This window comes from Nesoenas mayeri (genome assembly GCF_963082525.1).
Source record: "Nesoenas mayeri genome assembly, chromosome: 3".
NCBI lineage: Eukaryota > Metazoa > Chordata > Aves > Columbiformes > Columbidae > Nesoenas > Nesoenas mayeri.
In genome coordinates, this window is record NC_137544.1 from 76,101,926 (window position 1) to 76,169,792 (window position 67,867).

The window sequence follows — 67,867 nt, forward strand, 5'->3', positions numbered from 1 at the left end:
TTTAATTCAATCACTTTATTTATTGAGTTGGGGGGGGATGGGTGGAACTGAGAACTTTCAAGTAAAACCTAAGTCTATGGTTCTTTGAAACCTGAATTTCTTAATGTGACAGAGCCACCAGAACACCACACACAGGAGTTATTGTTCAGCCACCTTCTGCTCCCCTGCTTCTGTGGGGCAGCATCCCCTGCAGCCAGGGATGCCTGCGCTGCGGCTGGTGCCCACAGCTAAAGGAGACCACCAGAAGCTGCAGCATGATTTGGTCATGGACCATGGGGAGCTGGAAGCTGGAGATACCAAAACAAGAATGTTCCCTGGGTGCCAAAGCAGCAATTCTGAATCACACATAGGGGCATAATGATCTAAGGAAAAAAAAGTACAGGGACTGTAGGTTATGTGATTTCCTCTTCCAGCATTTATTTGTCCACAGTAAACACGTAAGTGTGACAGCTGTTGTTTGTCTTATTATCATCACATGTATCTTAATAGTCAAAGTCAATAATTCTTGTAAATAGGGATACTTTTCAGAGTTTTACAGAGCACAAAGTGTCCTTCACTGCAACAACCTTGGCTTCTGTGTACTAGATACTGAGACTACTGGGCTGAGTTTGTTTTTTCCCTGTGTTGAGGCTTTGCATGGGAGGATGTAGCAAACGAGCTCCAGCTCACAGGCACGGCGTGGTCTGGCCACTCGTGCACATCACTGTTGCCTCCTGCCTCATGCGGACCTGAGCAGGTGGTGGTGCAGGAGACACAGATTTGGGCTGCGCTGGTACACATCCCACCCGCACCTTCACTGGCCTCTAAGGGACCAGCTTTCTTCCCCGGCCTGTCTGTGGGAAAGACCCTCCTGGTGAGAGGGAAAGAAGGGGGATACAACCCCAAAGCTAGCTCATTCTCTTTGGCATTTAGCTGAACAAAAATGCTTTTTTAATGGAGGAACTACTTCTCCTATTGCCTGGATCCGTGGCTGGGCAGCATGCATTTTATAGCAGTCTGGAGTTCGTACAAATGCTCTGGAACTATTCTGTTACCAGATGCGTCCTCGTCTGAGATGCTCAGCAACAAGAGGACAAAGCACCTTAAATATTTCAAGCTGTTTGTTTAAGCCTTGTGTGCGTGATTGCATGTCATATGCTCCTGTGCTCAGAACCGCTTTCAGACCTCATTAGAGCTAAGGTAATCAGATTGTTTAAATGAAAAGCGGGGCTGCAGAGACAGAAATTTCCCATCCCCAGCAGGACTCAGCTGTCCCTGTCTCCCCCTTCAGCTCCACCAGCTCTGACTGCCCAGATGCACTGAAAACATCCCTCTCTCTCAGCTCTCTCCTTGAAGCCAACATGTAACTGGGCACTGCAGTACAAGCCACTTCTGACTGGCCCTCTAAAATCAGGGGATGGAGGTTAAATCAGGCCTACTGCTATTAAAGCCATGCAATTTTAACTAACCACAACGGGGCACTGAATGAGACCCAGTCTAACCCAACTTCATCATCCTCAATTTGATACACTGTTAATTTGCTGGAAGAGGAAGAAGGGGCATGACAAACTGGAGGATCATCTAAAAAGCAGCAGAAAGATCTCCTAATGGCCCCCTTTTGCCAAACAGGACTTGGGAAGCTGAAAATGGGAGGGATGATGCCTTAGTAATCTGGCTGCAGTAACCTAATCCATCTAGCTTTCATCCTCTCCTTTTCAACATATTTTGTTTTGAAGGGGAAAAAGAACAAACGTTTGATCTTCTGGATAGGTCAAGAGGGAAAGAAAGGGTAAAAATTGAGAGCTTAATCATTTTACTCTGCAGTAGCATACATGTCCCACTCACTGATGGGTACCCAGGCTGCAAGGTAGAGATAAAAGGCAATTTCTCTGAGAAGAAAAAAATCTGGTCTGACTACAACAAATACAGGTACTAAAGAAATCTGCATTTCTTTCAGTCTGGCACAAAACAGACTGAGTTATTTTCAGCTCCTATAATCGGTACTTCTGCATAGTAAAATGCCTGTGTCCATTTTAGTAAATCTGTAACCACAGGCTAGGCAGATGTGCTGGGCTTGGTTAAAGGTTGTGTATCTATCCCTAGAACTTTCTATGCAGCCAGTGTTGAGCTGTGCTCAGGTTTCATCAGGTCCTGTCTGGCCTGAGCTAGCTTTTTTTGGCCCCCCAGCCTGTGATGTAAAGTAGTTTTGCGCAATGTTACTGCAGACACGTAGGAAGGGCCTTCCTCCCCGCTCTGTGGAAAGGGTGTAAGTCCACCATAAATCACGCCGCAGCGCTCCAGGGGGAAGAGGTGTCACCAGGAGCCTGCCTGAGGGGACACACACCAGGACGGAGGCGAGTAAGCACACTTACCGGATTTGCTTGGAATGTCAGCTTTTCAACTCAGGTTTTCATGCTTTTCTGAGAGGCTCTGGGCCGACTTCTTCAGGGAATAAAACATGCTTGCTTTCCACAGATTTGGCTTAGTCTAAGTGCTGTCAGCGAGAACTGCCCCTCTTGTTTCTGCTCATGTGAAAATAGTTGACATGGTGGCTCTGGCAGCCCTAGAGGAGTAATCACAGAGCACCCACAGTGCCTAATGGCATGGCCTGACCGGGTGGCACAGAGGCATCCTCCCTGCTGCTACAGGAACAATTAAGAAATGCTTTGAAAGACTTGTATAATGTAAAGAGAAGGGCAGCACCTCTAATTCTTGGCTTTTGCATTTGTTTTCATGAGCTGTCCTAATCTAGAAAATGCAGAGAGTAGGCTAGGAATGCACTAGCACAGTGTCCATGCTAACTGTGAGGATGAAGTTGGGAAGACATTTCCCAAGATAATTTTTTTGCTGGTTGTAAGGAATAAAGAAGCCCTGCAGGGCTGCATGTCACTTGCTGAAACCAGAGCTGGGGAGGCAAAGGTGGGTCCGGGAGCGGAGGGGATGGCAGCACCACTGTTTCTGCCTATAGACCGATTTAGAGGATGGGGTGGGAGTTAATGGGGAAAAGCAACACTTGGATGAAGGCACAGGGCTGGAGATATACAGCAGGCCCTCCCCTGCATGCCTCTGGGGAACAAATAATTTCATGCCTGACCTGCAGGTACTCACTAGGAAGATGCTCAGACATCCTGAGGGACCAGCAGAAACTCCATTTGCAAACCAAGCTGTTAGATAGGGGCCTACAGCCTGGGAATGCAGATGTATGTATGTAGGCAAGGTATGCCTAATTCCCAAGCACCTGCGCATCTCAGTTTTCTTATTTCCAAGAGAGCGGTGACACTGCAAACATGAGTATTATTAGGCAAGAAACATTTGGGGATCCCTCAATGAAGTGAATATGCTTATACATCATAAATCAGGCTGCAGGGTGACAGGCCTTAAATGCCTGGATTTAAACCCAGACACTTCCACTCTGTGTAAATTAAAGTGTTGGTGAGACAGACATTGCACTGTGTCCTTTCAAAAGGCTGAGGCTGCCAGAATTACAATACCTGAAAGACTGTTTTGACTCAAAAAGCCTTGGAGAAAGAAGGTGGAGAGGAGAGCTTGGCTACGGGCAAGGCTGTTAGAATTTTACCCATCCGGTGAGCTCTGCAGAGATTGGAAAGGGCAAAAAAGGGTGAACAGAGCTACAATAAACAAGAAATAACTAGTGGAATAAGAATACATCACTGAAAACCAATGGTTTGGCTAATGTGTTGTAGATGTCTAATTTCCAATGCATTTGGATTTCAAATACACAAATTCAAAATCATATACTAGAAATCCAGGGAAGGTGCAGCAGAGATTTTAGTTATAAAAAGCTGGATATAGGAAAAGTGAGAATTATAAAAATGCAAAATTTCTCCGTGTGTTTGCACGTGTATATGTACGTATAGATGTGCCCATGACTTTCTCATCCCCAATATACACCAGATCCTTTGTGCCAAAACACCAGTGACATCCACATACTTCTCATCAGGAAAAACAAGAACAGCAGGTGGTCTTTTCCCACAGGAGAAGACTGCTTGTACAGTAGAGTACAACTCAGCTTACCCCTTCTAGCTCTGTATTCAAATAAAGAAGGTTCTATTAAAATGTTAGCAGAGTTAGCACATTGGTATAAGAAAGCCTTGAGCGTGTTTTCCTAGAAGCTAGAATGAATGTTTGGACTGGGCTATGAAAACACAAAATGCTCTGCTAGTGCCAAGTGTTATGCTGACAAGACATACAGTTCAGTGCTCAGACCTTAAGAGACCTGGTTTCCAAACCCACTTCCCATGTAACAGCAGGCAAATCACTTAGCCCATCTGTGTGTCAGCAAGATTTAGTGCAGCAGTTTGGAGAAATAGCTCTGACCAGGTCTGAAAAGCAATATACGTGCATTATTATAATGTTTTGCCAGAACTAGCATACGCTAGTTTGCAAGCCTAACTAGTCAGAGCACACAACCTTATTGCTTCCAGCTGAATCTTTCTGGTACTGAAGCGGGTAATGGAGTCAAATCCGTACTTAGGCTTTCCCCACCTCTACCACCATTGAAACTGGTGACCATTTCACCCTGGGCTTTTCAGGGGGCAGAGTCAGACCAGCCAGCACGAAATACTGAAATTCCTGCCTTTGTAACTTGAACGCAGCAGTACCACCTCACTCTGTAAGCAAAGAGAAACTGTATTTACATCAGGCTGATCTGTCTTCTTTCCTCCTCACATTTTCTTTCAGCAGACACCGTGGAAGCAATTTTTCGACATGAATCTGGCAGCAGATCTCTGTTTGTTGGCGTGCCTCACTGCAGTGACTTGTGACCGGGTCTACGTCCACCCTTTCAATTTGTTTTCTTTCAATAAGAGTACCTGTGAGGAGCTGGAAAGCCTGGTCCAAGAGGGAAAGAAAACTTTTGTCCCCGTCTCGATTGAGTCCCAAACCCCACCTGCCTATGAAGATGACCTGAACAACAAGGACAAACTGGAAACTCTGAGCTTGAGTGGCCAGGGGCGGCAGAAGCTGAGCTACCTGAAGGACTTGGTGTACGTCCTGGGCATGCGGTTCTACAGCAAGGTGCAAGAAGCACGGCAGAACCAAAACATTCTCCTGTCCCCCACCAGTCTTTACAACTCCTTGGTATCTTTCTACCTGGGTGCCTCAAACCAGACAGCAGCTGATTTGCAGGGTTTGCTGGGATTTGTTCCCCCCTCCGGAGACCCTGGCTGTACCTCCAGGGTGGATGGACACGAAGTCCTTTCTAGCCTGAGGGAGATCGAAAGCCTCATCAAGAGCAGGGATGAGGAGCTGCTCTTTTCTAAGGTGCTCTGCCTGTTCTCAGCCCCTGGCGTCCCTCTCTCTCAAGGGTTTGTGCAGGACTTGCTCCCCTCCACTGATGCTCTCTATGCCCGAGCTGTTGACTTTACAAACCTAAGCGAGGCAGTGAAACAAATTAACACGTTCATGGAAGCAAAAAGCAAGGGCCAAAGCAAGTGCTTACTGACAGACATCGATCCATCCACCAACCTGCTGTTTGCTATGGACGTCCGCTTGGCAGGTATGAGGCAGGGGAGCTCGTTATGGGGACAGGCTGGGTGAAGGACAGGCAGTGACCCTGCTCCTGAGAAGGAAGCAAGGTCACACCTGGCCAGCAGGGAGAGGGAAGGGCTTGGATGATGAAAGGCTGGAATGCTGCTCCTTGTGCAGCACCCTGCGCCCCACCACTGTGCTGTGGGTCCTGCCCGCACCCTCCCACCAGCCAGCAAGGGCAACAGGGAGGAAACAGAGGGAGATGGCCTCCAAGAAAATTTCCTCATCCAGGAAGCTAAGGATTAGGAAAGGTGAGGGAAGATGAATAAGAGGGGATTATGCAGAATTTCTGACTGCAAAGGATCTAAAAGTCATGAGGAGTCTCCATCAAAAATTATCAGGAAGTAGGTTTAAAGCAAGCAAAAGCAAAAACAAACCAAAACTTTTCCCCTAAAACCTTTATTTCTGCAGGAGAAGAGGTCAGAGGTACAGATTAAAGAAAGTCTATAGAAGATAATGGTTATGGCTCCTCTAGTGCCTATTAAACACAGAAGGCTGGAGGCAACTTCTGGCTCAGGGAGCAACCAAACAAGCTATCAGTTATGGAAGCTGGGAATATATACAAAATTAAAAAGAATTAAGGCAATCCTTTAATTACCTAGGGTCCTTCCATGCTGCTGTCCCAGAAATCCCCCTGTACTGCAACTGAGCCTCCTCTTCCGAGTGTAGCTGCTTTTCAACATCCTTGGGACTGAATGCAATACGAGAGATCACACGTTTTAGATCAGCTTGCCTACCAGTGACCACATTTTGGAAAACTGTCAGTGAGCCATAAGTTTCTAAATGGGCACCTACTGCTAAAGGTGGAGCTTTGGTGGTCATGAAATACTTTTGTGCCTTTATCTTCCCACGTGCAAATTGGATTGTTGGCTTTTTTTGCCATTCATGGGTTCTGTCATTAACTGATCCCAACTCCTCAGGGAGCTGTGAGCCCCAGCTTTCTCTTCAGTGTAAGGTCTGGCATAGAGATAGCACTGCAAAAATAATTATTGTGTTACAGACTTGGGCATAGTCACAAAAGCAGAGGTTTCCTTTAGTGAAGCATTTTTTTCCCTCTTTTTCCATACTGGAAAAGTGTTATTTTATTAGCTTCGGACCCTTAGCATGTCCTCAAGGGTCTGACTCAGTGTTCAGCTCTACTGCCTCCTCCCTCGCAAACGGGTGTGCTTGAGATGTTGCAGTCTCCACCTGTGGGATGGTGAAAACTGGCTCAAGAACAAGTGAATTAGTAAGGGACTCTGTTCTAATAAACACGTGATGGACTGCAAAAGGGGAAAAGTATATTTTTTGTTCTGAAATGTGTTATATATTCTCCTGAGATGCTGTCAACAGTTGTTTTCACGTTTGTGACTCACTGCCAAGCAGGGGCTGCCATTTAGAACCCAGTGCGGAACATCAGGTGAAAATTGTACTCATAGACTTCTATGTTCTTTTTGAAGTTGCAAAATAATTACAAACTAGTGAGTGAAAATAGCGCAGTGGGACTGCATGATATTAAGCGCCCTTACTCTCTCCCATTTAGACTCTCTTTCGAAAACACAACCCTCAACAGCTTCAGTTTTAACTAGAAATTTCATAGGATGCTTTTGGCCATACTTTTTTACTTACAGTAAAAAGGCATAGCTTTCCACAGAAAGTCATCCCCTCGTTGAGCTTGTCAGGCAGGCATAAAGCCTGTGTTACAGAAATTGGAGTTCAGGACCTGAAGCAGAGAGGTCCGACACTTCTTTCTTGTGCTCCCAAGGCAGTACTGTAGAGTACCCTTGCACTCTCTAAGGCAACATCTTCACTCTGTCATTGACAGCCTTTTTCGCTTCACTTTATTGTAGACATGGGTTTCTTCCCTGCTCTGATGTGGTTGCTGAAAGGTTGCCCATCCCATAGCTCCCATGTTCTGATACGAGAGATCTCACTGTAAGAAACCATTTCTTCCAGTGTCTTTATCACCTTCTAGAGAAGGGATGTCCATCTTTAGTTTCCCTTGCTGTACGTTCCAGGTGTCTGAGGCAGAAAGCAGGGTTGTATATTTTTTTTAGAAAATAGATCTCATATCTTAAAAACGTGCTGTAAGTAACAAATAGTCATATTAAGGCTACTAACATCTCTTTCAGAGCATTTTCAGGGGAATACACACCTAGTCACACATTTGAGGGCACAGACACCCTGACCCTCACCTGGCAGAAGGCCAAAGGGAGCCCTTTCAGACACAGGGGTGCTGATTTGTCCTGGTTCATAACTGGCACAATGTTAATGGACTCAGTCCCAAAGTCAATAGCAGTGCTTTGAGATCTTGCAATATCTTTCCCAAAACTATTTAAAACCAGTTACTATCCTGCCTTGATACACAGAATCATAGAATGCCCTGAGCTGGAAGGGACCCACAAGGATCATCAAGTTTTATCTATCTGAATGCTCAATACTTTTTTTCCTTTCATTTAAGTCTGTTACAGTCTTGACTTTTACTATCCTGTGAGAATAAATTCTGCAGGTTATATAGACCCTGTGAAAGCAGCTCCTGCTTGCATCCCTTGTTCTTACAACAACAAAAAAAAAGGTGAACAACTCTACTTCTGTATTTCTTTGTTTACACCTTTCACATCTCCTACCTGCTACTTCTTTTCAGTGAAGTTATAGTAGGCAAAAGTGCCTAAATGCTCTTTCTATGCAAACTCATTTAAGAGGCAAATGTTCCTATGCAAAACCACTTACTATGTATTAAAATATGTTAGGGTCCAGCATTTATCTGGATTTATTGGAGAACAGACTAGTTAACAGTACAGCTTGAGCAGCTCCTGTTTTACTCCAATATTAATTACTATAATGCAAGGACATCCTTTACCACAACATGAACATCTATTTTCCTAATTCCACCAAGCAGCAGTTTTGAGATTTTTTTTATCCTATCTGCCTAACTGGGCAGCAGCTCCCAAATGTGCCATCATGGCTGCTCGGGGGATAGACAGGAAATCCAAGCAGACCCTCCATACAGGCCTGTGAGCCAACTGGGAGCCACACGGCAGCCTGTGAGGAAGCAGGTAACCAAGCAAGAAGAAATGCTGCACTCAGGAGAAGCAGCAAAGCCCCTAGAAATAGAGCAGCTTTGGCCACAATCCTGATGGTTGTGGTCCCTGTGTCATAAGCCTGCACCACCCTCTGGCTGATGGTACCAGAAGGCATATTAAAGGCAGGATAGGTATGTTTACAGTAGCTAAACATTATCTAATACTCACTGCCCTTGTCTAATGCACAGTGTGTTGTTGTTAAACAAATATATAAAACAGCTAAGAGACAGAGGGGAGGAATGAAGTAAGAGAAGAACCAATTTCTTCTTTCTCAATCTATTTTTCAGTAAATGTTAAACAAGCCTCCCAGCTCAAGGAGCCTCAGGAATTCTGGGTGGATTCAAACACGAAGGTCTCAGTCCCTATGCTCTCAGTCACAGGGACATTCAAGTACAAAACTGATGACAGCGGGACTTTTTCTGTGGTGGAAGTCCCCATCAGCAAGACCGCGCTGCTGGTGCTTCTGCAGCCCATCGATGGCAGCAGCCTGGAGCAGGTGGAGTCCAAGCTGCCTCTGCAGTCCTCAGCCTGGCTTCAGCAGCTGTCCCCAAGGTAAAGATCAGGCACGAGTGCCCTCCCCTAGGGATGAATGGGATGGGGTGCACTGTGTGGGTCTGCCTGTTCATGGATGGATGTTGGATCCTGCCAGGAAGGGTCTAACACCACCCAAAGAGAAATGTCTGCGAAACTCAGGGACCACTCAAAGGGATGATCAGCTTTTTTTCTCGGGGTATTACAAGGAAACAAGCAAGTGCCTTTCCACAGATGACAACACAGGACACATAAAGTGGGGTGATCTGGGGTTTAATAGCGTACCCAGGGCAGATTTAGGGTGCCTTCCCACTTGAAAGCAGTAACAAACCACCACTCAGTCCTGGGTAGATGTCTGCCCCCACATCCTGAGCACTTCTCACAGGTGTTTTCACATGCGCGTTCCCCAGAACTGCCCAAACACCATGCTTTGACACCCAAGAGCACACACTCACCTCTCTCTCTCTTCTGCAGAGAAATCAAGTTAACACTGCCAGAGTTAACAATAGAAGACAGCTCTGATCTACAGGAGCTTCTTGCAGATATGGAACTGCCTGCGCTGCTGGGGAAGGGGGCAGATCTCAGTAAAATAAGCGACACCAACCTAACAGTTGGAAAGGTACAGTGCACATCACCGGCAAGCAAAAAACATGCTCCCTGCTCAGTTTCAGCCTCTTTGAGTGTATAAATTTACCTAGAACAAACCAGTCAGAGCCATGTGGGATGCATGCTAGAAGGGCACTTTCTAGATGAAGGAATGACAACGAATACTTTTTAGATTAACCCATCAGTAGGAATAGATGTGCTTTAAACTATTCAAATTTCAGCACTGCAGCAAACACAACGTGCCAGAGAGATGAAGCTTGAGGTCTGAGCATGCCAGGTACTCCACGTACAAACAAGACTGCATTCATTACCCCCCCCAGCTCGAACACATGCAGGCACCACAGCTGGAGCGAGTGGCAGAGGCTGCAGCTGCTGAGCTTTGAGAATAAATCTCCCTCACTCAGAGGGAGATTTATCCTTAGACTACTCCCAGAAATCGCAAACACAGAGGTGTGTGCAGCACATGATGGTACCTGAAGGCTCCAGCATTCAAGTCCCAAGGGGAAGAAGGGAGAGCTTGGAGGAGAGGGCCGACTCTCATAAAAAGAACATAAATTATTTTCCAGAAGTATAATTCAAGTGCCTTTACCTTTATTTAATTCTATTTTTAGGGGGTGTCCTACCTTGGAAGTTCTGTCAGGGGCTTCAAGGGTACCCAGGATTTCATACAGCCCAAGCGTACAAGCAGTTGTAGAGCTCTTTCACATTTATGGAAAAAGTACTCCAAGGTCTTTTTTTAAACACCCATGGTGTCTACCCTGTGCTGCTTACACCTGATCTAAGTTGCTGATTACTCCATGTGCTAGGAAGCACTTAAACCCTCATTCATCTCTTCACTATCATGCTCTCATGACTCTGGATTTACTCGTTTGTTTTGCCTTACAGGTAATAAATAAAGCCTTTTTCAAACTGACCAGTGATGGACCAGAGCAGCCAGAAGAACCCACGGCGCAGAAGGAAGATTTGGTGTTCCTGGAAGTAACACTGAACAAGCCGTTCCTTTTAGCTGTTCTTGAAGAGAAGTCCAGGGCGATGCTTTTTCTTGGCAGAGTGACAAACCCACTGCACGGGGTTTAAATGCAAGCACGGGGGATAGGGAGGGAGGCGAATGATGCACATTTCCCATCATCTTTTTCTTATTCATCAGCTGTTGTTGTGATCTTGTGGAGTGCCCTACTTAGCTTTGAGATGAAGCAGGTAGTGCTTGAAATACAGCATTTTGGAAGCTAAAACATTGCAACATTTCATTCTTGTTCATCTATTTGATATGACTCAAACCCTTCCTTCAGCTTCTTTTCTTTCCTTATTCCCACTTCATCTTCCTTCTGCCCCCAGCTCCCTTTTTCAAGGCAGTGGGAATAAAGTCGTAGCCAGCAGGGCACTGACTTAAAAAAATAGTTTCAAAAGCACAAGCGGCTTTTAATATACAAAGGTATAGAAAAGGACCTCATCATTCCTAAGAGCTAACTTTTTAATTTTCGGTTTGGTCTGTTTTGCAAGAGAGACTGCCTTTTATGTTACACTGAAAGTTTCAGGGTTATCCACAGAGATTTCTAGCTTCGTCAGCAATGTTTTCCTTTAAAATGCTGCCAAGAGCACGGGCAGGTTTCACTTGTTCCACTGAGACAAGATTTTTCACCTTGGAAGCAAAAACACATTTAGAGGAAGTTTCTTCTTTCTGCAGCCCAGACGGATACATTCATTTCTTAACTCTATGGAAAAGCTAAAAATAGGGTTTGGTAGCGTTAATGAACTGCGATGGATAAATTCTCATAGCCTGACAGATTTCTCTTCAAATTGTTTTAAGGGGAGGAAAAAAAAAGAGCAAGCCTACTATTCCAATATAATTCCATTCCTCATATTACTTTCTAACCTGAGAGGCATTTATTACAGCCTTATAGTGAAAAAGAGCATTACTGGTTAGAGCCCAGATCTGTAAACTTTAACATAACCAAACCATATGTTCTTAAAAATAGTATTAATGGCAATGATCTGTACCAGTATAAATGGTGGATGTGCAGCTACACATGAATAAAAAGGGTTCAGTGGTCCAATCCAGCTCTTAAGAGAGTCATAAAGGTTTGAAACATGAAACTGGAACAACAGATTCTTGAGTGCAATCTTGGTAGTAAGGAAACCTCTCAGCAGAACGTTTTTTTCCACCTCTCATCCTTAAATTTGTCTTTAGTGCTAATGGCCTCCAGTAAATAACTGCAAACCTCTTTGGTATATGATGCCAGATGTACCCTACAAAGCACAGTAGTTCCTTGTCATCCATAGTGGCCCAAATGTCTGTCTAATCCAAACCCACTAACACCAGTGGCTCACTATTGGTGATGTAGATACATGACAGACCCTTCCAGCTTGATGGAAAAGACTAACAAATAACACAACTCACTCTCGTGAATACCAAGATTTCAAGTGTTGTGATGTAGCATTCATGTATCTATGCAGTTATACTGTATGTATTCCAGATGCTCTAACATCTAAATACTGTACTTGTATTATATACAGAAGCAATTAACTATAAATATGCAGAGACAGAAAGATGCAAATAAAACCACTTCCAAGTTGCTTTGCCACAGTTCAGCTGGATTTATGTCCATAACTGCATTCCTTGTTCTGGCTTCTGAAATTTGCTCCAAGTCAGATGTTTTTTAAGACAGTAAATTGCAAATTATCATGCAATGCAGCCAACAATATAGCTGTAAGCATGTATGAGGCAGCTTCCAAGTGTTCATACCAATTTAAAAGTTATCCCATTTACTCTCTGAAGTCAGAAGGTAGCATCAGCCACAAATAAAATTTCAGACCACAAAATGTTTCATTTCTATGATGAAGAGGGAGGATAACAAAAGTGAGTCCCTGGCCATGCTGCCAGTAAGTTCTGGGACAAAATGTCATTATTCACAAGTGTGGGCTGCATGCTCTTGGAGGACTCCATACCCTGGTCAGTGGTTACAGGCAGAAAACCACCAAACCAACCCTACCACCCACAAAACCAACCACTTTTCAGAAAACAAACTTTGCCATGGAGAGCACCTCTCTACTGACACCCTAGAAAAGGAAGGAAGAGCAAGCTGAGACAGGTAACTAAAAGTATACTGGCCAAAGCAAGGACTGAGGAGAGATGCTGGAGCAAGTGCTACTGTACCAAAAAGATAAGCTATCTGTACATGCACCCACTCTCCTAGACATCAATATGGTAAAGAAACCAAAACAAAACAAAAAAACAAAACCCCCAAAAAAACAACAAAAAACCCCCTCAAAAAACCCCAACTAAATCTCTCCGCTTCCCCAGCAATATATACTCTCCCAAGACTTGTTTCTGACATCCGTTTTACATCCAGAACTTTTATGGCATTTTATACTCCCCCCTGTCCTCCAGTGGTCTCCTCCAGTTTCACCAAATCCCCCTGCCGGCCCCCCAGCGATGCGCACCCCAAGCACCATTAGCTCAGCTGCGGTCTATGGCTGAACAGTCTAGTGACTGAAGCACCCAAATTGTGCTCTTAACAGACAGATTTGGAGAAAGAAAACAAAGACAAGGGACAGTCTTCTAAAGTATCTTCAAAACAACACAGCTTATCCCTAAACATAGCTGACAGTTATGCTGATATGCTTAAAAAAAATTAGGCAGTTGGCTTCCTCATCCCTCCAGTTCAGGCATGAAAATAAAAATGCTGATGGAAAAGGAGAGTAAATATTCCTCCGTACTGAGCACTCCAACCAGATGCACATGTTGGTAGTTACCTTTAGGTTAAAACAGTCTAATAACCATTTTAGAGGGAGACATGCTATCACTCTTCACCTCTGCAATGCTATTATACAAAACCTCTTCCAGCCAAATTCCTTCCAGACTTAGGAAGACATAGCAAGTTTTCTAGAAGTCCTAAACGGGAAGAAGAAAAAGGCACAAAATCTGCATTACTGTCATGAAGTGCACTTACAAAAAATATCTGAGGAACAGAAGAACAAGGATTAGTCACAGAAGACACCTCTATCAGAACACACTTGGTAGATCCTTTCATCCTGATGGATATACAGTATTAGAAAATGCTAAAATTCATTTTAGCAAAGACAAAGACCATTTACACCTTTCTTTCAACAGGCGTTTCACAGATATTTTTAACTAATGTCATAGTCCACTGAAAGAAAATCAAATGCTATTCAAGTGAACAAAAAGAAAAGATGAGGAGCTGACATAAAACCAGTAATGTAGACATTTACAGCAATCATAGGGCCATTCAATAATTTTGATTTGCTATACAATGTTATTTTCTGCTCTGAAATTAAAGCTGGTCTTCAACAGGAAAGAACAGAGCTCAGCCTGTATGCTCAGCAAGCTGATGCTGACAAGTAGGAAGTGCTGTTATTGCAGTAAGATGTGGGAAGTCATGTGCAATAAAAGGGCAAATAACCTTTTTGTGCCTTTTTGGTTTGGTACACAGATTGCATCCTTTTTCCTGATTTTGGAGGATACAAACAAAGCTGTTCTATCTTCAATGATTAGTATGCACAGATCCCAGAATCTGCTACTTTTGTGACAGCTGTTACAGAAATTTAAATTTACAGAGATACACATCTTCCGAAATAAGTTGCACAATGCATTTGCAATACTATAGTCTCAGACTACAACTTACACATTCATTTTATAATAAGAAAACATTGTTGAAAACAACAACAGCTAGTGGTAGCAAGATGTTTCTACTCCTAACTCTTAAGAAAAGCAAATGAAGGGATGCAGGGAATCCAGGTTTTCTAGGTTCATCAATTAGAAGCCTGGAAAAATATTACACAGACAACAAACTTCTTGCTCATAAGCAGCAAGTTATCTTCACTTAGCAGTGTGCACCTAAGGTACTGGCTGAGGGTCTCCACATCCCTGAATGACACAAACAGATCTGACATCTGGCAAGTTGGTTCACTTCAGTTTCTTTCTTCAGCAACAAATTTGGGGTTGCTCTCTCAGCTGTACATTTTGCCATGAACAGAGAGATGCTGAGCAAATTAGAAGAGTCAAATCCTTCTCTCCATTATTTAGACTGAATCCAAGCAGAACCAACATAATTTTAAACAGTAGTACTTATCCCACTGCCCTCCTTCACAAAATTAATTTTAGAAAAGTCATAATAATCATCTATCCTAATCACTTCAAAAGCACAGTGATCATGTAGTTGTGTCTTCTCAACTAAAATATTGTCAGTTCTTCAACAGTGAGGAATAAAAGCCTTCATGGTGTGAAAGACTTGCTCGCTGCAACTTCAATGCTACACGACAGTCATGTGCTGCAAACTCCGTGTTTCTGAGTACTTGGAAGATTTGCACCATCTTTGGCTCCCCCATTAAGACTCAAGTTCTCTGAAGACTTTAGGAAGAAATGTGTATTTTTAATTAATAAACATGAACTAGTATTACAGTGTTCTACTTTCACACAGTACAAAACCACCCCCAAAACTGCAAACAGAAGCTTCCTTCACTCACATAGGGTATTCTGTCATTTGAAAGCCTCAAACTCACCACCTGCTGTCCCCAGAGTGTGTTATCTGTCCCTCACAAAGAGAAACGTCAACAGGGAAATCAATTCAGGTTCAAGAGAGCTCTGTGTTAATCCTTCTAGCATTTAAAACCCTAATAACACTTTTAAATTTCCTGCTATATAAAGATGCACCTTGCACTGAAGCAACTATGTTTGAAGTTGTAAGACTTCTGCATGTACTCAGGCAAAATATTCCCCTGAATTCTAATAGCCAATGTAATACAAATCAGAAATATGCCAACTCTGAAAAAATCCCAGCTTAGTGAATTTTAACTCTGAAGGACAACAGGTAGCCTGAAGGTAACAGCCAATAAGTTAAATACTGATGCTAGAAGTTATTTTATAAACTTAAGAGCTTTTTTTATGCAGCGCTTCTCACCAACAAGGTCCATTAAAAAAAAAACAAAACAAACCCAAAAAACAGTATAATGTAAACATTCATTCAAAACCCAAACAAGAGCTAACCATATCTCATGATGAAGCAAAGCAGGTAAGTGCAAAGCAATAACAAGAAATAGCAGATTTCTGTTCCTGTGATCACTTTCTTTATTCCAGAAGAGCTGGAATAAAGTCCCTTTGGAAGCTTTTGACAACCATAATTGAACACATTTGATTCAAAACCACATGGGACACTGAAAGTCAGGAAGACAATTTATTACCTATTTATTTTCATCATATAATTTCATTCTTCTACATTTTAAGATGTACAACAAGAATTTAAAAAAACCCACATTTTATTCCACTTTTATTCTACAGTAGAAAGTTTAGAACTTTGGATTGCTTTCCATATAATGGAAAACTGGTAAATTCTCAGTCTTTTGGTGAAACAAGCCTCTCTTGACAGAAGATGCACTGATTTGTTGCTGAGATCCATGAGGAAGCACTTCATTGCTACTTATTTGGTAAAATAAAGAAGAGTTAAATTCTCTTTCTTTTAGGGACATTCTTTATCTTCAGTTACATGCTTTCAAGAATGTCTAGGATTGTTCTGCTGTAGCCTGATCCTTGGCATTTAGAACCAGATCTGTAAGGGCTGAAAAGCTTTTTATGCTGCTTGTTTCCAGTCCCATTTTTCGTATCTAAAGAGACATAGAAAAATCATTAATTTTCTTTAAAACATCTAAAGGTCATTAATTATTCTACTTAAAACATTTAGCAAAGCATGTGATTTGTCCTGCATCAATGTGTGACAAAAGCTGCATATAGTGCACACTACAAAAAACAATCTGTATCCAACTTTACTCAGTTAAGTTTTTGCAGTTAATGTAGTGTCTTGCAGGAAAATATTTAAACATCTTCTAGGCAACTTGAAACTAAAGCCAGTTGGAAGTTTTCCAATGAAACAGTCAGGAAGAGAAATTTGGCTGTAAGTTTGTTTTTAATGCATTGATCTCAACTGAATTTGTTTCAAATCCCAAATGAGGTTTCTGGGCAAAACTTTAAAGATAAACATGAATACATCCAAGAACAGCCAAGAGCATGATGGTGAAAGCATTTCAATGGGCTGCCAGAGCCTACGGCTCCAGCCTCAAACTTCCTGGGGGATGAAAACAACTCTACAAATAGAGAGGTTGCTACGAGTCATTTCTTACCCAGGAAATCTATTGCTCTCATATTTAGAAAAATACAGCCATAAGAAACCTAAAAGTGCACTGCCAAAGAAAAATCTGGATCTAAATAAAACCATAATGAAAAGATTCTGAAAAGGTGTTTGCTGCTGGACCTCTTTGTAATATCTACATGTACCAAAACAGCTCCTAAATGATTACGAATAATCTATTCCAGTTCAGCTCAAATTCATATTGCAGTGACGCTGACACACATAATAGGAATACAAGAACAAAAGCCCAACCCCAGCCAAAAACGAATAAATAATAGTTCTTGTTGGTAAGATTTCCATACTTCTACCCAAATCTTCTTCCTTTGTGATAAGTCTCAGATATGAGAAAAGCAGGTGCTCACACACAGGTGGACTTTATCTATCGGTTATAATGCAGCAACTGCATCTCCTCATAAACAAGACTGGTGACAGCTGCTTGGTAACTCATGATGTGGACTTGCACTTGGAAGTTTGTTTATTTCTATATATAGTCTTCAGAAATAAATGAGTACAAAATAGTATGCTTAAAAAATTTCATGTAGCTACTATTGCACACATTTCCTGGAATATTTTCTTCTTTTTTTGTTATTTACAATTTCATATTTGGCACTGAAAGGAACTTACAGTTCTGCAGCACAACAAATAAAGCTAACATCTTCAAAGCTCTTGGGAATAGACCCTTGGCTATGCAGTTAAGTCAAGGCTGGAAACATCCAGAGAGAAGGCAAACAAAAGCAAGGCCACAAAGACATTTCCATCCGAGGTAAGGCAAGTCCTGCCCTTTGATCTGTCCACACAGCGTTTCTTCTTTGTGCTTCTAAGCACTAAGCAGTACTTGATTTTTAAATAGTAAGAAATACCAGCATGCATTCTACAGCCACCAAGGTCTCAAGTCACCTCCATTATATAGATGTGATAAAACAAAGCACTCCCCTGTCCAACAAAATCACACCTTCAACACTTTCACAACCAAGAACTAAATCAAACTTCCCTTTCCTCCTCTATCTCACTCTCTTCCAAATCTAGTAATAACAGTAAACAAACTTATTTCTCATAACTTACTTGTTCTCCAAAATACTCCACGTCTAGGGCCAGCTGCAGTCGGATTTTGTTATCATCACTCATGCCCCCGTTTGTACCAACGGGGTTTGAAGTTGCAGTTTTTCTGGCTTGCTTCAACCTTTTTAGGCTCTCTTCCATTTTCTTAACAGAACTTAACACATCAGATACTGTTTCATAATACCTAAATTAAAGAAGATTAATGAGAAAAAAAAATACACTTTACAGAAAAGCCTACTGCATGCACATCAGTATATCACTTCCCCTGACAAAAATGCTGAACAATACTGGGAGGAATGGTTTTCCTTGTGAGGAAGCTACTTATGTTTCCATCATTATTACTTAACCAGCATTTCCATTATTAATTCCAGAGGTCAATCTGAAGATTGCCATTCAGCGTCAAAGCTTCATTCTTAGCACAACATTTTTGATCTGCTCAAGATGTTTGAACTCAATAGAGAGCAAGGAATGCAGTTGCTCAATTTCAAACAGTCTGAGTCAGCCTCTACTTACAACCAATGGAGCAGTAAGTAAAATTCCTTTTACAAGCAGGACAAGAATAACAGCCTGACAGACCAAAAATTACATAATTTTAGACAAGTTCTAGAAGTGTACATGTATATGAGAGCATGCAACTTCACATCAGTCAGAAGTGCCTATTTCTGAAATGAAGAAACTGATCTAAACAAGACTTTTGGGAAGCTGGCAGGAAAAGTCAAAAGAACAATAATGCCAAGTTAGAAATGGTAGAGATGGAATAAGACTCCACTTCTTACATACTGGGATACACATTAAAGAAAGCAGAGAATCAGACAAGGTTAACAAATCAAGTAATCAACAAAATTTTAAAAAAGCCTTATGGATTGAAATCCCATGCCTAAATGGGAAGGGCATAATATCATATAAATTAACTAACAGATGCCCAGGACAGTGAGTTGTTAAGAACAGCAACAGGAGAAAACAGAGCAACAATGGGCAATTAGAGGATCCATGAGAAAAGTAACCAGATTGAGCTATGTTCTGTAATTTGCTAAAATCAGTAACTTTCAAAGATCCTCTCTCTGACAGTGATCAAACTACTATTGCAAGTATTTAAAAAGCTGGAAGAATCTTCCTGATGCTTGCTTTTAAACAGGGAGGCAACAGAAAGGCAAGCTTTTTAAAGAGATAATTAGATAGGAATGACTAAAGAAAAAGTGCTTGCCACTGCCATGGAAACTGTTTCAAGAAACCATTCTATAAAATGTAAAAGTATACCCATAAAAGTCAACCATAATGCCTTTTTGTATCTTGGTATTTTCTAGTCCCACTGACATGTGAAGACTTTCTATTTCCACTGTACTTCAAAGTCCTTCTGCTATTAAACAAGTTTAGTCTTCAGTGATTTTTAACCACTTTATGCTCTTTCCTGTTTTTCTCATTTGGATGCAAGGAGATATTGCCACAGCAGGAAATTAAATTAATTACTTGCATCCACATTCTCAATGAAGAAACTGCAATATCGCTTCATTTAAGATATTCAGTTTGTCTCTCCTCTTGTTCAGTGAGGATAAGACATTAAAAACCAAAACAAAACAGAAAAAACTAGTAACAGCAAATTATGTAAACAGAATTCAACAGAAAATTCTAAGGAATCACCAATTGAACATGCCAATCTTACCTGTGTTTAACCACTACAACTATGTTTAACCTAGCACTTGAGTCAGTTTTGATAATGCTGACATGGAAAGTGAGAAACTGCTTTTTGGGGAAAAAAAAGCGCTCTGGCTGGATCCAAGAAACTACAGAACAGATACTTACTTTGCGTGGTGTCACCAGATTTACTGAAGCTTTAAAAGCAAGGCAGACTAGACACAGAGAGGTAAACAGACAGATAGACAAGAATTCACTCTAAGATATTTTAGCTGCACAAGCATGTGATGTGACATTCCAGAAATCTTTGGAGTCCTTCAGTAATGTAACTGAAACCTAACTGCTATGGGTTAACAGCAACCTTCTTTTTATGGAGTAATAACTGGTTAAAAGAAGGGACATCAAGCTTGACAAAGTAGGTTTTGTGCAAAATGGAAGTGACCAGTGGAATCCAGTCCAATCTATTCTTAACCCCATACAAAATACCTAAGAATAATTTTGCAGACAGTTAGTGAATATTTCAGTGCCAAAATTGTCTTATAATTTTAAGTTTCTTCTGAATAACCAAAAAAATTACTGCAAAATGCTGCAGATGCACTGGGCATTAATAAGGACCTGAGAGGTGCCAGAAGTAGAGCAGCAGGAAAGGATAAGGAGGCAAAAGGAAGGAAAAAACTCATGTTCTGACCACAATGTGGCTAATTCTCAGAAAATACCAATCCAATGAACAGCAGTAGTCAATGGACAAGACAATATGCTAAGAATTATTAGGAAAACATGTAAGGACAGACAGAAATACCAGCATCACACCTTAATCCACATGGACTCTTCAGATCAGCAACAACAACCATAAAGATGAGAAGAGGAAAGAAACATCAATATAGGAAAGAGGACTCTCTATTCTGAAGCAATATTACAGAGATATTAAAAAAATTATAGCAGGCACAGGAACAAATTATCCATAATGCAAGAAGTACAGGGTATCCAGTGAAATTATCTGGCATAAATTCCAAACAAAAGCAAGTATTGCTTTTCATGTTACACAGTTTAACTGCTCGAACTCACAGAATGCAACATCCATTAAGGAACTTAATGCAGACGGATATTCATGCTCAAGAAGTCCTCAAGATGCTAACTTGGAAACAGAAGTTCTACTGGAGAAAGTATTGCTTTGTGACTGCCTTATTAAACTATGATCAGTTAGCTCTTCAGCAGTTAAAAAAAAAATCCAAGGTTTTTTTTAAAAACCACTAATAAGTTGGATAATCATTATATACATTTAAAAAGTCAAAGCAAAGTAGAACTCCAGCTTCTTGAAAATTCAATCATTGTTCACTGAAAATAGCATGAGGTTAAGGTCTTATGTAAATTCAGAAACAAAATGCAAATTTTTAGTTCACTGTTGCATTACTAGATCTAATCAATTTTTCAAATGCCCTGTTCACAATGTCACGGTTTGTACAGATCTGAGCAGAAGTCATGTCTCTGGATTCCCTGCCCTGCTTTTCATCTGCTGAATGCACAATACCAAAGTAAATCTGAATAAATATACCCTGCCAAAAGAGGGATATATTCTTTACTGTTGTGTTAACTCATAGTGGTTTGGTATTTTCCTGTGCCCATTCAATGTACACTGGAGTTTTTAATTAATGCAAAGAATGCTCTGGTTCTCTTACTTTTGTGTGCTTTCAGAGAGGGCACCTTCCAACCACTGGTGAATCATGGGCTGCTTCAATCTATCTTTGTATTCATTCTGCAGTCGGTAGAAGGGCTTAAGAGCGCTGTCAACATAAGGTGAAGCTTTAGTTGGCACCTCCTGGTAGATGACAGGGAAACAATGTGGGGGAAAAGAACCAGTAATTACTTACTGAAAGTATCAATACCAAATCCTAGCACATATATAAAATGCTAAGCCTGCACCTTAGCAAAGAGATACATACTCCATCCACAACAAATCAATGAAGAGATCATCATAAATAGAAAAGATGCCATCACAAAATAATTTCGTAGTGTTCTACAATGAGATATAATATAGAACAAGGTTCAAAGTGATGAAAGCTTTTTGAGAGATAGCCACTCCTATATCAGGGCATGATCCTGAATGCACTTTCTGCTCACGCTGATTTTAGAGAAAGCTTGGTGTCTACAACAGTCCATTTTATCTTTGTCAGAATGACTATTCTTTCATATAGTTCACTAAACTGAAGACATTGTTCCTTCTGTTCTTATACAATCTTGATCACTCAGTATATATTCCAGAAGAATGCTTTTGGGATAACCAATATCCCCTCACTATCTTCTTCTCAGCTAGTTTTAGTTGCAGAATGCTTCCTCTCTGAAGGGATGATCCACGCATTGCTTGGGTGAACCTCACACATTTCGAAGCAACAGAACATAGCCAGTGTACACAAAACCTCTGCCACCCGAAACACCTCATTGAGTTTCAAATCTTAGAACTTGGCCAGGCAAAACAGTCTTTGTGCATCCAATTCCTGCAAAGACTATTCTTATGTCAAATTCTGAATTCTGCTGAAAAAAACAAAGTATTGGGACATGGTAAAAATAAAGGTGCCAGAACTTAACATGACTGTAAGAATGTACCTTCTCTACTCCAAGTCATTTCCTGTTTATCAGTTCAGGTTTCACACTATATGAAGCCAGTTAAGACTGATGGCCAAGAGAGTAACACAGTCATACTCATGGAGTACAGAGCTCAAGCCAGCAACAAGACTGCACTGAAGGTGAGTCTGTGTCCTTGTTTTGGCACAGTCACCCCACCATCTGCTTAAACATCCCATGGACACTTGAGAGAGTATGGTAGTCCACCACATCACTATGCAGAGATTGCCTTCAGATAACTGAGCTAAGCAGTGTAGGGTTGGTGGGTTTTCTACCCTCCTTGGACTTACATACTTTGTTCTACTCTTTCCTTAATTTTAAGTAAAAATATTCACTGTTAAAGACAGAACAATCTAGTCACTACATAGATGAATTTGAGCCTTGAAGTTGTTTTTTCCATTTAAATACAATTTCTGATTAAGTATGTTCTTAAAACTAAGATAACGAGAAACCGTAGAAATAAAATTAAGTCATAAACTACTCCTTTTGGAACAATTTCTCTTCCAGCTTACCCTAAATGTTTACCTGCCAAAGAAAATTTAATATCCTTGAAAGAAGTAGACTTAATAGCTCTAAGTTCTTCCATTTAGCCATTGAAAGAGTACGGCACTGTTGCTGGCAATGCAGTTTCTTCATGATAGCCAGGAAAGTGGTTTTGATTTTGGTGAGTCAAGACAACCGTCCCCTCACTGCCAACCAAAATCACTCCACAATCAAGTAGGAAGAAATAGCAAGGGGAGAGAGGTGAATGGGAAAGAACTGTGGCCTTGCCCATTTCAGTCTGCCTTCAGTGTTCAAATTAGGCAAGGATGTAGTAGTCTGTGGTTCCCGGTACTCAAATGTTTTTTCTATTGCCTGAACAATACCAAGCTAACTACCAACACAACTGTAGACTGGCAAAGGCAAGTCACAGCAGTAGAACAAGCCAAAATGAGACAATCATTTTTGGTACCATATTTCATAATTACTTTTGATCAGTTTCTCAACAAACTATTCTTTTTGTCACTCTCATCTTGTTCCTTCCTGTGCAAGATACTACTTTCATCAAACCCAAACAGCTAGTTCACTGAGAGGAAGTTTCTTGACACAGAAGGTGGAAGTGTCATCCCCTCAAAAGAAGTTTTTCACCAGGTAGCATTGCATCTTATGTATACATTCTGACATGGCAGAAACGCATTTATTCTCATTAACCTTTTTTTCTTTTGCACATCAACAGTTCTACTCCTTGCTCCTTGCCCTTTCTTTTATCTTAAGCCTGTGCCCTCATCATTGTTATTCTACCTAAAATTTTAAAAATACCTTTTTTTTTTTTCTTTTCAATTAGGTAAACAGTAAATCACTAAATTATCCCAAGGTATTTGATAGGGCTCTTAGCTGTCAAGCAGATACAGACAGGCCTGAAAACTCATAAATGTACTGCCCACTTAACAGTCTTAGCATAGGCCTTTCTGAGATTTATTTTTTCATCTGTAACCAGCACTGACCTTATTGGTTCTCCTATATAATCTTGGAACTTCCAGTGCACTCTTCAGGTAAGCGAAGGAGGACTCACTGAGATCCTGGATAATCCTGTTATTCAAGGTAGGCACACAGGTCGATAAAGAAGTCTTTGAGTCTTCCAAGGCTCCTATTGAAGTAAAAATGCTAAAGTTTAAACTGAGCCAACCTGCCCAATTACAGCATAAATTATGTGAATCCCTCCATCATCCCAGTCTCACTCACTATCCTAGATGGCTGCTGATGTCAAATGCAGGATGCTTACTAAATAAATACACACCAGCCATCTATAAAGTATCTCCAGTGGCGTAAACTACTCCAGAAAAACTGATGGAGGAAAGGAAAGGGAAAAAATGGTAAAGTAACATTCCACAGGTACACAGTTTTTTCAGCATGGCCAATGTAGCAAGGGGCTTGAATCAAAAAGGCTCTGGTCTACCATGGAAACTGTGGCTGTAAAATTCTTTCTCAGAGTATCTAAATTCCCTATGGAGTGATTGGAACATGCTCAACTCAAAGTTGTGATTGACAACCGACCATCTACTGAGTGGGGAATGTGCACAAGCTCCTACCTCTCTTATGGACTTGGATCATTAATCTCGATTTGGAGATTTAAGTGGAATTCACAGCGCAGAACTTCTGGCTATACTTGTAGACAAGGACTAGTTCACTCACCCAGCTACTACATGCCTGGGTTTAATTACTAAATTAAAATCAGACTCCATGTTTCACATAAAGAATGATCAGATTAAAAAAAAAAAAACAAAACAAAAAAACCCAAACAAAACGAAAAAAACAAAACACCACACACAACTGCTAAAACACTTAATTGCTTCTTTCCTCTGAGGTTAAGGTATTTAACTATGAAACTTTGACAACTCTCCTACTTGCATGATTCATCAGGCCAGAAAGAAAAACTTTTAGAAAAATATCTTAGTTTCAAGTGGGTAATGGAAAGCCTCTCTTTACTTCTGCCATTTCCTTTACAAGTAGGAGTTTAAAGATATTATTTGACTCTTCTTGACTAAAGTTCCCCACTTCCTGAAGAGGCATCCTAATTACTGAACAATGACAAGTTACTTCCTAAAAAGAAAAAAAACAAACCACATCCCCCCCCAACCACTTCAGACTCACTCAATTTTAATAAGACACTTTCCAGACTCAGCATGTCTGGTTCAAGATAGTTTCTATCTAACAATTTAAAGCTAAAGCAGCTTCATTAAGTAACAAGAACATTAGTGTTTTCAAATTTTTCGTTGTAAATAATGAAACTGTGTGTAAAAGCGGATTTTGTTTCATTGGGAAAGTGGATTTGGGAGAAAGGGGAAAAGGACTGAATTCAGCCTCTCAGCTTTACCTGCAATACAAGATACATTCTTGAAGCCAATCATTTCGAGTTTTGGTTTAATCATTTCTAAGATGTCAGGAATCTGGACAAAAACAAAATAAAAAAGCCAAAAACAAACAAGAGAGACACAGTCATGTTATAAACATATTTTAATTACTCTTCCTACATTCTTTAAGTTCCCAGTGATCACAAGACTCTTTGAACCTTTTCTATATTTTTACTGCATTTATGGGAAACCAGTACTAAAAGAATATTCACAGGAGTGAATGCATATGCACTAAATCCCCTACCTTACTATTGTCCTCAGAGAAAACATTTTAGAAACAACAAAATATTATCAACCCAGATGCAACCTACAGCTTCAAAAATTACAGAAATCTCAGCCTTGTTGACCAAAAATGCACAGAAGTTATCCCCACTGAGAGAAAATTTATACCACACATCTCTGTTCAAGATTCTGGATCATTAGTAAAGTAAAATCATGATGATAAAACCTTTTTTCAACCTCAAAGACTAAAACCAGCAAACATTCAAAAGAAAACATAATCTTAAAGCTGAATGTTGCACCACACTTCAAACTGCAACAGAGATTTCCCCAGCAAAGATAAAGCTCTGGGACAGTGTCGCTTTGCACCAAAAATTAGTAGAAACATTATTTTAGGGGTTAAGTTCAGCAGCTACTAATAAAGAGAGTTTAAATACCTCAGTGGTTTCTTTGTAACCTGCCATTCCAAATAAGCACAGAGTAAACCATTTACTTTGTGTGATATTTTCTATATCAGATTACTCCCATTTTAGTATTTAAGACTAAAAAAAAATAGCTTTATGAGACATTATTATAAACAATTCAATGTTCTAAACAAGATGCCAAACAATACTGGCACACAGATCACAGAATAGTGTTTTATAAGTGAAGTCACAATCACAAACCTGATCCTGGAGTTTGTCCAGATCTGCAGCAACATGTACCAGCTGAGTACTAGATATAGAAGGCAGTGGCTGACTTTCTGGAGAAGATCCATTCCCTTGGTCCTCACTAGGGTTGAGGCTTACAGAAGATTCCTTTCTACCAACTGGCACAGATTTTTTGCTTTCCTTTGTATTCTCACAGGAAATGGGCCTTACAGAAACCTGAAACATCAAATTGAGATGTGAATCGTAGCAACAGTGAAGGCAGTCAAAGTTAGTCAAATAGAAATAATATATAAAGGATTTGTAAGTTTTCAGCATTAGAATGCCATGCTTATAAGGGATATTAGCATTCTTAAATTATGTTAAAAACATATTTTTAAAACAGTTTTTGGTGCACTAAGTCCAGTCCTACAGGAATTTTCATCTGTGTGGTGTTCAAATGAACCACTGCACTGGAGTAATGCGCAAGACCAAAAACTGGATCATTATCTGCTTCAATAGAAAACAGTTTATTTTCATATGCTGGAACACAGAAGTCATAACCACACAATGCTATCAAACAGCCCCTTTCTCCCACCTCCTCAAGCCCTCTGCTGCCAGGCACACACTTCACTCAACTACTCTGTTTTAATTCTGGTACTTATCAGAACTTTTCTTGAACCAATTTAGCTGAGAGAACTGAGTTATTCACATGCTTTGTTTCAAAAGGTCTATTCCTGATGGACATGTCCAATCACCAAAACCATAAGCATGCTGTCCTCTTACCTCACTGATGAACACAGAGTAGCGTGACAAAATTTGTAGACTAAGTTTCCACAGACGGTGTGCTAATAACGGTAAAAACATCTGATCTGACCAGCACTTCAGAAGACTCTGCCAGACCATGTGAGTGGCCAAAAGACAGTATGAACTGCCAGCTAGAAACAATCAGACAACAAATGTCAAGTTCCTAAGCACATTTCGAAAGAGAGAATATTAGGTAATTGCATTACCTGAGATTAAAAGAAAGAAAAAAAAAAAAGTCTTTCAAAGAGACATCGCCACAAAGATAGCAAACAGGATTTATTAAGCACTGTCTGAAACAAACTCTTAAATTATCAGCTCCTCATTGCTTTAGATTTAAAATTCCACTAAATCTTACTGTAGCTGTGCAGGCAAAAGCAACAAATTTGACTGCAACAAAAGCAGGAACAGCTTGACCAAATAATCCACATCAGGAGATAACATTTCCAGGACAATTTTTGGCTAATGTGCTTGCCAGCCATATCACTAATACTCCCTTAGCACTGAACTACTGCTCTTTCCACAGTTGTATCCGAGATATCCACTTGAAACATTTATTTAAAACACAATAGGAACATCTATTTTTAAACCTAATATTTCTAAAGCAGTTCATGCGCTAACATTTTATAGCATACAATTTGAGAGCTAAGAAACGTGTCTGCAGGTTCCAGGCAAACACCTTGAACTGGTAGGATTTATGTGTTTCATCTCCATTAGTTTTTGTTTTTTTTTTCCCCTTGCTCTCTTTAAAGAGCATATGTGTATATATATACACACAGACAGACAGACATATTTGTGTTGCTTTTAGCTGCCTTCTTCGGAATTATTTACTCTGTTAACTGAAGTAAGTTTTTCCGATTACAATATACTTCTAATAAATCTGCTAGGTTTTCCCTTCCACTCTAATCCTTCCTATGCATACCTCCTCATCTGCTCTTAAATTAGTGTATGTTTTTGGAGCAGACACCAACACCACAAACCATATCAAGCCTAAATGCTGCCAACAGATTACCATTTTTGCCTCTACATAGCCCTACAACTAAGAAAAATATGCCCCAATAACACAGCATAGCCTTTTGGTTGTCACTGAGAGGATGTCAAATGCGAATTTAGCTCCTTGTAGCACTGAGGAGATAGTTCCACAAATATCACAGAATCGACTGGGTTGGAAAAGACCGCAGAGATCATCAAGTCCAACCCTTGGTCCAACTCTAGTCTGTTTACTAGATCATGGCACCAAGTGCCATGTCCAACCTCAGTTTAAAAACCTCCAGGGACGGCGAGTCCACCACCTCCCTGGGCAGGCCGTTCCAATGCCTGACCACTCTCTCTGTAAAGAATTTCTTTCTAATATCCAGCCTAAATTTCCCCTGGCAGAGTTTAAGCCCATGCCCCCTTGTCCTATTGCTGACTGCCTGGGAGAAGAGACCAATCCCCATCTGGCTATAACTTCCCTTCAGGTAGTTATAGAGAGTGATGAGGTCACCTCTAAGCCTCCTCTTCTCCAGACTAAACAATCCCAGCTCCCTCAGCCTCTCCCCATAGGTCTTATGTTCAAGTCCCTTCACCAGTCGTGTTGCTCTTCTCTGGACCCGCTCCAGTGCTTCAATGTCTTTCCTGAACTGAGGGGCCCAGAACTGAACACAATACTCCAGGTGTGGCCTCACCAATGCAGAGTACAGGGGAAGGATCACTTCCCTTGTCCTGCTGACCACGCTATTTTTGATACAGGACAGGATATCGTTGGCCTTCTTGGCCACCTGGGCACATTGATGGCTCATGTTGAGCTTCCTGTCAATTAGTACCCCCAGGTCCCTTTCTGTCTGACTGCTCTCCAGCCAGTCTGCGCCCAGCCTGTAGCACTGCAGGGGGTTGTTGTGACCAAAGTGCAGCACCCGGCACTTGGCCTTATTGAACTTCATCCCATTGGAATCAGCCCATTTTTCCAGTCTATCCAGATCCCTCTGCAGAGCCCTCCTGCCTTCCAGCAGGTTGACACACCCTCCCAACTTGGTGTCATCAGCAAATTTGCTGATGACGGTCTCAATTCCCTCATCTAAATCGTCAATAAAGATGTTAAACAGGACTGGACCCAACACTGACCCCTGAGGAACACCGTTAGTGACTGGCCGCCAGCTAGATGCAGCCCCATTCACCATTATATGTTCATTATATGTTCATGGCCGCTGCCAAAAGAGGTGTTTTTAGTAAGTAATCACGGAAGAGTACTCTCATATTGCCTTCTCTATAAAAATGTATTCTATTGTTCAATCAGTTCATCATTAAACAGAAAGCTCACGTGATCCCGTGGGATGCATGGTACCAAATACACAATAGATAGAGAGTAACAACTGCTACTTATACCACTGCTTCCTTCACAACAAGGAAATTATTTTTTGCAATAAAAACTTACCTGGTGCTTCTTCTAATGTATCTGAAAGTGCTTCTTCTAAGGCCCCTGCTATTTCTCTGAATCTGAGAGACAGAAAAATTTTGAACATTATCATTCAACAATTGCTTAAATTGACTCCTAAACATTTTTTCAATGCTTATTTCACTATGATTTCAATGTGCTATCAATGCACATACATAGATTTTAAATGTGGGGTTATTTTTGCCCAAAATGTTTTATTGGGATATAAACCAGACCAACATTCAGACACTTGAAAGAGAACCTTTGACATTTTACAGGCAGATATAAAGCTTACACTTTGGGAAATTATTTAAGTCACATCTGCAAACATTATCAAAACGATAACTCACAGAGCTACAAGTCCTCAGCTTCTCTGAGGAGTGAAGTTTTCTGTTGTGTTACTGTTTTTAAACTAAAAGTGAACACATATCCTCATACTTGCTTTAGCTGACCTTCAGATATGTCATGTGACTCTGGAGGCTTCAGCTTTCTAGTGTTTGTTCATGATCAGTGGCATAAGGTTCTGCAAACAATTCTGTATCTGATAAAAATCAATAGTTCCTCACAGGATGCCCTGAGCCCCCCTTTTCTAAAAATTCACCCTTCAAAAAAGTAAAAAAATTCCCACCCTCCAATTTTTTTTAGGTATAATAGCAAAGTTAATATTAAAACCTGTGATATTTTTCCATATTTAAAGCATATTGGATAAACGACATAGCATTTCCCTCATCTAAAAATAGTTAAGCAAGAGCTGCAGAAAATTCTTCTTTAACCAGATTTTCCCTCCAAATGCTGAAACAAAGCTACTCTTTCCAGCTCCCCTACAGGAAGTTCTTCTGTCGCTGGTTTCCCCTTTCTTGCTTTTATGTGCATCATAGTAACTCTGTAAGCTTGTCTATCAAACTTACTAATTACAAATCTGCAGGGCTCCTCTTAAAGCCTCTTGACTGTCATTTCCAGATGAGAACAGCTGCCCACCTAACTTCTCTTGTTTAAACTCCTAGTGGACTAGATGTGTATTTAGCAACTAAACATATTTTAGAAATATTTGTAAAATGGCTTCAAAACCTCATTCCTGCCTATGGCCCACTTTCACTGACAGAGCAGTATCTTTAAGTATTATGGTGAAAAGCATTACATAATGGAATCAGACCTTTTTAAATGACATAATTTTTGCTGAACACTTCTTACATAGGAAAAGATTTTTCCCAATGTGGGTTTCACTACAGTTCCACAATCAGTTGTACTGACATAATTGAAGGAATGGCAAGGGAAAGACTGGGGCTGTTTGTGCCAGCACTGCTACATAAGAAATGCCTGTATATCCACGTGTTCCTCAAAGGATCACTTGTAAAGGCTTTACTGAGGGCTGATTGTTCTGGGCAATTTCTGTAATTGAGAAAAGAAAAAACCCAGCAATCTGAACTATAAATGCCACAGTGTGAGATAATACTTCCATAAAAATCCTATGTGACTTAAGGATATTAACATACAAAGAAAAAGCTTCACTGATATACAGAATTGAACATGTTGCATTATTTTGACAGTTGTGCACTAAGGAATTCATGGGCACTTCTGAAACTCATCAGATTATTCCAATATAGAGGAATAATATGGTGAAAGATGAACCAGCTGCTGTTATCCAACCATTTATCGAAATAGTGCACTATTTGAATTTAAAGTAATCTTGGATTAAAGGAAAATGATTTTTTAAAAAGTTTTTTTAATCTGTCAGACCTCAAAATGGCTAAAGGAAAGAACATTTTTGAACAGAAGAATATGCTGAAGGTCCATTTCAATTTTATGAGCAAGAGCATCAAAGTTTTATCAAGTGGTCACTTATTAGAAAGGTTGCACTTTCAAACAAAAGTGCCAGACTCACAGACCTATAAGAGACACACATCTGCTAAAAGGTTCATAATGGCTACAGTTCCATGGACACTCTTAGTCTGTGCACTCAGCACCGCTACTGCAGTGAGTACTCCTGCCCTTTCCCTTGGGTCAGCTCAAATGTTCGTACAGTAAGTGGTTTGGAAAAACTGATTGCAGTTGAGCCTCAGCCTTTTTTTTTGCCTAGGGTAACTGATCCTCATATCAGTTCACCACACAGCTACAGGAACAGACATGGAAGCAAAAAACCAGACGAGGATGTCAGAGGCTGGGGCTACCACTTTACAAAACACAGTGCACCACCAAAACACTAAGACCTGGCTCCCAGTCCCATGCTCCTGCCACTTCTCTTGTTATTAGCTCCAGCACTCATGAGATTTCTTGATGGAATTTTTCAGCAGCAATGTAGATTTATCCTGGATTGAAGGAACTCTATAAACGCAGCTATGGTTGTACTGTTATTGCCAGTTATAGAATCATGCAATAAAAGAGGCCACTAAAGTGATCCAGGTTAAAAATAAACATACATTTCTGCCCCATCTCTTTTGGAAATTCTACTCTCCCCACCCCCCCTCCTTAAGCGACTCTCAAGAGGCTTTGGAGCAAGAGAGATCATACACAGCATACTTAGGTCATAGCAGACTTCATCAACAATTCTCTTTTTTGCTGGCTGGCTGGCTGTCCAGCCCTAAAATTAGATGTGCAGACTACACTTTCTAAAATCATGGGTTTACATAAAACAGGGCTCTTTTGGGTCTCTCTGCTCTCTTCTAGTTGCAAGATCTGTAAAAGGTAATATTACAGAAACATTAAACTTGCTGGAAAAGTAAGCTCAAACTTATTAGCTCCTCAGGAAAAGGAATAGCAGGGCAAGCTGGGAAGGCAACGCTACAAGCCCCAGGACTTTACAGAGTAAATCCCATGAGACATGTAGTATGCCAGAAACATGGCTAGATCTGGAAAAGCTACAAGTTGTCAAGTTCTTTAATTTCCTATGTCTAAGAAGAAAGACTTCTTCCTTCACAGTAAGTATTCCTCTGGATTTGCACAAGTAGCATCCTTACAAACAGTTTAGTTCAAGGGAAACTGGAGAAAAACAATATGAAACAAGATTTCAAGACTTATCTAGATCTGTTCCTGAAAGTCTTATAAGTAGCATATCAGATTCAGTGTAGCAACAACACAGTACATACTGAAGAGTAACTGGCTCTGATTTTGCTAAATTGTTGAAAGATATACAACATAGTTACTTGACTTTGTAATTCACTTTTCAGTTTGACTTCTGTTACGATTTGTTGACAAGTGAAATCTTGAACAATGGGGAGATGGGATCCTAAGCCAGATCACCTTTCTGTGACTGAACTCTACTTTTGAAAGTGTGAACAAAAAATGCATACTAACCTTATTTGAAAATATACAGGCAAGTTCCATTTGTTATTAAAGCTGTGGTAAGAGGGATGAGATCTTAACCGTTTCACGCTGGCCTGGGTGCCACACTGTCGTTCAAATTTCCGTACGAAATCCATACTCGTAGTGTACTTCTGTAGAAAGAGAATGACCATTCTGATCATGCACAGAGTTCCAGTAAACAAGGAAGACCACCACCCCTCCAGCAAAACCCTAGTATCACACTACAGTTAAGCTCAAGGTTCAGAATGGACTGACACTGCCCTATCACCTAATCATACAGAGTTAAAATCCTGGACTGCAGTGAAACCAAAACCAATTAACTCATAGGTGTTCTTGTATGACAAGAAAGGCAGTGCAGGATACTTCTAAAAAGCATAAAATTGTCAAGTACCCTGAATGAGCAGAACTGATTAGAGAGATGCATCAGTATTTCTGAGCTGAACCACTGGGGTGAAACAACAGTACTGGACAGTACTAAGAACAGAGTCAGCCACAGGAGACAAAGGTGTACAACACACAGAAATAATCAGGAACAAAACCCAGAAGTACACATAACCAAATACACACAAGAATGAAAGCATGGTTTTTTTTCTGTTATACAGGACATGTATTATAGAACTCTCTGGAACTGTTTCCCTAAAAATATGTTTTGCAAACACCAAATATTAGCAGAAGAACTTGAAACAGTTTCAGATAAGCTAACTTTACCCAGTCTATACTTCTAATAAGACGTTTACAAATAGTATTAAGTCAGTTCCAAGCACAGAGAAATTACATTAATGCTCAAATGCAACATAGGCTTACTCTCAACAGTAATTTAGTAACTGAAAATAATGAGATAATAAATTAAATCATATACAAAGCAGAAAGCCAAACAGTTGAGCAAAAATAAGAAGCAAAATGTTATTTCACATAAAACAGACCTTGTTAACAGAACACAAAGGTTATGTAAATCAATCTAAAAATCAAATCACAGCTACAGTTAAAATCTACCTCTGTGCAATGAAAACAGTTTGGCCTATGTGCAAGTTTCTTCCATTAAAAAATAGAAAACAGCCATAAAACCTATCATACATGCTCATTAAGCCACTGCTGAATTAATGAAATAAGCCTGACTGGATCTCTTGGTGCTTCTGACTTTCTTGCAATAAGTGTAGCAGCAGGGCTGCAGCAGCAAGGGGTTTTTCACAATCCATGGCACTACATGAGAGATATGGTTTTGCCTCTTATTAAGCAGTAAAACACCCTCAGGAGAAGCCCCTGACTTGCTGCTTCCAGGTGCTGCTCTCAGAAACTCTCCTGCAATCACAGGACACACACTGACATGGGCATGCTTTGGCATTGTGTATCTCAGTAAGTTCCTAACTTTCTGTTGAAGGTATAATTAAAAGAATATTTTTATTGTGACGTGGCAGTTTCAGCATGTCAAGACAGTATTCTGGAAATTGCACACTAAAGCTTTTGAGCAACTACTTTTCTCCCAGCACGGCTGTATTTATAACATAATGGAACTGTAAAAGGTATGGGAGTTAAATCCAGAATGAATGACAGATTAGGGCTCTTTCAGGTCTCTGTTCTTGGATAATAAACCCAGCACTGTAAAAACACAAACAAACCCTTAATGCTCTGCTACCATAAGCATTAATCAGAGATAAAAACCACACACTCTGGAAAGACCTATCACTTTCAAAACAGAAGACAACCCAAGAGACATTTCTCTAGTTATCAATAATATTATATCCAAGAGAGGGAACTAACTGCAAAATTGTTCCCATTTCAGCTCCCAGGATTGCATTGTTGACTGCACAAAGTTTCTTAAGAGAAGCTAAAGTGGGAAACAAAATGGAGCAATTTTCAAATGGAGGAATGTAAACTTGAACGATCTCAAACGAATGTTTAGGGATAAATGAAGTATTCCTTTCAAATACCTGTAAATCTGCACATCTGACTGAGAAATAAGAGCACGACAGTCTGAAACAATTTAAAACCAAACCAAAACAAACAAGTATGCACAAGTAAATAGTTACAGTTACATGCTGAATGCTGCCAGTCTGATTTTTACAGGATTTAACACAAATATTGTTCCATTCCTCTCCGCTACATTTAAAATTTTCCTAGCATATAATACTGGATATTCAAACTTTTCAGCACTAAACCTATATATATGTATATATATATATATATATATACACATATATACACGTGCGCAGATAAGCCTGGGGAAAAAGACTCTTCTGCATTTCTATGAACCTAGAAAACAGAGATAGATTACCGTCTAAAGTCTGTGTTGCATTACTTGGCTTATCAGCAGTGCAGAGACAATTTTAAAGGTTTTTTTCCCTTCCTCTTTATCTAGAACTATTAGTCTTTAGATAGACATAATAGCATTTTTACACTTGGTATTTGAACTTCTTATTGATTTTTAGAAAAAATATTTTAATGGTTTAGACTCTGAGTCATTTAAGTAGTCAAAAGCAGTCTGGAAAGTAATTCAGACTTAATACATGATTTACTTGAAAGTCATGGGGGCTGTTGGGTTTTTATGTTTGTTTTTTAATTAAACAATATCACTGTTGGTCAATATAAGATGTCAGCCTTCTAAAAATAATTCATTTAAAACAGTAAACCCAGCTCTTCTGAAGATAACATACATTCTTGCATAAACCAAGCAGCACAGATGACAAAAGCCCAGCAGGGCTCACTGTTTGTAGTAAGTGGGGCATTAGGTGAAAGCTTGAACAGGGACTGAAACTTTATGGGAAACTAACTATTCTCACCAGGGAGGGGGACAACTCTGTAGTGTCATTTGCATGGCATTACCACAGCTTTCTTCAACATCCTTTTTATTTGCTTTTTATTCAGAGCCAGCCCTGCAAACATTCACTGTCATGCCTGCCTGCCTTCAGTTATTGAATATATCTGCATGAAAGAGATCTTTAATTGCAAGAAAAATGGCAATATTTAGTAAAAGCAGTTTTGCATGAACACAGGAAGAATCATTTGCCTCATAAACCTCCACCAGCAATCTAACATTTCCCCAAGTCATCTGTTCTGATCTGCCTGCTATGCCTTCCTTCAACCAATTTATCACTGCCTGCCATCTCCATCTTGAAAATAAAAAGTTTCACACTAATCATACATCAAGCTTCAAGGAAAAGAAAAAAAAAAATCCAAATATTTTAGCCATCATGGTTAAATACAAAGAGACAGGATATGAAGAAAAGCAGAAAGCTCATATTTTCTACTTGTGACGTACTAAAAAGTACTGCCAGAGCTAATCTTCACACTAGACCAAGAAATCTGTTTCAACAATAGAAAAAAAGGATGTTTTAGAGGCAGAGCAGCACTGCCAATAATGAAAATACAAGAGTGACAAGTACTTTAAATTAATTTTATAATGTAAGTTTGCTTCATAATTGATCGTGATACCAGAGAAAATACTTCTTTTATGTCCTAAACCTTACCATGCTGCCTCCAAGTATTTTTGTTTCTTTCAGTTGACTTGTGTTTCTAAGTGAGCAAAAGCTAAGACAAGGAAGTGAAACAGTATTTTGTTAACCTTCCCATAGTACCTAGCAAGTTTAACCCAGATAGTTAATTAACATGACAGCCCTTGTGATACAGAAGTCCAAGTCTTGGGCAAACGGGAGTCATCCACTGTCACCCTCACCTATTTTGTGATTCTACAACTAGGAAAGAATATCTACACCTAAAACAAATACTAAAGTGAAATTCACATGACTAAATGGCTTTGAATAATTTCTGTATGAGCTTTCCTGACAAACTTGAAGGGGAAATTAATTTATATGAAAACTGATATTTTAGATTTGAGATAACCTCTTCTTCCAAGCCATGCAACATGAATTTACACAAAAGCAGCAGAGGAAAAAAAGGTACAGAACATGACTCATTCAATTCTTGTGTATGTCTAAGGAATCATAAATGGAAAAAAATTAAATTTAATTACCTCATGAAACACATCTGGGTTTCCAGGGTTAAACAGTGATGGCAATTTCTCTTCTAAACCGTGTACTATTTCTGGCCACACTGAATTCACCAAGAAATCATATCCAGGAACAATATCTGCTTTTTCACTGCAAAAAAAATTGCAGTTAATTGATGCTTATGTTTTACCACCAGGACTGTATTTGGAAGTCGCAATATCTAAAAAAGACATGCACTGGATTAGACAAAATGTAATCAAGTTCTTTTTTACATAGGTATGCTGATTCCTTTAAACCATTCTTCCTTTGAGGTTTCTTATGTGATCCCACAGTCTTATCAAATGCAAGGTATTTTTTATAAATCTCAAAGTGTTTTAAAATGTTATCAGTTATATTTTTTGCAAGTGTGTTCTGAAAAAATGAGTAAATTTCAGCTGAGAACTCCTATTTTACTTGCATATTTCAAGTTCTAACAGCTCCAAACTTCAAAGAGGTACCAAGTAGCAGTAATGGGACTAATACAATGGAAAGAAGCAGAACTTTTTAATAACTGTTCCAAGCTGTATTTATACATAATATTGCGCTTCAAAACAAAAGATTAAAAGCTACCTTGATTATGAAAATTTATAAATTGAGAGCAGAAGAGATACAAGCATTTAATTCCAGTTCAGTGCACCACAGTACAAAGTAGAAACATTCCATTATTATGAAGACAGATTAACACTTGCTGAGGAATTAGAAGAATTGAAACGTTAGCAAAATTTAGGCATCATAAAAAGCTCAGCAATGGATGACTAATTAGAAAAGTAATTCTGCAGTCCCTAGGGGCTACATCCGTTGTTCTGCTAATTACAGCAGCCTACTATATTAACCAGCCTGCAAACAGATTAATAAATGGATAGAATTCAATAGACCTGAATTATTTAAACTTCAAAACAGGCAATTAAATTCCATAAGGAATTAAGAATTTTTGGAAAAGACAGTAGAAGCCCAAATCAATTAAACCTGTAGTTCCAGCACATGCAATAAATCAGTCAAATCTCTGGCGATCATCCCCACTTTTCTGATGTGCACTAACCATCCCATAACTTTTGAACTTTTATTTTTTTAACAGCTTTATTATGCTCTTCTCCTTGGATGAAGCATACAATCACATTTCATGGAATCAAAAAAACAAGGTATCTGACACACTGTGTTATGAACTGTACTCAACTCTGTTACTGAAACACAGGAATCTCTTTTTCCCCTCTGAAGGTCTTGGCTGCGACACCAAGAAAGTTTGTTCACTGTTTTGTTTGGAGAAACACAGACATAAGAGAAATCAAATGTGACTACAAATCTTCAGGAAAGGCCAGGTAAGTAATTTCCACATTGAAGCTAATTATGCAAAGCATTTCAAAACTATATGATGCTGGTTGTAACTTTAGTTTAACCAAAAGAAACCCCAACTTATTTACCTAGAAATAGCTCCCCCAGTTACTTCACGCAAGAGACGGCAGTGATGAGGAACAAACTCCAATAGTCTGTTGTACATAGCCTGAAGGCCATTAGGATGAGATTGAACGTACTGTTCCACAATCACCTGCCAGGAAGAGTTCAATGTTAAATGTCAGAAAAGTGAATATGAAATACCATAATGAAAGACCCACAATTTACTCACTCAAAAACCTCCTAACACTATAACCTCAAATAGTGGGATAGTCAGTATATTATGTTTTTATATTATAGTTTCAAAGTATAACTTGCCACCTTGAATTATTACTTCCTTTAATACAGCACCCTAACTGGCAAAACTAGCCCAAGAATGGGAATGAGCTCCTTGCTTTTACATGTCAGCCACCATATTTGGCTCCCATCTACCTCATTGTCACCTGAAGCAGTCTGTGAAGTTAAATGGGTGACTGGCAAAAAGCTAATAGAACTTCAGAATAACGTAAAAAATTTCTTCTAAATGTAGATGTTGTTGGTCCAATCCCAAATGCAGGTAAGCCAACAGCCAAGAACATTCTGTGCAAAGGGAAAGATTCATCAATAGCAAAACTTCAAACTCAAAGCCATTGAAGTGTGCTATGTATTACAGAGGCAATGATGAGGGCAAGATCTGTTCTGCCTTCTATCAACACGTGCAAATTCAAGCAAGTGGATATTTGCAATCACCAAGGCAGCTCTTGTACTTTACAGTTTTCCCTCCCCACAGGAGCAGGAAAATTAATACCGCTGAAAGATTCATGATGCGAGTTTTAGAACAACAACTTTATATCCCTGGTGCTGGTCTGGTTTATTTTCTTCTTTAAAGATGTGAATTTAATGCATTTATGAAATACTCTGACAATCCAGTGAAAGCCAGGGAAACTTTCTGCAACAGTGCAGTTAGCACTAGTAATTCCACTGTAAAAGTGCATTGATTCAGATCTCAGTAGGGAACAAATATCCTCTGAAATGATACGGTATCATCACCTGACCTGGACATAACTCACAACACACTGATGAAAAGCGTCAAAAGAAGTCTTGCTGTTACAGCAACATCACTTCAGCAGATTCATTAAAAACATAACAAACCTATTTCATGAAGTAATTTCAAACACAGCAGACTATCAAGTATCTTAAAATGAACTTTTAGATTTTTACTCAAAGCTTGAAACTGGAGCTACCATCATACAATTGTAGGTCCTTAGAAGTGTTTTTAGTGGCAACTGCATGTGTACTGATATGCAAGAAAATTTGAACAAACCTGACTGACTTGCTGACTGCTACACTGTTACAGCAGGTTACTGCCTGAGCAGTCAAGAGAAATATAAGAAAGTCCCCTAATTTGGGGAAATCTGATCACTACTTAGTACTGCAAACTGATAGCCTACTAAAATCAGTTTCTCATGATTTGAGAAACTGGTCATCTGACACATTCTTCCCACCAAACAGCAGCAAAGGCTTCCTGCTCTTACTAATGTCCTGATAGCGCTGGGAAGTGCAGAAACTGCTTTTTCATACAATGGGAAGAAAAGGACACTGCAATAAGAACTATTTTTGCTGCATTTGCCTGCTATTGACCCAGCCACGGAGAAATGCAAACCCCAGATATGATCCAATTCCCTGGTCCTACTCCAGTCATATGCTTGGTTTAAGGTTTGTTTTCTGGATTTCTCACTCCAAGAAAAATGTAGGCAAGAAACAGAATCTCAGCTGGATATAACCTGAAATTGGTGACAGGCAGACAGAGAATTCCTTCAGCCTTTTTTCTTAAATAGCAACAAAAAACGAATTGACACTGTGTTGAGGCTCAGTTCTCCTGCTCTCTCCACAAAGGCATTTTGAAGCTGCTAATGACCGCTGGAGGTTAACATAAAAAATAAGCATGTTTGGAAATCAATTAATTTTCTTAAGATTCTTATTTTATCTTACCTCATCTATATAAGGTTTTACAAGCACTTGACCAACTAATGCCTCTGCATCTCGTGTTTTGTCAATTGTGGCATAAGTGCGAAGACAGTGACGTATTATGTCAACATTTGAAGTGTGAAGGCCTTCCAAGAGTAGTCCTTCCAGAGACTGCTGCAACATAGCTGTTATTCCAGCTATACGCTACACAGAAGAGACACAAAATATAAAAATTTTTAAAAAAGCAAAGCCTTGCCATCATTGCTGAAGTAAATTCTTCCAGAAATACCTAACTCAGCTTTCCACTTTCATTTGAAAGGTGCACAAGTTCTGATAACTGTCAGCATCAAATGGACATTAACATAAGCTTAATTGGTTACTTATGCTGTTTAACACAGTACTTATAATAGGATTTAAAGGCAATTTTTTTCCTCTACGTGTTGTACGTTATGCAGTAACTTATCTAAGGTCCTCTTCATCCTGAAGAAACAGGTCAATAATTGTTCCTGTTGAACTGAACCACTAGGTGTGATAATCACAAAAGCTTTACATTAAGTCACCAGAGATAATAACTGTGGCATTTATTCCCCACGGTCAAAAACTGAAACAATAGTATGTTCCCACCAATACTTGTCAAATTATTGCAAACGAAAGACATAGAGTGATGCTGGAAAATATAATGACATCATTAGATTCCTTCTGGCTTCTGCTCAACAGCTGCTTCAGTCAACACATGTTCTCCCTTTTGCCAACCATTTTTCCTAATATCCTGCTACATCTCTTCCAGTAGATCCAACTCATTGCTACACTACCTGCAGATATTATCCTGGCCCAATACAGTTCCTTACAACTTGGTATTTGAAGCAAGTTCAGCAACACACATTAATGTAGTCACAGCTGAACTACCAATTTAGCCAGCCAAATTTCTTCTCTGACCTTTTGTGTGCTGTACTGTGTCCATCCATCTTAAAATGATTCCACAGAATTTTTTTCTGAATATGCAAAGTCAGTAACCCAATTGCCAACTAGTCATGAAACCTATGATTGGATGACCCTTAGCACAACACACACAGGACAGAAGTCCTGACAAGCACCATTAAGGAAGCCCCACAACAAACTAAGAAAGGTTCTCCCACCATGAATACTACTCTTGCTCACACTTACTCCTGTTATTATTCATGTTTCATAACTCAGTGGCTGAACAGTCTCATAAACTGTTCATGAATCAACATGGTGCCATGGAAGTCTTGATCTGAAACATGTTTATATTGCCAAAACGCATATGTACATAGTGAAAAACTGGAACTATGAACTACATCACTATCTTGAAAGCCAACAAGAACGACAGCTCCATGTTAACTAAGTTAAAGCATTACCCCATCTCCATATTCATAGTATCTACCTTTAAGCACCAGTTTTCATTTGTTCCTTGTCTCAAATTAATGGATAGAAGGAAAAAAAAAGAAACAACACCAAAACATCAATTCACCTTTTATAGTAGGCAAGTTACTATGAACAGGATATTAGGGAGGTTGGCCTATCAGCCTGAACAGTCAAAGTCAGGCAACAAATGTCACCAAAGACAAACCTGAATATATTTAAGCCAGCCACTCTGTAGCCACATTCCATTTATAGTCTGGTCTGTACACTGCAGCTAACAAAACCAACATAAATCTCCAGAACTAGGCCTCAATACCAGTAAGCAGACAAGATGCAAGATATATTAGGCTGACAAAAAGGTCTGCCATATTTCCTGTTCTTATTCTAAGTAATCCTTAAAGAAGTTATCAAACAAAGCATAAGCCCTCAGAAGCAATACTTCTAGTTAACTGATAAAAATGACCTATTTTCCCCCATAAATTAATTCAATAAAACTCTGTGGAAACAGGCATTATTCTTCCAATTATATTGATTTTGTTTGATCCTACAAGTGTTAAGCTGGCTATCATGCAATACTTACTGGTCTCACTTTGTCCAAAAGGGACATTCCTTTGCTTTGCACTGCATGAAATTGTAGTTGATTAAATTCTGTGGCAATCCTCTCTAAAACCTGTCCAGTTAAAAGTGGGCTAGAAGAGAGAAGATACAAAATGAGTATACACAAACCCTTTCAAATCAACTCCCTTTCATCTGCAGCAGATATATAACAGTATCCCTCAGTTTTTGTGGTTTAAGTTAACTATGTGGAATTCTGATAGGTACTACTATAATTATTGCAATCATACAATAATAATCTGGAACAGACTACATGATTAGAGTTGTTTTGGAGCTACTAAGATATAAAGTGTATGAAGCAGGAGCTGAGAGGAATATCCAGTTTTGCCTCAGTGATATGAAGCACTGTTTTATATGCGGCAGTGCTGTTTACTGTCACAGGAAAAGTCAGTCACACAGTGCTCAGAAACTGCAGTAAGTGCTCTTCACCATCCAGATTTTTTTTCTTATCTCCCCTTTCTGCGATATTGCAAAATTAACGACAGCTATCTCTAGAGACCCTTCCCAGGTCTACATAATCAAATTTTCAGTCACTCATATACAATCTTGCTTCCAAATGTAATTCTGCAAAGTGCCTCACCCTGACTGAAAACCTCTGCATAAGCTTTGTCCCTCTAGGTATCAACCTATTCCTCTACAACACCCCATTCACAACCATGTGATCCAGCACACTGAACTGAAGACAGTCTCATGTTCAAAAGGGTTCAACCAAATTGTCTTTTCCTCCACCTTAAGCTGCACTTGCCTCACAGTTAACTATTTCAAGCACATGGTTCATACATCAGTTCCCAAACTGGCTGAAAGACATCTTCCATTCCTCAGCAAAGGCAGAGGATGCTCTACATGAAGATGTTAAAAAACAAAACATGGGAGTCTGACTGGAATTTGTAATACTCTTGGTACAAGAAAGATTTGTGACATGTGTGGCTTGCCTGGCTTAGAGTATTCTTCCAGCAGTCCTTTCAGTTATATGTAAGCAGGGAAATCAAGAAAAGCTATTTCCCATTTTAATTCCAAATGATATTGGAATCAACTGTACCGTAGAAAGTATTTCAGACATGACAGGATTAGTGACTTTCAAGAAAAAAAAAAAAAGATTGTACATAAACTTCAAAAAGCACATTTACTGAAAGCACTACAAGTAGTTCAGAACTTTGGAGACTGAATCACATGTTCTGTGAATGATCGGTTTGCAGAAGACTAAAACTGAGAAAATACTAAAATAACAGTAACTTATTCCATCAGTTACATTTCTAAATATATAACCTAATGCTTGTAAATTAATCTACAACAATACCAGGAAATTAAGTTAGTCTCATCAATTACAAACAAAACTAAATGTTACATTTTTTTTTACCTGTTTCCCTCTAATGAGGACAATTCTTTCGTACCCTGGGAATGAAGAATCTTCTCAATTTTCTCAACAGACTGAATAACATGAATAAGTCTCAGGACACACATCTGTAATTAAAGAAAGATTTTTCATTTCTGACCCCAATCCCAATTTACATTACCTAACAACCTTGAAGATATTTTGGATGGTGTAGGGGTTTTTTGGGGGGGGCTTGGCGTTTCCACACCTCTCCCACACCCAGGTGTAACTAGCTCCATCTTAACAATTGAGTCATGTCTCAGTTGAAGTATGGCTCACTTAAGTCCATAAAAACCCACAAATAAAAGTTTGTCACAGATGTAGAATAGCTGTTCTTATCCCTGATTCTTTTCCAAGCTAAGCACAAAGACAAATGTTAGTGTGTCCCCCCTCATATATAAATTAAACTGCTGTATTTCAATTACATCAATAATAAGCAAGTTTCTATACTACTACAAGCAGAAACAAAATAAACAATAATTGTAAAAAGCCAACCAAATCAAACATATAAGTTTTGGGCAAATAAAGTAAAATAAAGATTTGCGATCAACAGGATCCTGTAAAAATGAAGTCAGTCAACCAAAATGTCAATAGTTATTTTTAGAAGCACAAAATCCTGCACTGTGTGCCTCTAGACAGTCTAGAACTTTTTGAATATCTTTTTCACTGGGTTAATGGTAAAAACAAAGTCATTCTAAACAAGATCTTTTCAAGGTAATAATTTATCTATTGTACCTTTTTTCTTCTAATATCTTCTTGTTTAGCCATCCGGTCATCTACTGCTTGAATTCCTTCACTGACACATGACTTAAGACTCTGTAAGAGAGAAAGTCAGCATGTAAAGCTGGCTTCCCACTTAAGGTTTAAAAAACCTTAACTCAAACATCTAAACTTAAAACAGGACACAGATTAATTAAAATATAGGACTAATAAAAGCTATAGCACATCAACTGCCCTCTAAGTGAAAAAGCCAGAAATAAAATTAAATAACTGAAAGTATAATCAACTCTTTAAGTACTGCCACCACAGCTTAATTTCAACCAGAAGTGTTCTTTTAGTACCTTACAGAGAACAAACAGCCTTCCACCCAGAAACAGGCAATAAAACCAATATGATCTTAATAAATTAGACTTAAGTAGCATTTTTCACATAACCGATATTTCTCTGCTACCTGAACCTACTTTGAGTTTTAGACAGCAAGGCTCTGATATTTTGAAGGCACGTTTGGGCAGCAAACATCCCTTTGAACTGTCTGCCAAGATGATAAGCAATTGCCCCTTGCTAAAGACCAAGTCACTGTGGAAGAGCCAGAACAAGACCCACCAGAGGGTGGTCTTTTCTGGTTAAGCCACAAGACTAAGCGAAAAAAAAGTCCTTAACAGGACTGTGTTGCATTTGAGTTATTTACTACCATCTTTAAGTTACTCATATATTAAAACAGTTTCAGTATTTCTCCATAGACTAGTCTTCACAGAAGTCCATGTTTAAGGAGTCCTTTATCTCTTGCCTGAAATTTACTGCTGCTACAACTGCTTCAAAAAACACAGTGCCTCTTTTACTATCACTCTAAGTCATCAGTTTTCAAAGAGAAGGTTATTATAATAATGATTAACATGAGTAAAAGACAGTCTGTACATCATATGAAAGTGAGCTGAAGTTTACCAAGCTGTGTATAATGATTGTTTTGAGCATACCATAACTTCTTCCCTTAACTGTCCCAAGGGTACTGCAAGCTGATTAAGAGCCTTGTCCATGCCAACCTAAAGAAATTATCAGAAAAATATTATGACTTTTTTGTTAAATCCCTATGTGAATTAATGACAAAGACTATCATTTTACAGACACTAAAAGAGAACTGAGCAAAGACACCTCCCTTTACAGTCTCCAGTTCTAAATGCAATGCAAAAATACAGTACCTCAAATATAGGCATAAAAACATCAGGCTGCCTGTCACACAAAGCGAAAACTTCAAGAACCTGTATAATTGGAACTTGGATGAACGGGAGTGAAATAGCAGGAGACACAGAGGATAAGACATTTTAATATGAAAGTGATTACAATTTTCAGTCAAGTAGGTTGGTTGGGTTTTTTTAATATGTATTGACTGTACAGTAAGTACAGTATTGACTGTTTATAGATTCCTAAAATAGTTCTTCAGAATGGCCTTATTTGTATCATTGCTATTGTATTTTAATTATTTATTTCCTTCCATTTTGCAACTACTGTCAGTTTGAAAAACAAGCTGACCTTGAGTCTAACTTTCTAATGAATTAGTTTTTCCAAGACAAAAAGCATACATCTAAAACACTTTCTACAGGCCAAGAGCAATTCTGTACAGTAGCTAAGTTCTACAGGAATGGTCTTTCAGCTTCTCTCAGTGCAAGGGATCACAGTTTAAGATGTCTTAAATACAATAATGCTAAAATAAAAGCCACATACCTTTCATATGAAAAATAAAAAACCCATTAAACCACATTAAGTCTGGAGTACACAGTACAATTTAGTAACACTTACTAGATTTGTTGAAAGATTAACAAAATCTGCATAGTCCTTATTTATGAGTTCTACCATGGCAGTTTTAAGGAGCTTGTAATAGAGCTCCAGATCCTCTCTGAGCTCTTCCAACTGCACACGTTTCCTGCAGTCCGATACAAAGTGATCAACATCAAAATCCGGCTGAAAATGAAACAGGAAAGAGAGAAGGCTGTAAGTTAAAAGCCAGAAACATGCCCCACCCCCAAATCGAAGTATTCCGTATGCTAGGGAGCCCACCAAACTGAAGCACTAGGGGGCAAAAAGGCTACTTAACGGAGTAGTTTCCAATGTTCCTACGTCTTGATCTTTAAGATAAATCCACAGCGCACAAAGTTGTGGGTCAGAGTACCAAAACCACTCTCTCTGAAATACGAGAGGCTACGTTACCTGTATACACTTTAAAAAGCATACAAATCAACCAACCAACCGACAACAAAACGCTACCAAAACGAACAACCAAAGAGAAACCAAAACACAGTGTTAAGAACAGCTTTAAGCTCTCCAAGCAATGAGGCCCGAATGCTGGTTTTCAGTCTACCTGCAGCCTGGCTTCCAAGCCACGCACAGCACGGCTCGGAGGCGGTCCGACCGGGGCCTGCCCTCGGCGCTGGCAGCGGCATCCGGCCCGGGACAGGGAACTCAGCTCACCCGGCTGCAAACTCGCCGGCCCGCTCCCCGGGCAGGCCTGGGCCCGGCCGCACTCCGGCTCAAGCCCCGCTGGAACACAGCCGCGGAGGTGGAAGCCGTCCAGTTCTGCTCAACGCCCGAGTCGTCCCTTCAGTGACACACTCAGGGGCGCTCTGCCCGGGGAAGAAGCCGTGGCGGGGGGCAAAGATCCCGACCAAGGCTTCGGCCCCCTCTCACCGCCCGAGGAACCCTCTCCCCACACCCCGGAGGGCCCCGGGGCACACCGCGCACACCCACCTTCATGAACTCGTCCTTGTCAAAGCAGAGGTTCTCGGGGCCCCGCGGCAGGTTCATCTTCTTCGCCTCCATGACCAGGCCGGCCCGACCCGCCAGGCCCGACGCGGCGGCAGGACCCGCCGCTGCCACAGCAACGCCGCCCCCGCCAGCACGGCACCACAGAGGCAGCCCGGAACCTGCGCCAAGAGAGGCGCAGAGCTCGCTCACCGCCGCGACAGCGCCCCCTGGAGGGCTCCGAGCGCCTCGTACAGGCGGCAATAGGCGAGGGAGACGGCGGGAATCTCAAAATGGCACGGGGGGCGGCAAGGGAGGGGTGGATGTGTGTGCGCCGAGCACGGGCCTTTAAAGCTGTGCTGCCCAGCCTCCTCGGAGGAATTTCTCTGGTTCCTGTCGCTTTGTGAAGGCAGGGGCTGGGCTGCTGAAGTGCATGATGCCACACGGCGGCTCCCAGTGCATCAAACTGTCCTGGTCAGATGAAGCTGCAGGGACTGGCATCAGCGCCCATGGCACAAGCTGTGGAAACCCAGGGCTGCAGGGGTGGGAAGGCGATGGTACGGTGCAGGCCCCCAACCCTGAGCTGGTGGCCAAGGTCCATGTCCCCTTGAGGTTTGGGTACTGCCCCTCAGCCTCTCTGGGCAAGTTGTGCCAGGGTCTGACCACTCTTGACAGCAAAAAAAGCTTTTCCTTATATTTAAATGTATCGTAGTTTGTGCCCATGTGGTCCTGAGTAACAGGAATCAAGTCAGAGTGTGATTTATCACCTCCATCCTTCTGCTTTTCACCAGGGTCTTCTGTGGGGGTCTTCTTTCCTTCAAAAATCTATTGCTCACGGTCACTCATGTAGGAAACTATTACCTTGCCAATAGAATAGGCCCAGGCAGGATCTCTCAGCAAAGTGTATTTTATTAATGATTTTGCAAGACCAGGTGTTCTACCTAAAGGCAGACACATGGAGTAGGGCAAAAAGCCCCTGCTTATATCCCCCCCCCAAATCCCAGCCACAAATTCCCTTCCCTCTTCCCCATTGGTTGGGTACTGCAGGGTTTACAGACTACCCAATGCCTGCCTCAGTTTACCTATCTCATTCATCTAATTCTAACAACCTCCTCCCCTTATTGATTTATTTAAAATATGGATTCCTGGCTCTTTGGTTACCCTTCCCCCTAGCTTAACTTTTTAAATACAGTAACCAGTTTGCATTCCGAGATTAGTTTGAAGAGACTTCGCTTTACATTAAGGATTCATAGTCTGATGTCTCTCAGTCCTTCCCCCCCTGCTGAGGCCAGGTGACAGGTCCCCAGTTTTGTAAAAATAACATTCCTCCTTCAATGGCTCCTTACAACTTATGCCTTAGTGAAAAAAAATTCAGCTCTAAAAGCCTCCCTGCTATCACTTGCATTTCTGTTTGCCACCTTAGGATGGAAGATGGCAATGGGTCTCATACCTCACATGTACATTTTACGGCTTTAAATTTTCCCCTGATGAGCTCAGGTGAGGAGCGAGCCCAGCGCCTCACCAAACAGGTGTGAGGACGCATCGTCTGGAGCTCTGCTGGTTGCTCTGTGGCCAGGGCTGGAGAAGAGTCCCTGGGCTTGATGGATGTGGTTGGGTAGTGCTGCAGCAGCATGCTGGGCTGGAGAACCCCAAAGGCCCTGGGCAGGCAGTGTTTTGGCAGGACTGACCTGTATGTCCCCACCTAACTCTGGCAGTACCAAGAGCCCGGCTGGCCCATGACCAGCAGTGATTCATGTCAGTGATTCACGGCTAGTATGTGAGTTTGTTAGAACTTCCCTGAGTTATTAGAAGTACAAAGAGCCAAGCAGTTCAGTGGTGATCTTGGTGGGCATGTGCAGCTGCTGGCTGGCTCTTTGCGTGCTAATTGCCTCTGCTTTCTTTCACCCTCTCCCTTTGGAAAGCTCTTCAAGACTGACATATTTCATGGTGTCCAGCCCTCCCAGAGATCTCAAGTGTTAGCAGGCATGGTTTATAGTTGCCACGTGTTCTCAGCTAGAGAGCAGAAAAGATACACCCACCACATAAAACCACACTGGCACTATTTTGCAATAGCTATCACTATATGACTGTATGTATCAGATCAAAAGGGTTTTCTTATGTTATGATATTTAAAATGTCTACATTCTGGTAGAGGAACAAAGCCATATTACTGCTCAGCTATCTTTTTACTTTAACGAGCTGGATGCTTGAAATAAAAATTCTAACTAGTTTCTGATGTTAACTCCATAATAAAGGAATTACACCTGAAGTCTTAAGTATTACCTAAGACTTATGTTGTTCTAAAAAGACCTACAGTTGCCATTTATGTGGTTCTTTACAAAGTTCTAATTATGAAGTTCCTTGAGAAAATAAAAAGCATGCTTCCACTTGAACTTGTTCATTGATGAGCCTTTACACTCTTCGTATTTATTGATGTCATTGTCAATTAAGTATGAAGTTTGTGAAATTTAATAATTTGCAAATGGAAACTGCGATATCTCAATTACAGGAAGTTAGCAGTAAAACTAGAGTTAGGGCTCATGGGATATTTCCACATGCTGTCCCTGAACAGCCAAGTTCACCTGGGGCAGTGGTGCACAAAATAAAGTTTCTCCGAGACAGAAGATACTAGCAAAGCAATGAGGGAATTAGGCGTTCCAAAGAGTTGTATGCAGCTCTCTTTATTTCCAATATTTTTGTAGTAGGATTACTTAGTTAATTTTTACTACAAGCCCCTTCATCCCTTTGCTTTCCTGACTCTCGTCACTGACATTCCAAGATTTCCAGGCTTATAAAATACAGTTTTAAACTCTTTTTCCTGTCATCCTTTCCCAAGCATGAAGACATGACATTTAATAATTTCTTGTGAAAACCATAATCACTATTTTATCTGCAGTTTTTGGATAACATACTGTTAATAGACCCATTAGATGAATGAAGAGAGAACATCTGAAAGTTTGTCTCAGTATTATTGTTATTATATGAATAGGGATGATGCAGGTGCTAGGGAGTAGAAGAACTACTTTTAGCTTTTTTGTGGGTGCTGAATTTTAAAGACTGCAGCATCCTTTCTTATTCTCAAATAAAGAACATTTCAAGTGGTGCGTAATGATGTGACAAATTATGTTCCATATAATTGTATCATCATTTTCCTGAAAGCTGCCAGTGACTAATCCTCTATCTTGGAAATAGTTTCATTGCAGTATATATCTGTTAAATTGGAAAGAAAAGCAGCTAGGTTTACCTCCCACCACATTCTTAAGATTTCTCTCTGATTTTATTATTTTTAAAAGCTTTGCATATAATGTATGCTAAAGGAGAAAAGCATGGCAGTGTGCAGCAGGCAGGGACAGAGATACTACAATTAATTTGTGGTAGACACGCCGGGTACCATGAACCTTCAAGAAATTTAGTTAGTATTATACAAATTAACATGCCAGTGCTGATTCATTATTTTTAATACCTTACCTTCCCAAAATGGTATCTCCATCCATGTATCACTTGGCTGTCTGGCAAAATTGCGGAAGAAAAGTTCTGTTAGCTGCTTTCAGTGGATGTTTAAAACGATGAACATCAGTTAATAAATAAAAGTTAAAGACATAAAAGGGTGTTTTCCTAATATTGACATCTTACTGAGTGTCTTTATTTTATTTTATTTTGGGAATGGAGTTGCTTACATGAGTAAAGGTAGAAGAGTTTATGTACCTGGTTGCAGTCCTGAGCATGGAAGTCAGTGAGTGAGTGCTACTGATGTCTCTGATAACTGTCAGTCACTGCAACACACGCTGTACCCCAAAGGTGTAAATAATCCTACTGCAGTGTTGTAGATGAATGCATCTGTCACATGCAGCCAGTGAGGCTGCAGTCATGCTTTAAAAAGCTGTGGTCCTAAATGAAAAAGATAAAGAAATAGTTTGCAAAGTAGTCGAGTGGTGGGTCTTAGAAACCAACTATAAAATGCAGTAATGGCATTGTTTTGTGATTAGGATTTTTTATATATGATATAAACAAACATACATCTTGACATAAGAAAAATTTTACAGTAAGAACAATAATTGATTGGAACAACCTCCCCAGGGATGTGGTGTAATCCTCATTGCTGGAGATTTTCAAGGTGCAGTTGGAAAGGGTGCTAGATAATCTCATCTAGGCTCCCTTTCCTGCAAAAGGTTGGACCAGATGATTTTACAGGACTCTTCCAACCTGGGCTGTCCTATCATTTTTTGATTCTGTGATCCATGCTGTAAGATCTATAGTGAATGTATGTAAAAGGTAGAACTGCAGTATGAAAATGGACCAACCTAAAACATGTTTTAAACATATATTATGTTAAAATTTTGCAGAATCAACCCCTTTCACTGATGTGTTAAGTACAGACTAATATTTTACATCAAAGATGAGTTGAGTACAGAGAGACGAGGAGGGAAGGAGGCAGGAGGGGAGGCAGGGCAGGAGGAAACTTCAGCACTCTCATGCTGGAGTCACCTTGCCCAAACAAAAGGTAGCATAAAGGATCTTCTTGACTAGCAGCATATTACCTCAGTGCCTCAAATAATAACTAAAAAAGTCAGTGGGTTTCCACCTTCTCTTCCTCCTGACATCTTCGTAGTGACAGTGAGGAAAGTTCTCAAAAAGGGACTACATTATTTTTAGTTCATGTGATAGTTTCTTCTGGGTTGTTGACTTCTCAGCTGGCTAGCTGGAGTTCGATGATATCCCAGGCAGCACACAAGTAGCAAAACTGAAATGGAGATAACTGCCCATATCTGATTCAGCAGACTCTTCCCAAAATTCAAGGACTAGCAACTTATTTCAATCAGGAGAGGAAATAGATGGCAGAATTGTTTATTTCTTTGATAACATTCTCATTACAACAAAGTTCAAAAGCTTGTCTTCTTTAAGACAAGAGAATTAGAGTAATAGTGCAATGTATTTGTTTGGAGATCCAAAAGTGTCAAGCTTTTAATCAGGATTACAATATTCATGAGTAGAGCCATGAAAATGATCAGAGGGCTGGAATACCTCTCATAGGAAGAGAGGCTGAGAGAGCTGTGATTGTTCAGCCCAGAGAAGAGGAGGCTCTGTGGAGACCTTATTACAGCCTTTCAATATGTAAAAGGTGGCTTATAAGAAAGATGGAGAGACTCTTGTAGTGACAGGACAAGGTTTTAAACTGAAAGAGGGATGATTTAAATTTGATAGAAAGGAGGAAGGGAGGAAGGAAAGAAGGGAGGGAGGGAGGGAGGGAGGGAGGGAGGGAGGAAGGAAGGAAGGAAGGAAGGAAGGAAGGAAGGAAGTATTTACAATGCAAGTGGTGAGATACAGGAACAGGTTGCCCAGACAAGCTGTGGATGCCTCACCATTGGAGGTGTTCAAGGCCAGGCTGGATGGGGCTTTGAGTGACCTGGTCTAGTGAAAGATGTCCCTGCACATGGCAGGGGAGTTGGACTAGATAGTCTTTGAAGTTTCCTTCTGACCTAAACCATTGTTCTGTGGTTCTATGATGCTGTGACTGTCCAGAAGATCACTGCTGTTGCTTTTCTTTCATTCTGTATTGCTTCTTCAGCTTGTCTCACTCAGGCACATATCTTCCTGGAAGACTACCTCATTAAACCTTTATGTGTATCTGTTTTATATTTCTCAGTGGTTTCACATGTTTGTTTGTTTATTTGTTTGTTTTGCATTGTGATCTGTATCTGAGGCTTTTTGGAGATGGCATGGTTTCAGCCACTTGGTTCCTTAAGGGAGCTCAATAGTTTCTTATAGTTACCACAAAGGAAAGATAACAGTTGTATGTTGCAAGTTCAGTGAGGTTTAATCAAATTCACAGTGAGACTGTGTTGTGAAAGAGGCAGGAAACAAATTTTTTGCCTTTCTCATTTTTTCTAACAGATATCTTTGAAGAGAAAGAGATGGAATAAATTTAGGTATCCCTTGACAAAAGGGGTTATGCATTTTTAGCATTTGCATTGGTAGCCACTGGATGTCGCTAATGGTTCACAGAAATAGAAATCTGTACAGTTTTTTCCAGGCAGTAAAAAAATGCATTAAAGAGCACAAGATTTGGATGAGATGCAGTTCTATGCAAAATGGCGGCAAATTTTATTAGTGTGCAGTAACCATAGGTCTGGTTGGGATCACCAAGTGGTACTGAACTCGATGACTTCTTAGGTAGCAAACAGATCATACATTATAAGACTCTGGGGAGCAAAGCCTGCGAAGTTTCTTGTACAGCTCAGTTAAGAGGCATGAGCAGACCAAGCTTGAAGAGAAACTCTGCATGGGAAAATGTAAGTGCGAGTTTCATTGTATGTGTAATGGATATTTCATACAAGTGTACACTCACACACAGGGAGTCCACTAATAACACCACAAGAGAGGAAATAATGAACAAAGCTCAGATGTGCCATTATTGTATAAACCAGTTAAGAGGAAAAATACATATCTGAGGATTTTGATAAATGCACTTTAAAATGGCAAAGCATCTTCTTGCCAAGATCACCATATAGGTGCCACTACTGCTGTGCCTTTTGCACTGCAAGTCTCAAGAAGACAACATACCAAATAACTTAACGCTTGTGACGTTTTTGCATTAAATTAGCAGCTACTAGAATACCTGCTACAGATGCATGTAGGACTTCCAGACTTCTCTTCAAGAAATCCTAGAGAGTGATTTCTATTTATGCACCACATATGCCAGATATCAGACATACCCCAACTGCTTCAAATTTGCTGTGAATGTACAAATCAGCTGTGCAGCTGCCATGCAAGGGATGGAAGGCTCTCTGCTGCAGTCCAGGCAGATGTTTTGGTCAGATCCACTGGTATTTGATGCATTCCTGTTGCCTGGAATGCCACAGATTTCCTGACATACCCAGTCAATCTGCTCGCGCACCACCAGCCATCTGCCAGGGGCTGCCTGATTTCTAGAAATGCCAGAAAAATAGCCAGAGTGCTTTCTCTTCTAGGACATAAACTGCAGGAAGGAAAAGAGGGCATGCTGGTCAGAAAATGAATCTATAAGCAAGAACACAGGGAGCAGAAGTAAAGGTACACTATAAATACATTATAAATACAGTTTAACCATTGCAGTCTGGGGACTGGCCCACATGTTAAGGCGAGTTGCCTTTATACATGAGCACATATTTGATCAAATTATAATTTCTTTCTTTGTTCTTTTGCTATCTCAGTTTTGAATGCTATTATTTTTTGTTTTGTCCACTGTCGGTTCCTTCCATTTCCATTTTAAAGTTTCATCTGTGTTTCTAAGTTGTAGACGTGTTAATGTCTGTATGCTTGTTAAAGCCCAGGCACAACTGAAAGTGATAGTAGCAATGGTATGTGCAAGATGTGAATTTTATGGTATGGGATACAAAAAACCCTAAGCAGACTATAATGAGGCTCAATGTACTAATCACCTTGGTATAACTCTTATGACTTCCCAAGGATTGTACCAATAAAACAAAAATTTACTTTCTTAATATGAACAAAAAGACATGCCGAGCAATGAAGCAACATCTGTCAATGGCAGCCAAATGTGAGACAGACATCTGTGGTTTTAAGGGGCTGATCATTCGCGGACAGCATACCCAGAGCTCTCTTCTGTCAGTGCTCGGGCCAGGGACAGATGTTTACAATTTTTTCTGTCAGTTCCTTTGTGGGACTGCATCCTGGTCTCAGACCTTGGAGAGCTGAAACTTTAATCTCAGCTCTGACATTAAGTAACTTTTTGATCAGAGGCAATGTGCTTAACCTTTACTTGCCTCCATTCCTCCACATTTTTAAAAATGATTCTGCACAGCTAGAAACCTAGAGTGATATTATTTAAAAAAAAATCCTGAACTCTATTGAAGTTAAGCTTACCCAAGGTTTGGCAAAACCTGTCTTTTATGAGAAAAGCTGTATTTGATTGGAATTATTTTTGCCCCTTCCTACCAGGATGCTGTCGGGCTGCATAGTTTTCTTCTGAGAAGAATTCTTAATCCTCATGCAGATGGGAAGTAACAATAAACACCATCTGCTGCAAATTAGGTTACTCGCTTAGCAACGAGTGAGATCAGGCTCCATCTCAGCCTCCCATTTTCTGTGCTGAGGTACGCACTGGCACTTCAGCCTCTAACAGAGCAAGTGATCAGAAACAAAGTGGAAATGAGAAATGAAAAATCTTTCTTATTCCCCTCCTGGCAAGATCCTTCCCATCGCTGCCAGCCCTGCAGTTTTATTGCTGTACACCAAAGAGGCCGAGCTCTGATCCTCACCCGACCTTCCCCTGGCTCCCAGCTCCTCCCAGGGGAACGGCAGCAGTATCATGAAATGCTGACAACCTCACAAGGCTGCAAGGTGCTGGTATCCAGCCCAAAAAGCAAATGGGATCAGCAGGGGAGGGCTACGTACCAGTTGAGAGGTGATTTAAAGCTGACTGCTGCTGGCAGAGCTCCTGGAGAAGAGGGCCAACGAGGTACTCGATTGCTACCTGGCCTCCCCTGCAGGACCTGTCCCCTGTTCCTTGGGTGCCATTGGTCTCTCCAGCCAGGCATCAGCCTTTTCCTCCCTGATCCACCCCAGGACTGCTCAGCATTACAGCATGTCAAGTTGTTTAGGACAGCAGGTGTCTGAGCAGACACTTGTCATTAACTTGGCATGGCACCTCTCCGTGCAAAGTTCTCCCTGTTGCGCTGTGACAAGGTGATTTTAAAACAGAATGGGCTGGTTTCTCTATCATTTTATATGGTGCCCAATTGGCACTCTCTGTTGGTAATGTCAACGAGGCTTCAGGCAGCCCGTGATTCAAGTGCTGTGCAGATCACAGATTCATATGCATTCATAGTCTTCAGAAGACATTTAAAACATCTTTCTGGTACAGCTATATAAGGAAATGTTATATTTGCCCTGAAATCACCAAAAATACACTTATAGATAAAGGACTTTCATTTAACTCACTGCCAGAGGAAAGATCACTCTACTCTTCATTCAAATATTTGTGAAAAAATTGCAAATCTTGACAGTTTCAAGAGCTCCTCATAGAAATACTGTATGCTTCACTCCTTTTTCATATTTGTCATGCTATAGTTTCCAGTTAAAGTGCCAGTAAGTGAGTGTTGGCATGATTAGTCACTGGGAACAAACCTTTTTAATCTGCTCAGAAAATTTTACTGGCTGTGTGTTGGATTTGTTAAATCAATGCATGTGACAATCCGTACATTGCAAGACTCAGCTAATTGCAATGAGCTGTATAGATTATTTAGATTATTCGGTGCTTCAAGGATGCGTCACACACTACTGAGTTTGTACACAGGTGCGGGTCAGCTGAAGCTCTTGAGAAGTGTAGAGTTTATGGGCACATGCACTAAACCATCCACATGTCCATGTGTTGGTCCTGCAAGTCAAGCATGGTACATCTTATCTGTTGGTGCTCTAAGGTAATATCCCAGCTTTCCAGACATACAGTAGCCTGGTTGGAGCTAGTGAGAAATAATGCCAGCTGCCTGGAAGTCATAGGCAAATGTGAAAGATACTCTCATTCTACACAGGACAAATTTTTAAATGGAAAAAACATATCTGAGGTGTATGGCAACCCAAACTACACAAAGATGCAGTCTGTGAGTCACTGTCATTGTCTAATAATGTACAGTTAGAGCTAGGAAAAGGACAAGGCTATGATTTGCGATCCTCCTCTGTCCTTAGGCCAGCTTTGTCAGATTCTCACTTAGGCTACCAATTAATTTACACATGGCAGTAAATGGTCAGACGTGAGCCCATATCTTCTGTTGATTCCACCATTTTCTGCTTGTCCTCTGCCATCTAAACCTAATGAATGGCTCCTCTGCAGCCAAGTGCCTTTGTTAAAAAAAGTGTCCTCTGACCTCAGCCATAGTATAGAAAGATATTATAATTGCAGATAAAATTTTTAGTCAACTAGTTTTATGGTGCTTTTGGTTTAGATAGTTTATAACACTTGGAAGGGACAATATATTTGAAAGCCATAGTTGAGGCTTCTTAGGAATCAGATCCGTACAAGATGGATCACATTCAGCATCTGAAAACCAAGGCAGGAAAAATCATGAGTCATTTATTAAAAAAGCAGAATGCATCTGTGCTTCACCAGTGGTGTAATTATGTGCAGTAGGTTAGGAAAGGGTTTTTTATTTAAAAGAATTTGTAGCATGCACCCTCCTGAGATATAAGCAAAGAAATTAGCAGTAGAAGTTACCTGTTTGGTCATTAAGTCCATCCCTTCACAGCAGGATAATTGCTGTGCAATAAGGAACACAAATAGCTCGAATAAGCTTAGATTTCTCATGGAGAAGACTGAATGCAAGATATTACTTCTTTGTACAGATTAAAAGGGCTTGCCTTGATGAAGTGGTCAGCATTCATTATTGAAAAAAATCACTGTACCAAGAAGACAATGCCCAGCCTGACCCGGTTTCTGAAAAGCAAAAAACATTGTTTTATGTTTTATCCTGTCTTTGAGTATATGGTTCCTGTGAGATATGGCAGAGGAGTGCTGTGGAGACTGATTAGAAACAGGAGTGCTAAATATCATTTACTATGAAGAACTCCCATTCCTCCCTTAGTGATCAGAGTTATTGGCCATTCTGCACTTTTTTGAGCAAACATGGGTGGCCCTATTCTGTAAATATTGTATGAGTGGCATTGGACATATGCTGTACTCTCCTGGGGTTCCCCACACCCACACTGAATGTAAAGGCAGAGGGCAAGGTGCTGGGGTGCATGCACGTTACCAGTGGCCCTGTCTGCTGAACGGAGGAAGCCAGCCCTGAGTCACCCCACTGTGGGGGAGCTGCCAGCGTGAGGAAGGCATTTATGTCAGCTCCTCGCTGGGTTCCCACGCATGCTGTTTCCTGATAATTTTATTATAAATCTCGCAATACAGCACTTGTCCCCTTGAGTTCCTATTTCACTTTTCTTTGCCATAGCCAAATGGCTGGTTTTCAGCAGTTGAATGAATCCTTGGAGGCACGTACAGGGGATCAGACATAGACATTTGACAGACAATTAGAGAAGTTTGGAGCAGTTGTCAGCCTGAGATCAGAGTTTCACATCTCTAAGATGCAAGGGGCAGCCCAGATTTGGGCTAACAGCTGTTTTTGAGACTGCTCTCTGGGTTACTCTCTTTAAAAGATAGTGGCATTGAGGAAGCCCTAGAGCGTACTGAGCACTACTTTGCATTTTAGCATGTTTGCACCTCAGCTATGGAGACGCAAGAGAACAGAGGAAGAAAGATATCGAAGGAACCAGAGTGGTCTGAACTTACCCAGTAAAACTATATACAGATGCTACAAAGATGCCGAGAGTGCCGTGTGAAGCATTTGAAATAAAGAAATCACAGGAAATGAACCTGGAAGAGTTACAGGACATCTGGGAATGCTGAAGAAAGTGGACTGAACTCAAAGGAAGGGGTAGCTCCTGTCTGAATCATGGGAGAGGCTCATGAGGAAAACAATGAGGCTGTAATACTCTTAAGCCTTTTGAAGGCCACCTCTAAGTTGTTCCCTTGGAAATTCTTGGCAGTGCTGAGTCGTCTGGTGCTCTGCAATGACTATTTGCCTTGCCACAGCTTGATTCCACTTGACCAAATACCTCTAGATCCATCTCCATTGCCTGATTGGTTTTGTATCCATCTGAAGTTTCATAAGCTGTATTTCACATGGCTGTAGTAAGTGATTCCCAACTGGGTATGCTGCTGACCACAAAAAAAAACATTGTTTGAAAAAGAGAGAAAAGAGCCTGGGAGAATTTTCAAGGTTAAGGAACATTTGAAGAGATATAAATAGACTAAAGCTATCATCCCACCTGCTTCTCTTCTCTAACAGTCCCGCAGATCACAGGCTCTAAGTGTCACACACAACAAGGACAGGAGAATACAGAAGAAAGGAAGGAGTACTGATGGCAGTATATATATATATTTAAAAAAAGGCTTAAATTTATTTCTGGCTCACATGCCCTAAACCATGACTATTTTGTTCAAGTTGTGAGTTCAACTGTGAAAGCACTTTGGGTCACCTTGCTACAAATATAACGCACTGCTATTTTCTCTCATTGTCTCATAAAGTATGGCAGGTGAGGTTTCAGTCCTGTTTTACTGTTCCAGCTCTCTCCCATTCTACAACATCTCCTAAAATATTTTCTCCAGTCCCCTCTGTAAATTAAAAATGTTTCCAAGTCAGATTTTGGTGTTTTAGTTTGCTTTGCTTTGGTTTTATATTTATATTTATATTTATATTTGAATTATTATTTTTTTATTTTAAAGATTTTAGCAGTTGCTACAGAAGGTCTGATTGACAGCTCAGCTGGCCCCACATTCTGTCTTTGATGGTGTCTAAAAACAACAAGGATATTTATTGAATCTCTGAAAGATACTCTACAGAAATCTCTCCCTAGCTAATACTCAGAAGGACTCAAATGCCTCAAAGCAAATTAACAATCTGAGGCATCAAAAAATATCTTCTTATCCCAAACAGTGATTAGAATGTCCCTATTAATGAAAGAAAAGGCCAAGACTTAGGCTTACTGTTAGAATCAGCTTCAGGCATAAATATGCACCAATGACTGCTGTAACTATGTGCTTATAAGGACCTTTCTATGTGCCACCCTGCCCAGTCCTGCATCCTATCAAGCCATCCTTCTGCTGCAACCCCTGATGAGGAGGCTTTAATTCAAGATAACTGAAGGCTTCTTTCCCTTTGAAGGAAACCTGAAATCTTCGAAGGAAAACTGAAATCCCTGGAGACATTCAAGGCCAGGCTGGACGGGGCTCTGAGCAACCTGATCTAGTTGAAGATGCCCCTGCGCATTGCAGGGTGTTGGATTAGATGACTTTTGAATGTTCCTTCCAACCCAAACTATTCTATGATTCTACGTAAGACAGCTTGATGTGCACTGTGACACAAGACAGTAGTGATGCTGGAGCAATAGTTGTGTTCTTGTGGGAGGTGGTGGGTTTGCAGCTCCCAGATCTCTTCTATAGCTCTCTGTGCAGAGACTGAGCTGGTATTAGGACCAGCACTGCCCTGTAAAAGCACTGGTGAGGCCTGGGAAGCAGGGTGCAGTATGGAGTGGGGCACTGGAGATGAGCAGAGAGAACACAGGGGAGGTGGAAAGGATGAAGACCGCCATGGAATGGGTGCTCACCACATGGGGGAAGGTAAACCTCCGTATTTTAGAACAATTTAGAGCCTTGAATCCAAGCTTGGAAGATGGCCCAGTTTTATTACAAGCCAGTCTTTACAGCATACATTCACTCCTTACCAGAGAAGGGGGAGAATTTTCTTCACAACAGCTGAGCTGATAGGACTAGCTGGAAGCAGAGAGAGTGGAAAAGGGAAGGGGGACTTTGAACTGGTCTTCCACTGGCCTGGTTGATGACAATAATTTAATTTGTTCCTTCAGCTCAGAGGCTTTGCAGAGAGCAGTGTCTCATCAACAGTCCAGTTTGTTGTTGTGACCCTAGGGCAGAAATCTGTGCTTGTATTTTTTGCATTGACCCCTCAGATTTTTTTTTAAGAGAGGTCACAGGCAATTCCATGTATTCTAACAACATTTGTTGTTTGTAATTCTCCATCTCATTCAGATTACAGCTTGCAGCTTCTGCACACGGGGAAGTCTGCATAACAGTCTCAGTTCACTTGTTAACAGTAATTATTTTTTCCAGCCTCTCTTTTGATGTAAGCTGAATAGCTTGGCCTCTAAGAGATGTAATTAGTGATTCCTGCAGTTTGCTATGGAATTGGGCAATTGCATCATTAAATTCAAGATAAATCTCAACTCCATGTTTCAGGCACTCACATAAACTGTTATACAACAAGGGAATAAAAGCTACGCAATCCTGCTCTTAAGAACTTTGCCCCAGTTACTTCTGCTTCTCCACAGCTTTAATGCAAAGAGAGAAAACACAGATTTACCATTGCAGATGAAGGGATATCAGCTGCCCAGATAGCATCCACTGGCATGTCCTTGGCTTGTGTGACATGGGATGAAGCAGCGCAGGCCCACCACTCCCCTCACTCTTTTGGCCATGCAGCTAACAGGGTCTGGGTATAATATGTGCAGCAACAAAGGTGAGAAGTGATACTAACGCAAGAGAATCAAAACCAAACACAATTCTAGCTTATTTGGAAGGAATTGTATCTGGGGAAGTCAAGTCAATCATTCAAGAGTGTTATCATTTACTGTTTTCTCTCAGATTGATTATTTTCTTCTGTGGAAATACAGTTACTGTAATAACACTTGAATGTTTTTTAGCATTTACTATCAGTGGATCTGAAAACTCCTAATGTTATCTAAGCCTCACCTCACTCCTGTAAAGTAATCTAGTTGTGATGAATAGGAATACCTATTCCTTACCTCACAGGGAAACCAAGGCACAGAAATTGTAATGTTATCTGTATATGGCTGTGCACAGAATAAATGGGAGAATGAAGAACTGATCCCAAGCATCGTGCAGCTTTACCAGTTTCCTACTCTCCTACTATCCCAGTAACCAAAGAATTCAGGAAATAATCCAGTCACAGGGGAAAAAAAAGTAATTTTATTTAGTAATATTGAAATCTACTGTTTAAAATGTTATTTACTATGTTAATTATATTCGACCACTTTCTTTGCAGATAACTGGGATTGATTTTAAGGTAGCAGTTCCTGAATTTTATGTATAATCTCTTTGGAAACATCCCTGCTTTTGGACTGTCCTCTTCTCAAAGTCATATGGCAACCCCGTGACAACGCAGTGTTGTACCTGCACACAGAAATCCTAACACTGCCATGGTGATTGATAGGACATGGCCACACAGGAGTCAGGAGCACATTTTTAACAAATTGCAGTCCTTTCCTGGGATCAGAACTGCATGACACACAAAAGAAGTAGCAACTACACCAAAACTCATCACTTTTATTTCTATCTCCTCTACTCTGAAATCTAATACATAGCTGGATGGTATCTCCAGTATTTCTTACCAAAACGTCAGTTGTTCAAACCATGTAAAACGCCTATAGGCATTCTTTGACTATTCCCCAAAGTACACCAACCTACTGCTGTTCTACAACCTTAAGACAGTTTTATTAGGGCTAGTGCATTGTCTCTCTGGCATTATCAGAAAGCAGAGAGAGAGAGGTGAATAGAAATGTTCGCCTCCTTTATTATGTTACCTTTTCTCACTTATTTTTGTGTAGTGTATCTCTTGACTACATATATATTCTGAGATTCCCTAATTGTCTTTTTTCCCTGTCTCTCTTATCTGTTTTGCAACAGATTTCGCTCCCTTTTCTCTCTACTCTTCCATTCCAATTCTTCACTTTAACATTCCTAGAAGAATATCACAGATATCCCAATGGATCCTGTGAATGGTAGGCCAGATTTAAAACCCGTTTTAACCAAGGGAAATCTCTCAATTTCAGCTATAGACAAAAATAGCATAACAAAAACTGGAGTTTGGCATATCTGGTGTCTTCTTCCAAAGCACTGATCACGCATTGGAATTTGTCAGCTCTGTCCCATATGTTGTTTTTTAAGTTTGCAGAGATACAGTCCATTAGCAGGCCTTGTGCATGTTTCACCATTTCTGAACTAGCCAGAGCTCTTTTAATTTTAATACCCAAACTGTCTCCTAAATGTGTCTTATTAGCGCTGTATTTCCTTGAACATGGTATGCATTAGATTTTTGGCTTTCTTGGACAAACTGTGTCTTGCCTAAAGCCCGGAATCAATTTTTGAAGATGTCCTTTTACACTCAATTTGTCTATCGTATCTCATGTACCAGACACTTAATTCCTTATTCCTATTGTGGCCAACATGCAAGAGAAACATATCGTTCCTCTAGAAGTTGCTACCATAAGGATCAAGCCCAGCTTCTTAGGATGATTTATGGGATACACATGGCTGTACTCAGGTGGCTGATCCACCGTTTCTCTTCCCCACCACAGTCTGTCTCATTGATGGATGCACATTCTTGGGGTCTGTGATGTAAGAAGGACTGTGCAGTATATCTCTTCCCAACTTGGGTTTACATGATCCTTCTGTTCTGCCAAAGAGGAAAAAACACCAGCTGGAAATCTCTGATTAAACTGGGAGCAAAGGCTGTCCTAGTGTCATGCGTGAAGAGCAGCTCCCATTACATTCTTAGGAAGCTCAGCTACCAATAAATGTTAATTAGTTCATTAGTGTCCCCATTAGTGTCTAGTAGCATGTGATTAAGCTGCACACAGCACAATGGGGAAGGCAGTCAACAATCTAGGAGGAACTCAAGTCACTCTGAAGAACTCTTCCAGCAACAGAGCTTTGGAGGATAACACTCTACAGTGTCAACACAAGTCACGACAACTTCAGCTGGAGTGAAAAGGAATGGAGATCCCACCATATGTGAGAGAACATGAGGCAAGCGTTGCTTGCTTTGGAAAGGTTGATCGGGTTGCTCTGTTCTTTCTCCATCTCTTCTTTCACCATGTCCCTCAAAAACACAGACCTTTTGTTGATTCCCAACATAAGGCAGTTCCATGGAGAACACTGTTTGTGGATGATAAAGGCCATGGCCCACCTCTGGCCTTTCCCTCTCTCCTCTCCTTAAGCTAAGGCCTCAGGACTTGCAACTTTGAGCAGAGCACACGGAGTCACAGAATTACAGAATCACAGAATGTTAGGGATTGGAAGGGATCTCAAAAGATCATCTAGTCCAATCCTCCTGCCAGAGCAGGAACACTTAGATGAGCAAGGCACAAACACAGATAGATGTTCAGGAGAGCTGACCCACAGCAGAGCTGGCACAAGAAGAGTATCACAGACAATGGAAGTCTGACTGCCCTGTTGTTTTGGTGGGTTTTGGTCCTGTGACTGTTGTAAGTTGTCATACTACCCAGGATCAGTACATCACCCAGCAGAGGTTTCTATGTTCTTATAAATACCTGGATAGGGAGTTTCTGAAAGCACAGCTATGGGGATTATTCACTCATTCATTGCTAATACAGCACTTTCTTATACCTGTATTTTTCATTGCATTAGCATACATTTTTACTATAAGAAGTCACAATCCAGTATTATTTCTTCTTTTTTTTTCATTCTCTTTTATGTGATGAACTGTGTTGCTGATGGAAAAAACATGTCTCCTTATTTATGATACAGATTCTATGCTTTAGCTATCAGTTCTCACAGGCGACATCCTTGACGACCAGACTTTAAAATAGTCTGGACTTCATTCCTTTTCATAGGCAGGGAAAGGTGTGTATGATTGTTCGCCTTACAGTTCCTCTGTTTCCTAGTATGTGCAAGGATCCTCTCCTTGCATGAAGTGTGGGCATGAGTATTGCCTTTGCATATGCAGGCAGTGAAGATGTGCAGAGGTTGCAGATGACACTGGCAGCTGGCTGGACAGAATCCACGTGTACACCAACCATGCTCTGCCCTGCTGACTTGGTTAATCCCTCACAAAGCCCCCAGAAAAAAAGAGTTTAAGAAATACCTGAACACCTGTTCTGGTTGTCACCATTCCCCACTCCTTCTCAAAGGCAAAGGGCATCACCTTCCTGGTCAAAGGGCATCACCTTCCTGGTCAAAACATAAGCCCAAATCCAAAGAGTGGCATGCCAAAATCCAGAGCTGTCCCTTTAGGACAATACAGCTGCTGAAACACCTCCTCCACAATAGCTACAGATTGTTTTGTAGAAGTTGTTTTACAGTTATCCAGGGAAATAACTTCTCTTCATTTACTATTACAATGACTTTGCAGTTTGTGAGAAGCCTGCGCTTTACTGATTTGAATGATTTGTTACAGTATCCTCACTTCTTAATTTTTAATAACGTGGCTCAAGAAAGTTCTACTAGCAATGTAATAGACTTTTTTTTTCCCAGTGTGGCTTAGGCACTGTTTTTCCTGCAGTTTTCTTACTCTTATGAGAAGCATAAATCGTCAGTTATATAGTACTGTACTGGGGATACATTCTTCAAAAACGTGAGAAAGAAGCCAATTAGTGTAGAAATTATTTTGGCTAGCCAAAGAAAGCTGCCTTCGTATGCCAACCTTAGCTGTCTTGACAAGTCATTGGTGTTGGCAAACCTCCTCTTTTTCATTTGAATCTGTATTTTTTTAATTCAGCATCCACATTGATTTTACAGAGGATTGATATCAGACTAATACAGCCAGTATAAAACCAGGGCACAAAGGAACAGAGGAAACAACAAAAAGGAGAAGAAACATGAAAGAGCATATTGTGGTAGGGACTGAGTTCCTATCACTGGCTGTAAGTAAGGCTGCCTGACACTTCCCAGATAAGGCTGCTTTCTGTTCTTTCTGTTGACTATAATTATATAACTCTTTATCTGTTTAGGATTAAACTTGCCTTTCTGGGTGTCTGCTACAAATATTTTTCTTCTTCTTTTTTTTTTTTTTTTTTTTTTTTTTTTTATGCCAACAAAATACTCAGTGGCAGAAGAGATACCCTGGGGAAGCTTTCCCTCATATTCACCATCTGGGACAGTAAATTCTAGAATGGCATCCTATGAACCAGGACTGTCCAGAAAAGCCTCCTTAATGGATTAAGAAGTATGTGGCTGTTGGCATAAAGCAAGTAGAAAGGCTGTCTGCTTCTTTAACCTAAGTAGCTATGTCCTTGCTTTGGAACACTCAGTCTCATTCAGTGACCTACTGATTTTGAGAGACCACTGTTTCTATGATGTGATGTGACAACTTCTCAGTTTCTCAAGGTGGTGCAGTACATCAGATATATTTTTCTGAAGCTGAGGAAAGCAAAGGTGAGCAGCTTTGCCAATAATGAAGATGAGACACTAAACCTCTATCTGTATTTCCACTCTTGGAAGAGACAGCTGTAGTCGATGTTGGCAGCTGCAAATGCAGTAGCATATCTTTGGTTGAGGAGACAGCCAGACTTTGCGCTCTTGCTTTACATGGTGACTGTTCGTTTGCACTTTCTGACTATGCCTGTCAATGCCTCAGATCTCTGATGCTGAAGGATAAATTGCCGGAAGTCTGTCATTCTACCCCTGGCTTCCCCATCTCTTTCCTCAGGCGTCACCCTCACGTATGCTCATATTCATTAAGGTTCATGTTCATCTTTCAGTTCACTCATGTCCACTCTTGGTTCATTGTGCAGGATGGATCCTTCCTGTTACGGAACCACAGAATGTTAGGGATCAGAAGGGACCTCAAAAGATCATCTAGTCCAATCCCCCTGCCAGAGCAGGAACACCTACATGAGGTTACACAGGAGGGCGTCCAGGTGGGTTTTGAATGTCTCCAGAGTAGGAGACTCCACAACCCCCCTGGGCAGCCTGTTCCAGTGCTCTGGCACCCTTACTGAGAAGAAATTTCTTCTCAAATTTAAGTGGAACCTCTTGTGTTCCAGTTTGAACCCATTACCCCTTGTCTTACTGTTGGTTGTCACTGAGAAGAGCCTGGCCCCATCCTCACCCTTTATATATTTGTAATCATTAATAAGGTCACCCCTCAGTCTCCTCTTCTCCAAGCTAAAGAGCCTCAGCTCCCTCAGCCTTTCCTCATAAGGGAGATGCCCCACTCCATCATCTTTGTTGCCCTGTGCTGGACTCTCTCCAGCAGTTCCCTGTCCTTCTGGAACTGTTGCTGTAAACCCTGCTCACACCCCTTATCTTTGGCTCCCTCTGCAGAAAGGAAAAAACAAAAAGACCTGCCCCAGGGATCTGTAACTGGTGACCTGCCTTGGCAGTGTAACTTCAGCTCTGCAATATATGTCAGACCCAGACCTCATTTCCAGTGAAAAGAGTGCCCAGTGCACCAGTCTGAGCGTCGTGACACAGAGATAAGCCATAGTGGCCTGAGGGACTGGTTCTCACTTCTCTGGAGTGTTTATGAGTTACAGAAGTGCAAAAGGAAACACTGCTTTTGAAAGAGGCACTTCTCAATTTTATTAAAAACTAAGGAAATTAGTCATGACAAAAATTAACTCAATAAAACACTACTTTTTTTACGCATGACTTCAGTGGCCAAAATGGTGCTGAGCTTTTCTCTCTTTCTTTTTGCATTCTCAAGGAATTCTGCAACAACTAGAAGTTAAAAAACATCCATTTTGTCTGTGTATGATGTAGAAAACATTTCTTATTTGTGTTCTGATATTACGGTCAAAGTCATGTTTTTAATATGACATACAGTGGTGAAACTTTGCTTGTGTACATAGCCATTTCCAGTCCTACCAAATCAGCTAAGTAAAGCTGAAAAATCAAGTAGTCATAGCTGGATACAGAACACTGGTCTGTAAATACACCTTGAGCTGAAATTTCTGTTACTGATAGGCGTATAAGAGTTGCCAGATTTTGAATAGTTTTGTAGCTCTTGCCTTCAAATCTTGTTTTGATACTGAACTTCTGGAAATAAAAAGTTTGAAATAGCTTAAAAATATTAATATGTTATGTTGATTATCTGAATTTACATGTCACCTGTTTTTGCATAGTCTTAGATTTTTTTTGCATTACTGAGTACTTAGAAACCTCAATAATTTCCAAGCTCCTGGTAGCATTTCTTCCAGAAAAAGCTGTGGCTTCTTAACTCTTTGGATGGATGGAGGTGAAGTGATTGTTATTTTCATAAGAGGGTAGTTGATGAAGTTTCCAGACTTTGTGGTACTTCAGAGAGATTGTTCATTGTGAGTCAGTAGCGAAGTGGAAGATTAGCTTTATCATCTGACAAGTCATACCCCACTGTTCAAAGTCTTATTTCACAGTGTTTCACTGCACCCTTTCAAAACATGCTGTACCAGATAGCTTTGGGAAGTAGAGCCAAAGCCTTCACACAGACATTTCCTCTTGTTGGATGAAAGATGTGCATGCCTGATGCTGTGACTAACACTTTCCACCTTATGTCCTGAAATGCAGCGTCCTGTTTGGATGATTTCTTGCTTCCTTTTTCTTCCTCCCATAGTTATGTAAACAGCTTTTGGCCTATGTTTTAAGTTTTGGCTTGTCATGTTCAGAACAAGCTCATGGCAACAAACTCATATTTCCTTCTGTTGCTGTCAGCTTTCTATGCCTGACACAAAGCCTGGCCTATTAGCAAAATTATCATTGTGTGTGCTCTATTTTTCCTCCATGAGAAGTTGTTATTGTTCCTCATAATAGCTCTTCTCAATCACATTCATCGTGTGACTGGTTTATTTAATGTCCTTCAGTTTATTTATAGCTCATTTGGAATCATCATCAGCTCCTCCCTCGTGCAGCAGAGTGTTTGACTGTGGAAGCTGATTCACAAAATTGCCTTGAGCAGGATGGCTCACACAGGTGATTATGCTAACTGTGCATCCAAGG

The 67,867-nt window shown here is 40.4% G+C and overlaps 2 protein-coding genes across 3 annotated transcripts; one reads left to right on the forward strand and one right to left on the reverse strand.

Annotated features, from left to right (window-relative positions):
* Nucleotides 1-4,686: 4,686 nt before the first annotated feature.
* On the forward strand, nt 4,687-10,805 carry AGT (angiotensinogen; the record flags this gene model as incomplete). The annotated part of the gene is made up of 4 exons (XM_080342860.1): nt 4,687-5,497; nt 8,879-9,143; nt 9,597-9,741; nt 10,614-10,805. Exons 1-4 carry the CDS (start codon nt 4,708-4,710, stop codon nt 10,803-10,805), a joined length of 1,392 nt encoding a protein of 463 aa, XP_080198986.1. The 5' UTR covers nt 4,687-4,707.
* Nucleotides 10,806-15,972: 5,167 nt separating this feature from the next.
* On the reverse strand, nt 15,973-46,710 carry COG2 (component of oligomeric golgi complex 2). 2 transcript variants are annotated; one of them, XM_080342179.1, is made up of 18 exons: nt 46,576-46,710; nt 45,631-45,792; nt 44,811-44,876; nt 43,852-43,932; nt 43,102-43,205; nt 41,710-41,818; nt 39,774-39,953; nt 37,832-37,956; nt 36,398-36,524; nt 32,422-32,558; nt 29,131-29,192; nt 26,700-26,851; nt 25,953-26,153; nt 25,032-25,104; nt 23,662-23,804; nt 21,235-21,374; nt 17,930-18,110; nt 15,973-16,346 (listed from the first exon to the last, which is right to left on the reverse strand). In XM_080342179.1, exons 1-18 carry the CDS (start codon nt 46,645-46,647, stop codon nt 16,245-16,247), a joined length of 2,217 nt encoding a protein of 738 aa, XP_080198305.1. In that variant the 5' UTR covers nt 46,648-46,710; the 3' UTR covers nt 15,973-16,244. The 2 variants fall into 2 exon arrangements, with proteins under 2 accessions (XP_080198305.1, XP_080198304.1); XM_080342178.1 differs by having other exon boundaries at nt 32,422-32,561.
* Nucleotides 46,711-67,867: the final 21,157 nt, after the last annotated feature.

Bases quoted from the DNA above. Each gene is read 5' to 3' on its own strand.
- COG2 (XM_080342178.1), bottom strand. From the start codon at position 46,647: ATGGAGGCGAAGAAGATGAACCTGCCGCGGGGCCCCGAGAACCTCTGC. The intron at 41,819-43,101 runs GTAAAAAAAAAT...TCTCTCTTCTAG, and splicing joins TCCTCATTAGAGGGAAACAG to CCCACTTTTAACTGGACAGG. The intron at 21,375-23,661 runs GTCAGTGCTGGT...GTCATCTACCAG, and splicing joins TATATAGGAGAACCAATAAG to GAGGTGCCAACTAAAGCTTC.